A 70,960-nucleotide genomic window follows, 5' to 3' on the forward strand; every position below is an offset into this window, starting at 1 on the left:
GTAGGCCTTGATTCGTTGCAGTGAGCTGTCTTCCGACTGTGCCTGTTCAAACTCTTCCCTGGTAATGCAAGAAGATATAAGGGCAACTGATACAGTTTCATCTGGTAAAGTCTCTTCTTCCTGAAGTAACGCAGGGAGACGAGAGAGCGCATCTGCTACTCGATTTTGCGAACCCTTCCGGTACTTTACTGTATAGTTGTACTAAAGTAGGCGCTCCGCCCACCGAGCTATCCGCAAAGGACGCCTTCCTGGCCCTTGAGTAGACAGCAATGCGACCAAGGCTTGATGGTCAGTAAGCTACGTGAAATGGCGTCCCCACAAGTAAACATGCTCTTCTCGCACGCCCAAACACACGCAAGCGCTTCGCGTTCTCCTACTGAATATCTCCTCTCTGCAGATGAAAGCGCTCGAGAAGCAAAGGTGACAGTGTGCAGTTTCTCTCCCTCCACCTGTTGCAGAACCGCTCCAAGCCCACAGTCTGAAGCGTCAGTGGAAACAACTGGAAGAGATGCATCGAACATCCGCAGGACTATGTTGGACGCAAGTGCCTCTTTGATATTTCGAAAACTGGAGTCTACCTCGCCGGACCAAACAAATGGTTGCCCCTTTCGAAGCAGAACGCGCATCGGTTCAACCATATCGGCAAAGTTGGGAACGAACCTCGAGTATTATTCGAGCAGTCCCAGGAACGATCGAAGGCTGCTGCATTGGTGGGTGCCGGTGTATCCTTGATGGAAGCAACCTTTTCCTCCAGCGGAACAATACCACTTGCTGTGATCCTGTGACCCAAAAATGAAAGTTCCTGCGTATTGAAAATACATTTGCTGTTCAGTTTGAGTCCTGCCTCTTTAATGCGTTTAAGTACGGCTGCGAGGTTATCTATGTGCTCCTGCCGGCCCCGCCCGAAGACTATAATGTCATCTATATAGAAGAGCACGCCCTTACATCCTTGCAGGACTTTGAACATCATACTCTGAAATGCAGAAGGCGCGGAAGCCAGTCCGAAGCACACTCGTTTAAAACGAAAGAGGCCTTCGTGAGTTATAAATGCGGTCAAATCGCGGCTCGCAGGGTGAAGCATGACTTGGTGGTAAGCTGATGCGAGGTCTAGCTTAGAAAAATTTGTAGCCCCCACTAAACTATGCAATAGCTCTTCTGTATGAGGAAGGGGAAATCTGTATGTTACGACAGTTTTGTTTGCTTGTCGAAGGTCTACACAGAGGCGAATACCTCACTCTTCTTAACGACCACAATGGGTGACACCCATTACGATGCCTCCACTCTCTCTATCACGTCCAGATTTTCCAACCGATGGAGCTCTTCCGAGACCGATGGTCGTAGCGAGAGCGGAAGGCGCCGAAGTTTGGATTGCACTGGCTGCACCGTGGATCACGTTTTGACGTGATGCACAAAACCTTTCGTGAAGCCAAGGCCAGGATCGAAAAGAGATCCAAACTCGCCAACTAATTCCTTTGGGAGGTTAATATCCTGCACGGCTTTCGTCGGGTCAGGGCGCTGTTCCCTTCGAGAATTAGAAGTTAGCGTCGTTTCAAGGCATTGAAGAGACGACCCATAAATCTGTAGACCGAGGGCCTTGACGGCATCGATACCCAAGAGTGAGGTGCCTTGTTCTACGACGTAGAAAAGAAGGCTTGTTGTGCTAGCTTTGTACGTAACGTCAGCGAAGAAACAGCCACGAACCAGAATCGGCTGTTTTGAATAGTCCAGTAACCGAACAGTACTTGGCCTTCAAAATACTGCTTAAAAAGATCGCGTGCAGCAATGGAAACTGACGACCCAGAATCTACAAGCAAAGTTATGTCCGCACGGCCAATCGAAACTGACGTGAACAGCGGAGCGAGCGGCCGACGTCACAGGCAGAATGCTCAAAACTTCCTCGCTATAGGAGAATCTTGGCTGTCTACCTCACGCAACGGAGCGGAGCCTCGTTCTGGCAAACAGAGCGGAAGTGTCCCCACGACACCGCAATGGTGACAACGCTTGCTTTTGGCTGGACAGCGAACTGATGCTGCATTGTGCTGCGATGACCCGCAGCGGCAACAATGAGACTGGTGGTTGTGCGACCGCTTCGAGCTCTCGTCGGATTCTGGTGTACGCATAGGCGTATTTCCACGAGTATTTATGCGTCCAACATCTACAGAAGGAAATTCTTGCAGATCATTGTACGCCTGTTCAAACTGCCTTGCCAGTAGTACTGCTCTAGCGAACGAGAGAGACGATCCTTCAAGCAGAAGACGCTCGCGCAAGCTCCGAGACGAAATGCCAGCAACGAACTGGTCACGCAGCGAATTTTCTTCGACAGGAAAAGAGCATGTAGCAGAAAGCTCCCGCAATGCAGCGATGTACTCATTGACTGATTCACCAGCTTGCTGAACTCGCCTACTGAAACGATGCCGTTCGGCAACAACATTGCTTGTTGCCGAAAAATGAGCGTGCAGAGGGGCGACTGCGATATCCTACGACGATAGTTCAGGCCTTGTGGCGCCTGTGCCCTTGCTATCTTCCGACGCTTTCTCAGTAGCAGTTTGCTCACCGAGCTTGGCGTTGTCCAACGATGGAAGTGGTAATGTGTAAAATATGATCTGACCTTCTACGCCGAGGCTGTGAAGAAGTAGTGCTTTGCGACGATCCGGCGTGCAGTCAGAGGCCCCCGAAGCAAGCAGGTAGTTCTCGAAGATGCGGAACCATTGCGGCCACGCAACAGCAGGTCGACCAGGCACAGGCAGGAGCGGGGGCGGCGGCGCGAGTCCAGAAATGCTCATGGCGCCGGAAAGCAAGCGGCGAAAGTCACGCCCCCCGAAATGATCCCGTCCTCGTCGCCAATGTTGTAGCGGCGGGTGCCGCCCAAGTACACGAGCTGCTAGCAACCAAACAATCCCGCTTTACTGCCACATACAGTCATATATATACACATAGCGACACTGGTGCCTCTGGCGGCAGGTGATCACCAAACCGGAACCGAAACCACATATGCAACAATGCCCTCTGTTAAAACTTTCATCTTCCACTTAAATTCCAACACACTACCATTTAAAACTTGGTTGCATGAAAAATATATATCGTTCCTTGGACCACAATCTGCCTTCTTTGCAGGAAACCTGTAACAATAGAACACGTCTCTCTGGACTGCTGGGACCCAACTTTCATTCGGACGTCCTCAGAGAACACTCAAAAAAGAACTTCCTTTAGACCCATACGGGATACGGTTTCTACCATTTGAGAGTAAGGGCATTCCTTTGGATTTAATCATGATCCTGGGCCTCCACAGCCTGTGGAAAACGAGGAAGCAAGTTCGACATGTTGATCCCAATACACGTCCTGTGCCTGAAAACTTTATTGTGAGTGTGGTGCTCCTTAGGGAAGCTTACAGGGCACTGCCCGACGCGCCTGAGTGGATTACATCACTTGACAAACTTGTGTTGTCGAAGAAATTTTAAACCTGTCGCGATAGCCGACGTGTCGCTGTCGCGTTTTAACATTTATGTGAAAAGATTTTGTTTCTATGTCAAGACAGGGAATAAAGAAAAAAATAGGAGAAAGAAGAAGACGTTGTTCGAAGCGGACGCGTTCCTCGATGTTCTCCGCACAAAAGGTTCAATCGGCCTCTGGCCGAGGTACTGCTCAGGCTTTTGCTGGCAGTAATGACTACCGTATCGTTCTGCCCCGACTCCCAACCGGTAAGCTTGTGACCGACTCCGTTTTCCTGCATGCAGATCTTGCCGGACGCCCGTACAGAGCACAGGATTTCAGAGACTCGCTGCGGAACGTCATAGACCTCAAAGAAATTAGCTCCATCGGACAATTCCAGATGTCTCACGTCTGGATGGTGACTTGCAAATCTGCGCAATCAAAAGAAAAGCTCGTGTCGTGCGGCGATCTCTTGGTGAAGAGCCGCCGCTGCGTTGTTGTTGACCCGGAACCGAAGGAGGTGAAGCTGAAGCTTTTGTGGCTTCCCGAGCGCTTGGAAGATTGCTTCATCCGTGAGGCATTTCAGGCGTACGGGAAGGTGACATCTATCTCGGCGGAAAATTGGAAAGTCTCAGACATGGAGCAGATGAGAACTCTAAGCCGTGACGTCGTCCTGTCTCTTGCTGATGGAGTCGGGGTTAGTGATGTTCCGCATCAGCTGACTGTGTGCGGCGTTCAGAGCCTTGTTCTAATTCCGGGCAGACCACCTCTGTGTTTACGTTGCAACCGTGTTGGCCACATTCGTCGGCACTGTCGTACGCCGCGGTGTGACGACTGCCGGCGTTTCGGCCACACAGCGGAGGAGTGCGTCGTGACGTATGCTGACAAGCTGCGGCATCGTGTGCGGCCCCCTGACGACGCTCTACAGGAGCACATCATGGACGCTACAGAAGTACTTGACGCGACTGGGGACTTGCCAGCCGCCGTTGTAGCTGAGCCTTCGAGTGTCAGTGCACCGGTTGTTCCCCAAAGTGCTGCCGCGGAGTGTAAAGAGCCGGCGGATGACCATGCAGCGCCGCCTCGGTGTGAGGCGCCGGATTCTGCTGCTGGTGGAGAACCAGTGGCCGTCCTTGCGGCCACTACGGACACCACAGCGGACACTTCGCTTCCTCCTGTCAATGCTGGCCAGCAGCTTCCGGATCAGGGCCTTCTTCCAGCGGACGCTGAACCTGGTTCCACAGACGAGCCGCTTCAGAAGCGCCGTGCGTCCTGCGCTTCCGAAACGAGTGGCGATGAGGACCCGGTGCGCAGCACTCATCGCCGTCGGCGTCGCGCGTCGAGGCACAAGGAGCAGTGCCGACGTTCGAGGTCCAGGAGGCCTGGCGGTGGTTCTCAGGCGGCATCGCCGTCTACCGACAAGAACAGGGAACTGTAGGCATAGTTAGTTACAGTCATCATGGCTGATTCCGCAGAGTTAGTATACGCAACACTGAATGTACGTGGCCTTAGGTCTCGCCAGAGGCAGGTGCAACTCCGCCGACTTTTCTGCAGCAGGCACCTTGATGTTATCGCCGTCCAGGAGACGAAAATTGAAAGTGAGGAGGATACTGAGGTGGCCCTGCAGCCCTTTTTATCAGAATATAATGTTCTCGTAACGCATGCTGTGGGCTTGTCGGCGGGTTGCTGGTTGTTTCTGCGCAAGACACTCCCCTGTTCGGGCTTGACCTATAATGTCGATAATGAGGGCCGGTTGATATGCTGCGATTTTCTTCTCTATGGAAAGCCATGGCGACTAATGAATGTCTATGCATTTAATACTGTGCCACAGCGCATTACTCTTTTTGAATGCATTGCCAGCTTACTGGACTGTGACCGGCACGTTGTGCTAATGGGTGACTTTAATTGTGTGTGCGACCCAGCTGATCGTGCCGGTCCTGATACACCCAGCGATAGGAGCGGTGAATTTTTGTCTGTTGTTACGGAAGATGCAGGGCTCATTGATACCGGAAGTTCATGTCCTGGTTTCCGGTTATTCACACGCATTCAGGGCCATTCTCACGCTCGCCTAGATCGAATTTATGCATCTTTTTCACTTGTCTCCAGAGGATTGGTCTGTGAGACTGTACCAGTTTCGTTCTCTGATCACTGCATGGTGGTTGCTCGCCTCGGAGGCAGTGTTTGTTCAAAATTTAGGCCGAAATGGGCGCTTTGGAAGCTGAACTCTTCAGTAATTAATGATGAAGAGTTTGTCATTCGTGTCCGCTCGCAACTGGAATCCTGTCTCTCGAGCAAGATGCCGTTGTTCGCCGCTTGGGAAATGTTTAAGCAAGACGTGCGTGCTACAGCTATAGAAATTGGTTCCGTGCGGTCCTTTCACAGGAAACATCAGGAGCAGACACTCAGGAAAAATTTGTACAATCTGTATGAAATGGAATGCGAAGCACCTGGTTTATATACGGATGAATTAGCTAGTATCAAAAGTGAGTTACAACGATTTGATGCAGAACGTTACCGGGGTGCCCGTGTTCGATCTCGTACCAAGCGTGATCTGCAATGTGAGCACCCGACACGACAGGCTTTGCTTGATGAGCGCCGTCATGCGACTGCGAAGTTTATTTCGGGGATGATGTACAATGGCAGACTAGTGTCCAGTACAAATGAGGTGATGACCGTATTTGTAGATTATTACACAGACTTGTTTAGTGCTTCACCTGATGTGCATAATTCGGAAATTTTGGCGTATTTCAGCACCTTAGTGAGCCCTTTATCAGAAGATGATTGTTCTGTTATTAGCGGCTCTTTCACGCAGGAAGAGGTGGAACATGCAATTGATCAGTTACCTGTCTCAAAAACGCCTGGTCCTGACGGCATTTCAAGCGAATTTTACAAGGCTTTTAAATCTATTCTCACTCCTGTCCTGCTGCGGGTCTTCACAGTGGGGCTGGATATAGGAGCCCTTCCTCAGTCTTTTACAAAAAGCCACACAGTCCTAATTCCGAAAACTACTGATGAAGGAAAACTGCGCTCCGTAGAAGGTTATCGGCCCATTACATTGGCAAATGTGGATTACAAAATTTTTGCTAAAGTCTTGTCAAATCGCCTGCAATTTGCAATGTCGGTACTCATTGGATCTCACCAGACTTGCGGTTTGAGAGGCCGCTCCATTCAAAGTAATGTGCACATTGCGCGGACAATACTTGAATATTCCTCCAGCTGTCATGAGCAGCTTGCCCTCCTTCAGATTGACCTTGCGAAAGCATTTGACCGCGTACGCCATTCATTTCTGTTTTCACTTCTAGAGCGAGCAAACGTGGGTTCTACTGTACTTAAAGGGGTGCAACTTTGCTACAGCAACTGTTCAACACGATTGATCATTAATGGCCAGCTCTCGAATCCTGTGCCAATCCGCTCTTCTGTGAAGCAAGGCTGTCCGATGTCTCCTCTGCTTTTTGCTCTTTACCTGGAACCGCTTTGTTTGAGTGTTTTGCGTAACAGTAATATCCATGGGTTCCCTATTTTGGGTAATGAAGTCAAATTGCTGGCATATGCTGACGACCTTGCATTTTTCTGCATTGACAAGCCCAGCATTGATAATGTGTTGTCCACAATAGATCAATTCGGCATCGTTTCTGGTGCTCAAATGAATCGCTCCAAAAGTTCTGGCCTATGGTTTGGTTCATGGGGCACAACTCCACCTCTGTACGCTGGCATAGAATGGTCTTGTGTGCCTCCTAAATATCTTGGCGTTCCACTTCATGCCTACAAATCCAGTGCCCATTACTGGAGAGAGCGAGTTCCGGCTGTTGAGCGTTATGCTCAGACGTTTGTACCCCATCGCCTCTCAATTTTTGGTCGAGCCCAGGCTTGCAACACCTTTCTGGCAACAAGAATTTATTACGTACTCCAGGTCCTTCACTGCGCCAGACATTACATACAGCGTTTCCATCGTATATTTGCGACGTTTATTTGGTCCTCCAAATTTGAGCCGATGCGGCGTGATAACCTTTTCAGGCCTGTTTGTGCAGGAGGCCTGGGCCTAGAGCACCTGTATGTGAGACAGTTGGTTGCCCGTTTCTTCTTTTTTCGTGCTTGTTCCCTTCCGATTATTAGAGCATTCTTGCAGGTTAACTTCATGACTCTACTTCCGAACTTAGTAGTTTCTTCCAATTTTACTGAACGACCCCGTTTACTAGGCTTTATGCAGGAAGTTTATGCCTCCGTGCGTTTTTTGACAGTTCGGTTTTCAAATGAGTACTTATATTCTGTTTCGCGCAAAAATCTGTGCAGGGATTTGATATCCATGCTCTTCCCGCCCCCACTGTATCGTTCCGTCTACGTTGGGCTCATGGGTCATGATGTTTTAAAGCGAGTGCGTAAAATGCCAATTTCTCCTTGCACCAAAACATTTTTCTATAAATTACACACTGAAACTCTACCTGTCAAGACGTGGCTCGATAGGAAAAACATTTTTGTGTCTTCTGTAAACTGTCGCTTGTGCAATGTGCCTGAAACAATTGAACATTGTTTTATAGACTGCTAAGACGCGATTTTGTTTTGGGATGTGTTGCAAAGGACGCTACAGAAAGATTTCCTCCTAAATTCCTACAGTGTGCGCTACCTTGTTGTTTCCCAACCTGACTCGAATCCTTATGATATGATTCTTCTGATTGGACTTCATAGTCTTTGGAAAACGCGCATGCAAGATCGCAACGTTGAACCTGTTGTTTCGCCCACAATTCACTTTAGCCGAATGTTGCTGCAGGTAACGGACATTTACAAAAAATCGGACTTTGTACCGGATTGGTTTCCTCTCCTGATGCGCTGTATATCTTTACCGGCCTTTTAGTTATAATATGTTACTATTATGTTTCTGCCACGTAGCGCCTACCTAGGTGCTCTGTAAATAGTTGTTTTTGTGTGTGTATATACACACACAAATATGTATATATATATGCTTTGTATACAAAACCATGTAAATAAATACCATGAAAGAAAAAAAAAAAATCTGGCATGGCGGAGTGGAAAAAAAAAAGAAAAAAATAGCTGAGTGGTAGAGCGCTCGCTTCGCATGTGAAAGGCCCCGGGTTCAAACCCCGGCAACTCCATAGCTGTAAAACTTTTTCATTTTTCTTACTGTTTGATTCAAAACGAGGTCTGTTAGAAAAGTATCCGACTTTATTTTTTTTTTTGCGAACACCTGATGGATATGAAGCAAGCGCGCTTGCATCAGGCGACCTTGTACCTTCATGCGCATGCACGAATTTTTTCCTGCCTGCCGATAGCGTCAGTCGCTGGGACGCAGCATTTGAGTGAGGCAGTGCGCAGTGCTCTCGTCGGTTTTTTATTGCAAGGAAAATGGCGGAGTAAAACGAGTAACGCTACTGCATCAAATTTTGCCATAAACTGGGCGACAGCCAAGTGGAAACCATTCGAAATATTCAGACGGCTTTCGGTGACGATGCTATGAGCAACACACCGATTAAGCAGTGGTACAATTGATTTAAAGATGGCCGCACATCGGTGGAGAACGAGCCACGCTCCAATCAGCCATCAACATGCCAAAATGACCAGATCATTGCCGAACTGAACGCTATGGTGATGCGGGACCGTCGCGTGACTATCCGAGAAATTGAGGAAGAGGTGGACATGAGCAATTTCTCCGCACATTCCATTATCACCGAAGATTTGGCCATGGAGAGAGTTGCGGCGAAATTCGTGCCGAAGCTGCTCACGGTGGAGCAAAAGCAGCTTCGTGTTGAAGTCTCACAGGACATACTGGATTCCGCAAACAGTGACCCCGACTTCATCAACATCATAATCACTGGTGACGAGTCTTGGGTGTACAGGTACGACCCTGAAATTAGATCCCAGTCGTCACAGTGGAAGCATTCCACGTCACCAAGACTTAAGAAGGCCCGTCAAGTGTGCAGCAATGTCAAAGTGATGTTGACCGCTTTCTTTGACACCCTCTGTGTGGCAGACCACGAGTACGCACTCCACAGGGTCAAACAATGACCAAAGAGTACTACAGGGATGTCCTCCGTTGCCTACGTGATGCTGTGCGGTGCAAGAACCCGGAACTGAGGTCAACAGGAAATTGGCGCACCCATCGCGACAATGCTCCTGCACATTCCTCTCACTCGATTCAGATTTTTTGGCGAAAAACCAGGCTCCTGTAGTTCAACCGACTCCTTACTGTCCTAATGTGGCCCCTGCGATTTCTGCCTGGTTCCCAAAATCAAAAGGCCATTGAAAGGAGCGCGATTTCAGACAAGGAAGAACATTATGGCTGCAACGACAGCTGAGCTAAACTTCATTCCGGAAGGGGCCTTTTCGAAATAGTTCCCACAATGGCAGCACTGTTGGGAGAAGTGTGTGGAGTCCCAAGTAGACTACTTTGAAGGTGACTAGGTTTGCAACGCTCCAGTTATGCAAGTTTTTTTTTCTACGGCCAAAGGTCGGATACTTTTCTAACAGACCTCGTATATAAGGAACGGATGGATGCCGATTGGTGCTGAAATGTTCGCTCTCGTACGTAGGTAGCTTACGGCTGTCGGGAATAAAAGTTGCGCGGCGGATGAGGGCAACAGGGCAATCTCCGATAGTGAAAGGGCCGTGATGCGATACAAAGAAACCTTGTTTGTCGTGGGAATGCAGCACGTACCCGCAAAAGGTATGATTGGAGGAAAAAAGGGCGGACGTGGTGTACTCTTCAGCGCTATGCTCAAACGTTTGTCCCCCATGGCCTCTCAATTTTTGGCAGGGCGACCGCCTGTAATCTGTTTCTCGCCACTAAAATATATTATGTACTGCAAATTATTCATTGCGCAAGACTTCCTATCCAGCGTTTTCACAGGGTTTTCGCTACATTTGTGTGGGATTCGTCTTTTGAATCCATGAGGCGTGATAACCTTTTTCGGCCTGTATGCGCTGGCGGCCTTGGTATAGTTCACCTGTGTGTCCGACAGATAGTGTCACGTTTCATGTTTTTCCGTGACACTACACACCCAAATCGTACGTTCAGTCCTGCAAACAAATTTCAGATATGACCGACCATCATATCTGGCTCCAGCCCTCCGACATACAATTCAAGAACAAATTGCTGAGGCTCTTCCACCGGCCCATCCGTCACCACCTGTCACGGTTCCGCTGACATACGCTGACGTTGTCGCCAGACCACAACCTGTGGCGGCTCCGCTCACATATGCCGAAGCCGTCGCGAGACCGCCTCCTGTCGCGGCTCCAGTGACGTATGCCGATGTCGTCGCAAGACCGCAGCCGCAAATCTATAATGCGCCTCCGGCGCATTTGCGAGGGCCAGTGGCTTACCGTCGACCTACTCCAAGGGTCAGCGATTATTGGCGCACAACGGACAATCGGCCGATTTGCTTCTTTTGTGGTCTCCCAGGTCATGTATCTCGGCATTGCCGCCGTCGTCTCCCGGACGCGGAAATTCCTCCCCAAGCTCCTGGGTACTGGCCTCCACCGAGTCAGTACTCTGTGCCAGCTGCGCCGCCGCAAAGTCGTACTTTCTCGCCGGACCGTTCTACCCTCTCCAGCCGCCGGCCCTCTTCTCCACAACGCCGGTCTATCTCGCCTATGCGACGTCGCCCCACCGCTAACCAGGAGGAAAACTAGGCGCCGCAGTTCCTGAGGCGAGAACTGCGTCCACAACGAACTTCGAAAGGCCTCATCCGTCAGCCGCTAACCTCATTGAAATTTCCGTCGACGGCGTTTCTGTCATGGCGCTTGTCGACACTGGTGCTGCGGTTTCCGTCATGGACGCAAAGCTGTGTAGTTCTTTAAGAAAAGTAAGGACGCCAATTGCTGGACTCTCACTGCGCACTGCCAGCGCTCAGAACATCCAGCCGTCAGCAGCGTGTACCGCTCGCGTTGTCATCCAGGGGACCATCTATGCCGTCGAATTCGTCGTATTGCCCTGCTGTTCTCATGCTGTTATCCTGGGCTGGGATTTCCTATCGCGCCATGCTGCTATCATCGATTGTGCTCGAGCTGAAATCGAGTTCTCTCACCTGCCCGAAGCTGTCTTGGACACTGCCCCCCCTTCTGGTGCCTGTGTTAAGGCCCTCGTTGCCGAAGACATTGACCTGCCTCCCTGCTCTTCTGTCCTCGTACCCCTTGCTTGCGGCCCTCTTCGCGACGACACTGTCCTCTTCACTCCGTCCTCTATCTTTCTGCACCGCAAGTGCCTACCTCTCCATAGCCGCACTCAGCCCACCTACTGCTGCGCCCGATCCCTCCTCAACCGAAGCATTCCTTCGCTCCATCGACGACAACCTTCCAGCGCCGCAAAGGGCACAGCTTCTCACTTTACTTGATCAGTTTCGCTCCTCATTTGACTCACATCAAAGTTCCTTGGGCCAAACTTCCACTGTCACCCATGCCATCGACACAGGTGACCACGCACCGCTGCGACAACGTCCCTATCGTGTGTCTGTCGCCGAGCGCCAAGTTATTGAAGACCAAGTCGACAAGATGCTCCAGAGCGGCGTCATTCAGCCCTCAAGCAGCCCATGGGCGTCGCCTGTGGTGCTCGTCAAAAAGAAGGATGGCTCCATACGCGTCTGTGTAGATTACCGCCGCCTTAATAAGATTACGCGCAAAGATGTCTATCCCCTCCCGCGCATAGACGACGCTCTGGACTGTTTGCAAGGGGCCGAACTCTTTTCCTCCCTCGATTTGCGTTTCGGGTACTGGCAAGTTCCTATGAAAGAAGCCGATCGCCCCAAAAACGCCTTTGTGACACCGGATGGCTTGTATGAATTTACGGTGATGCCCTTCGGGCTTTGTAACGCCCCCGCGACTTTTGAGAGGATGATGGACACCATTTTGCGCGGACTTAAGTGGAAGACATGCCTTTGCTACCTCGACGACATTGTGGTCTTTTCTCCGGACTTTGACACCCACCTCTCCCGTTTGAAGCACGTCTTGACCTGCCTCTCTGACGCCGGCCTGCAGCTGAACTTAAAAAATGCCGTTTTGCCGCCCGTCAATTAACCATCTTAGGTCATGTTGTCTCTAAGCAGGGTGTCAGTCCCGACCCAACGAAACTTCGTGCTGTGGTTGACTTTCCCAAACCCACCTCCATCAAAGACCTGCGCAGCTTCCTGGGTTTGTGCTCGTATTTCCGCCGATTTATTCGCAACTTTGCGTCCATTGCTGCGCCTTTGACTCAACTGCTGTCTGGAAGTGCGGATTTATCACTGTGGTCTCCAGCGTGCGACGACGCATACAACACCTTGCGCCGTCTCCTCACGGCGCCGCCCATTCTGCGCCATTTCGACTCGGCCGCTCCTACCGAAGTGCACACGGACGCCAGCGGTGTTGGCCTCGGCGCTGTCCTCGCCCAACGAAAACCTGGCTTTGACGAATACGTCGTTGCTTATGCTAGCCGCACACTCACACCAGCAGAACGCAATTACTCCGTAACTGAAAAGGAGTGTTTGGCGATTGTATGGGCCCTCGCGAAGTTTCGACCGTACATCTATGGGCGCCCTTTTGACGTTGTGACCGACCACCATGCGCTCTGTTGGCTTTGCAACCTGAAAGACCCCTCCGGCCGCCTCGCTAGATGGGCCCTTCGCTTGCAAGAATATGATATCCGCGTCGTGTATCGCACCGGCCGCAAGCATCAAGACGCCGATGCACTGTCACGCTGTCCCCTTCCAGCCGAGATCGCCAGCCTTTCCACCTTTTCCACCTCCGGCGCTTCTCTGCCCTTGCTTCGTCTCAGCGACATGCCTTCAGCGCAACGCATGGATCCGTGGATCGCTTCCCTACTCGACTTTCTCGCCAACCCGACGGCTGCTTCCCCGTCACGTGCGCTCCGCCGCCAAGCTGCCCATTTTGCGATTCGTGACAACCTACTTTATCGCCGTAACTACAGCTCCGAAGGTCGCAAGTGGCTGCTCGTTATTCCACGCCACTTACGCTCGGAGATATGCGCATATTTCCATGCTGCCCCCCACAGTGGTCACGCGGGCGTTTTCAAGACCTATACCCGCATACGGCTGCGCTACTACTGGCGCGGAATGTACACCTTCATCATGAAGTACGTACGCTCATGCATTCCCTGCCAACGTCGCAAGACACCTCCCCATCGTTTTGCTGCTGAGCTGCAGCCGTTACCATGCCCTCCACGCCCATTCGACCGCGTTGGCATTGATTTATACGGTCCGCTTCCCTACACTGCAGCCGGCAACCGTTGGGCTATTGTAGCGGTGGATCACCTTACACGATATGCCGAAACTGCTGCCCTTCCGGCTGCCACAGCGACGGACGTTGCCTCCTTCATTTTGCACCGATTCATCCTTCGTCACGGTGCACCTCGTGAACTGCTCAGTGACCGAGGCCGCGTGTTCTTATCTGAGGTGGTGAAGGCGCTTCTCAAAGAGTGCAACACGATTCACCGAACTACCACCGCCTATCATCCGCAGACCAATGGCCTCACTGAACGATTTAACCGAACCCTCGGAGACATGCTCTCCAAGTACGTCGCTTCTGATCACACGAATTGGGATCTAGTTCTTCCGTACGTTACTTATGCGTACAATACCGCTACGCAGTCCACCACCGGCTTCTCTCCTTTCTTCCTACTTTACGGCCGCCAACCCTCTGCTACTATCGACACAATTCTCCCTTACCACCCTGATGAATCTGAATATCGGCCTGTTTCCCAAGCCGCGCAACACGCCGAAGCCTGCCGCCAAATCGCCCGCTCACTCACGACTGACACCCAGTATCGCCAGCGCTCTCGCATCGACCAAGACCAAACCTCACCGAACTATTCTTCTGGAGCACTTGTGTGGCTCTGGATCCCTTCAGGCACTCCCGGTCTCTCCTCAAAATTTCTGGCAAAGTACCATGGTCCTTACCGTGTACTGGAGCGCACCTCTCCGGTTAATTATGTCGTGGAACCCCTCACGCCGTCTCCTGATCTCCGCCGCCGAGGACGGGAGACCGTTCATGTCCAGCGCCTCAAGCCCTACTACGACCCCGCCGTCTTGCCATCATCCTAAGTCGCCAGGATGGCTCCTCTTGTCCCCGGGGCGATTGTAAGGATAAAGAAGAAGATGCGTCTGATGGTTTTGCAAAGACGAAGACGAGGTGACAGTGCTCTCGAGAGTCTTCGGCCAGCGCTACGCTTGTGTGCCTTTAGCCGACCTGATCCCGGACTGCTGCCGTTGCCATTCCCGTCGCCCCAGTACCTCGTACTAAACCCCCCGTTACAGTTCATGTTTTACCCAACCTCATTGTGTCTTCCAATGTTTGTGACCGTCCGTGTTTGTGGGGCATAATGCAAGAGGTGTATTTGGCTGTCCGTTTCCTACTTGTTCGTTTTTATGCGAAGCATATTACTAGAGCTACACTACAGCCCGTCGAGCGCGGCGGTGGAGCTACCATTGACCTTTAGCGTGACCACGTGACACCACGTGACAACATGACGTCACAGCAGAGAAGAGATGGGCTCCAGGCTCGCGCGGTCGGCCGCGGCGGTGGAGGCTCCAGATCAGAGGCGCGGCGGCTGACCACGTGACAACATGACGTAACAGCAGAGGGGAGATGGGCTGCCGGCTCGCGCGGTCGGCCGCGGCGGTGGAGGCTCCGTTCGGGTGTCCACCGAGATCACAGAGAATTACTGCTCTATTTCCTTTCCTAAAAAAGCGTCGCCTTCAAAGGGCAAGGAATCGCGCCGAATGGGTGGTGGCGTTCCGTGGGCTGCCTGGCAGCGCTACAACACGCTGTAGCGTTCCACTCCCAAAGGCGAAGCTTAAGCGTCATTAATTGCTACAACCGCCGGTACTACAGCTGCTGCTGCTGCTGCTGGGGGTACATCAATACTGTCTATAGGGAATGGTGGCGGTGGTGGAATAACTAAGGGTGTTTCCAGTGTACTTTCCATGGATGCCAAGAATGCTGTTGTAGCCGGTGCTGGGGCGGCGGTTGTACGCTCTGCATTGAATTCACCGATGATCCCGTATATAGCTGCCACGGCAATCCTTGCTACACTTCTAGTGGTTGTATTAAAATGACCAAGTATTCAACCAAGGAAAGCCGTGTATTACCAAGCTTAGCCATCAATATGCTTCGCATCTGACTAGGCTTAACCTTAGCTAAGCCTCAGCCATTTTGTTTCTCCTGAGTTCCTTTTTTTAGTGTCGAGGAAAAAGTTGTATAAGGATTTGATTAGTATGCTCTTCCCTCCGCCCATGTACCGCTCTCTGTATTTTGGTTTACCGGGGCATGACGTACTCAAAAGAGTACGTAAGATGCCAGTCTCGCCGTGTACAAAGACCTTTTTCTTTAAGTTACACACCGGTACGTTGCCCGTTAGAACATGGTTACAGAAAAAGGGCATTTTTGTGTCTACCGTTAATTGCCGCCTTTGTGATGAACCAGAAACAATTGAGCATTGTTTCATCAGTTGCAAAGATGCAGTACTCTTCTGGGATATCCTGCAACGCACATTTAAAAAAAGAATTCATCTGACTCCACATTCTGTTCGCTATCTCACTGCGCTGCCATTTGTTGATGAACCCCTGGACATGTTCTTTCTGATTGGACTGCACAGCCTCTGGAAAACCCGCATGATGGACAGACACTGTGAACCTGTTGTGTCTACAAAGGATCACTTCAGTCGAATGGTTGTTCATCTAAGAGACGTGTATGCCCAGAATGAGTACGAACCGGAGTGGCCCTCACTATTAGTGATGTGCTCTGCATTGCCCCTTTTCTAGTGCATGGTCTTTTCAATATGTATTGTTTACCACTGTTTTCATAATGGCTTGTATATAGTTCAGGTACATAGAACATTACACCACTGTAATAAATACCATGTTGAAGAAAAAAACAGGGGGTGTAGCTCAGTGGTAGAGCGCTCGCTTCGCATGTGAGAGGCCCCGGGTTCAAACCCCGGCACCTCCAATGCTCTAAAGCATTTTCATTTTTTTTTATTCTCTGATTCAAACATATACGGAACGGATCCATGCCGATTAGTGCTGAAATGTTCGCTCTTGTACGTAGTTCGCTTACCGCTGTCGGGAATAAAAGTTGCGCGGCGGATGAGGGCAACAGGGCAATCTCCGATAGTGACAGTGCCGTGATGCTATGCTGAAGCGGTGACCAAGATTATTAGTGTCGGTGAGCTGGTAGTGAAAAAAGGCCGCTGCTTGGTGATTGACCCGGCCAACCAAGACGTGCGACTGAAACTTCACTGGCTGCTACACAACGTGCCAGACGAGGATGTTCGGGCTGCCTTTGCGCCGTACGGAAGAGTGACGGAAGTTGCCCGCCAGCGCTGGCGCGTGAGTGGTATGTCAGAAAAAGGCTCGACTACAGTCACGCTGCAGTTGAGAGCTGACGGGAAGCTGGACGACCTGCCGCACCAGCTGAACGTTAGCGGTTAGCTGGCGTTCGTTGTTGTGCCGGGCAGACCATCGTTGTGCCTACGCTGTCGGAGTAAGGGGCACATGCGTAAGACGGTCAGTGTGCCCGCACTTAGGCGAGCATAACCGGCCCCGGTACAGGAGTAGACTCGGCTGAGTTGCTGATGGACGAGGCTGATGCGGAAGATGCAGCCCGTGCAGACGGGCAACCAGCAGCGAGGGAAGGGGCGCCGCTTACGTTTTTGACGAAGCAGAAGGCGACGTCAAGTGAGGTACCGGCGAGTGTAGTACAAGTGCAGAGTGCCTTTCAACAGGATGGCGATGGCGCGCCGAAGGGCGCGACAGAAGCCGCGGCCGAAGCTCTGGAGAGCGCTGAACCTGCCATCACCGAAGCCATGGACTTCACTCAAGAGGCTGGCACCCTAACAGCTGGGAAACACTCCCGCGAGGAAAGCGCCGGCGAAAAGACGAATCTTGATGGTGGCAGCGACGAACCGCCGTCGAAGGCCCCGGGAATCCGGCGTCCGATGCTGAAGCCACGGCCGAACGTCATAGCCGAGACAAGGCAGGCGGGGAAACCGCCTCCGTAGTTCTTCAATGTGCATTTGTGCGTTTTTTTTCTTGCTTTCCCTTTTTTTCCTTGTTTTTTTTTTACCCATCTGACTGTGTGCGCGGATCTGGAACTGCTGGCGAAGGAATTACCCATGGGTTCCCGACGCCTGCACGCGGATATATGGAAAGGCGACACCGTATATGCACCGTGAGCTTAAGAATACTGCTCGGCTGACTATGAGAGGTACTATGTGACTCAAGTCTCCTTTTCGTAGGGCATGGCGATGAGACTAGACACAGCTTTACATGTAGCAACTTTGAATGTGAGAGGCCTTGGTGCACGACGGCGTCAGTGCCAGCTTAATCGCCTGCTTGCTGAAAACGCGCTTGACGTAGTTGAAGTCCAAGAGACTAAGATCGAAAGTGAGGAATCCACTGATCGCATGGTGTCCACCTTTCGTGCAGTCTTTAACGTTTGTGTTTGCCATTTCGTTGGCACCTCGGGTGGGTGCGTATTATTTGTCCGAAATAATGTAGGCATCATTGTCGAGTCGGTTTTTTCTTGCCCTAGTGCACGGCTTATAGTTGTAGATCTTTCTTTTTCCAACTTATGTTGGCGCATTATATATGTGTATGCTCCAAAAGTTGAATCTGAGCGTTTTGATTTCTTTACCTGTTTGGAGCCCTACCTTGTTTGTGATCGAGTGTTGTTGCTGTTGGGAAATTTTAATCGTGTGTGTGCTGCTACTGATCGAGTGGAGGGCACGCCTGTGCATGGTAAGAGCTTCATTGCTTCAATCTCTGGCCTATGATAATAGTTTAGAGGATATTGGCAGTATATTTACCGAAGGGAATCGACCTCAGTTCGCTCATTTTCAGCGTAATAGTCATGCCAGGTTGAACAGAATTTATGCATCCATACATCTTGTATCTCTCTGCACGAGTTGCAAAGTTATACCCATAGCTTTTAGTGATCATTGCCTAGTGATCGCAAGTTTCAGCATAATGCAAAAAATGACAAGATTTACCTGGAATCTCTGGAAATTTAATGTAAAGCTTTTAGAGGACGAGCAATTCGTAACTGATATTGCGGATGAAATGCAGAAGCTGCTTGAGTAGCGACCCAGCGTTGTTTCGGTTCAGTGGGATGATTTCAAGGAATGGATAAAGAGAAGGGCCATTGAAAAAAGTTGCTTGAAGCGATACGAAGATAAACAGGAAGAAAAAGCAGCTCGCGCACAACTGCAATTTTTAATAGGCATGGAGAGCTCCGAGCGTGGGAAGTATTCCAAGGACCTAAGGGAGGTGAAAAGCCTGCTCGAGCGCTTAGACACTGAAAGGTACAAAAGCCGCCGTTATACGCGCAAGGACACAGAAACTGTGGGCTGGTGAAACGCCGACGAAGCGAGCTTTGTGTGACGAAAAGCGTTATGCTTGCCAAAATGAAATCAGGCAGATAATGAACGAAGATGAAGTCACGTGTGACGCTTATATAATCAAGCAGCTATTTAAAGAGAAGTACATTGAGCTTCTTGGACATACGCGTGAAATGAATGAGGCCTTCCTGGTTCACTTTTTGCCTCTCCTGCCGAGACTTCAGGACGAAGTAAAGGAACGTCTTGAGCAGCCCATAACTGCAAAAGAAATAGAGACTGCAATCGAAGACCTGCAAGCGGGAAAAGCTCCAGGACCTGATGGAGTAGGGGCTGAATTTTACAAAGCATTTAAGCCCACAGTCGCTCAGTTACTGCTAAGGGTCCTAGATGAAGCGTACAAAAAAAAAAAAACAAGTGCCACTTTCATTCCCCACGTCGTATATAGTGTTGATTCCGAAGCAAAGCAGACATTTGGGCTAGTTGGTGTGAATTCATGGTGGAAAAAACAGCGGAAACTTACACAGAAAACACAGAAAAGAGGGGAGACGCTACAAGCGCTGACTCGCAACTAAGGTTTATTAGAAAGAACAGAACACAATATATACAAAAACCACCCACGACTGCGTACGTCATAACAGATTACGTGCAAGCGTGCAAGATAATCTAAACAGAAGCATCGCGCGTGTGCACCCGGTTATTTAAGTACCTAAATTCCAATTCTGACAAGGCCACTGAAGGATCACTCACGCACCGTTTGCCGGTTTTTCGGATAAAGAACGCTTCCATCAGCTCCCGGGTCACCTTATCTTGGTGGAAAAAAAGCACGTCAGTTTTTGGGAAAAGGCACTCAAAACTTTTGGGCACTCAAAACTAATCAAGGACGGTATCGCGGTTTCGTGCCTTAAAGCCGCCACATCTAGGTCGTGCCACCACCTTGTTGCGGAAAGTGTGTCAGAGCAAGTGGTACGATTGAAAAGCAGCGGTTTTCCCGACCACGTCATCTCCAGGGCAGGAGAAAAAGTTCTGAGGTGGGTTAAGACAGGAGCCAACGGAAGAGGCCGTGTTGACAGTGAGCGCGGTAGGCCAGCCGCCTTTGCGTACGCTCACAGGCTTTCCCATGGGTTAAAGAGCGTGGCAAAGCGGTACGATGTTAGGGTGGTGTTCCCGGCTCCTAAGAAGCTCGCTGCAATTTGCCCACAAGTGGACAAAAAACTGGCGGCTGGTGTCCACAAGAATCGCAAGGCCTGTACAACAAAACATGTGGCGCCTTTCATTCCTTGCAAAAAGGGTGTTGTATATCGGTTGCCACTGTCTGGCGGTAAGGTGTACATCGGGCAAACGGGGCGCTGTGTAAATGTAAGGCTCTTTGAGCACCGAAACCTACTCGGCAGTGACTCGCGAGACAACCTTCCCGCACACTGCCAGGTTTGCAAATGCACACCCCTTTTCCCAAAAACTGACGTGCTTTTTTTCCACCAAGATAAGGTGACCCGGGAGCTGATGGAATCGTTCTTTATCCGAAAAACCGGCAAACGGTGCGTGAGTGATCCTTCAGTGGCCTTGTCAGAATTGGAGTTTAGGTACTTAAATAACCGGGTGCACACGCGCGATGCTTCTGTTTAGATTATCTTGCACGCTTGCACGTAATCTGTTATGACGTACGCAGTCGTGGGTGGTTTTTGTATATATTGTGTTCTGTTCTTTCTAATAAACCTTAGTTGCGAGTCAGCGCTTGTAGTGTCTCCCCTCTTTTCTGTGTTTTCTGTCTAAGTTTGCGCTGTTTTTTCCATCATTGATTCCGAAATCAGATGACCCAGAAAAGAGGTTGTTGGTGGGGAACTATCACCCGATAAGCCTCACCAACGAGGGCTATAAATTATACATGAATGTTTTAGCAATGACATTGCTTAGCATATTTACGAAATTGCTTGGGCCGCATCAGACTTGCGGAATCAAAGATAGGAGTATCGCCACAAATGTGCACGTCGCACGGACCGTGCTGGAATGTTCCGGTGTGCTCGGGGACCGCATCGCTGTGATGCAACTAGATCTGGCAAAAGCCTTTGATCGCGTTTCCCATGACGTCATTTTCAGCATTTTGGAGCACGCTAATGTAGGCCGTATTATAGCAGAAGGTGTCAAGATGGCATATGCAAACTGCACCACGCGCATTATTGTTAATGGTGCCCTCACAGACAGGATAGCAGTTCATTCGTCGGTAAGGCAGGGATGCCCGCTATCGCCTCTGCTGTTTGCGGCCTACTTGGAGCCACTGTGCTTAGCTATCATCAAAAGCTTTCGATTGCAGTCTACTCATGTCAAGATTCTTGCTTATGCGGACGATATTGCGGTATTCTGTTCAGACAGAGGCAGCATTGCCGAGGTGATCAGCACGGTGGATAAATTCTGCAAACAAAGGGGTGTCTCATAAACTGGGACAGGAGCTCTGGCTTCAGGCATGGCGACTGGGAAGCGATGCCTGAACGCTTCTCTAGGATGCGATGGTCGTCTTTGCCGACGCAATATCTCGGTGTCCACCTCGTGTGTTATCGTGATGCAAGTGAACACTGGAATGAGGATATGTCAAGGGCGAGGGAGAAAGCAGATGCCTGGAAAGGGAGGCAGTTATCAGTGTTTGCGCGAGCCTCCGTCTGCAATCTTTTCCTTGTATCTAAAATATGGTATTTGATGAATGCGCTGTGCGCATCTCGGGCCAGTATTAAAAAGATGCATGGAGTGTTTGCTGTTTTTATTTGGTCGTCGAACTGGGAGAGAACCAGTCGTACCAATTTGTTTCTTTCAGTGAAAAAAGGAGGCCTCGGCCTTGTGCATTCATTCATGCGTCAAGTTGTTTCGCATATATTCTTTCTTCGAAATCAAAGGGATCATTTTCTTATGACTGTTATCCAAGTGCGGTTGCAGAGACTTCTTCCTGAATTTTGTGGGTTTCTAAGTGGACACAGGCCACCAACCACCGCGGGTTCGGGCTTCGCGCGAGCCAAGGGCCCCGATAAGCCGTCACCACACACACCCTATAGACACCGTTGCAGCGCAATCAACCTCCGCTGGGAGGAGAGCGATTCGCCGCAAAGAAATAGGCCTCCAATCGCACAAAGGAGACGTTTATTCACGTCGTCCTTCAGCAGTACACACGCACTCAATCGTCACCCCGTCCCGGGGGCGCGCGAGGAGCAAGGCTCCGCTGCGCGCACGAAGCGACTCGAGCAATGCGCGCCGCTAGCACGCCGCTGCAGGAGAATGTCCCCGCGGCAGTGCTGTGATCTCCCTCTCGTGTCGACCGTTGGGCCGGTTTCGAGAGAGAGTGGGCAATCAACGCAAGGTACGCCTGTCGGAGATCGCTGGATCCCGCTGGACAGGCTCGAGCCGCTGCAGGTCAGAGGACACGTGCGGGCGAGCTCGAGTAAGCACTGGTCCGAACGGCAAAGGCCGGCACGGACAAACAGTAGCGTACGCACCTTACGCTGTCTCGACATAGGTAACATGCGTTTGTGTTGGCGTTCAGTTTTTTTTACCAGACTTGTATATGCATAGGCAAACTTCAGCCCTCTCGCGCTTGCTCTTATCTCCTAGAGGCAAAAGATGGGTTGTCGTTTGTACGGCGCGGCTTTTCTCATTTCCGGCCCGACTGTGGGTGGTTTGGCTCGTTAAGGAGCCGTGTGTCGGGGTGCGAGTTTTGTGCGGCCCGTGTGGAGGGGAAGTTGGCGGGGCGTTTGGAGCGATGGGGGGCGGAAAGTGCACACTTTGACCCTCGCCGCGGCGCCTCTGGACGCTTCTGATGAGGGGATCGTTGTCGCCGACCGGCGTCCGCGCACGTGCTGGTGTATGTGTGTTTGTGGCTGTGGCTGTGTGCGCGCGTAACCATGAGCCAAGGCGACGCAACGTTGAAACTGTTGTTTCGCCCAGAATTCACTTTAGCCGAATGTTGCTGCAGGTAACGGACATTTACAAAAAATTGGACTTTGTTCCGGATTGGTTTCCTCTCCTGATGCGCTGTATATCCTTACCGGCCTTTTAGTTATAATATGTTACTATTTTGTTTCTGCCACGCAGCGCCTACCTAGGTGCTCTGTAAATAGTTGTTTTTGTGTGTGTGTATACACACAAATATATGTATATATATGCTTTGTATACAGAACCATGTAAATAAATACCATGAAAGAAGAAAAAAAAACGGGGTGTAGCTCAGTGGTGGAGCGCTCGCTTCGCATGTGAGAGGCCTCGGGCTCAAACGCGGGCACCTCCAATGCTCTAAAGCATTTTCATTTTTTTTTATTCTCTGATTCAAACATATACGGAACGAATCCACGCCGATTAGTGCTGACATATTCGCTCTCGTTTGTAGGTAGCTTACAACTGTCGGGAATAAAAGTTGCGCGGCGGATGAGGGCAACAGGGGAATCTCCGACAGTGACAGTGCCTTGATGCAATGCAAAGAAACCTTGCTTGTCGTGGGAATGCAGCACGTGTCCGCAAAAGGTATGATTGGAGGAAAAAAGGGCGGACGTGGTGTACAGGGGGTGTAGCTCAGTGTTAAAGAAATTGTTGGCCCTCATCAAACGTGTGGCATCAAGGGGCGGTCTATTGCTTATAACATTCACAAAGCCAGAAGTGTGTTGGAGTGCTGTGACGCCCTTGGCGCTCGTGTGGCAGTTCTCCAACTAGATTTAGAAAAAGCTTTTGATTGTGTTGCGCATGACATATTGTTTTCTATCCCTCATCATGTTAATTTAGGCACTATTATCACTGAGGGTGTGGCCTTGGCGTACAGAAATTGCACTACCAGGTTAATTGTTAATAAATCGTTGGGGGCCCCCATTAACGTTCAGCGTTCTGTTCGCCAGGGTTGCCCCTCAGTCCTCTTTTATTTTGTATTTATATAGAAACTTTGTGTAAGCACATTATAAGAAATAATGCAGTTCAAGGTTTTCGGCTACAGATGGCTGAAGTCAAGATCCTAGCATATGCAGGTGATGTTGCTGTTTTTGGCGTGAGTCACGATAGCATTCGTAACGCGGTCGACGGGGTAAAGCGATTAAGCACTGTGACGGGGAGCAGGGTTAACTGGGGGAAGTGTGTGGGGTTCTGGCATGGACAGTGGTCAGTGACCCCGGAAAATTTTGCTAACGTGACCTGGCACACGACCCCTGTGAAATACTTGGGTGTCCCGCTGGAAAATTAACGTGACAGCGAACCGTATTCGAAATGGCAGGTGCAAGAAACACGCGAAAAGGCTGAAAAGTGGAAAGCGTCCTATCTATCTGTATTTGCGAGAGCCACAGTGTGCAATCTGTTTTTCATCAGCAAACTGTGGTATGTGTTGGAAGTGATGCATTGTCGCGAATTAATGTACAAAAGTTACATCGTATTTTTGCTGTTTTTGTGTGGGCCTCGAAATGGGAGAGGTGTACGCGAACCAATTTGTTCAGAAGAGTGACGGATGGGGGACTCGGGCTTGGACATTTATTGGCGAAGCAATTGGTCAATAGATTTTTGTTTTTGCGCGATGTGAATGATCATTTTCTGCGCACAGTGTGCCAAGTAAGGCTCGGTAGGGCTTTGCCAAACTTTGTGATTTCAACTGAGTGTGTGACGGGTGGCATTTGTGGGTTTTTCAAGGAGATAGTTGCCAGCGTCCGATTTTTGAATGCTAGATTTTCAAAACAATATTTGAGTGATGTGAGCCGGAAAGATTTATACAAAGATTTCAGTGACATGCTCTTTCCGGTGCCCTTGTACAGGGTCATGTACTGTGGAGGGCCGGGCTACAACGTATTGAAAATGGTAAAGAAAATGAAGGTGCCACCGGAAGTCAAGAGTTTCTTCTTTAAGTTACATTCTGGAACTTTACCTGTGAAAACTTTTCCGGAGGCAAAACAGTTATTTCTTCCTTGGGGGTCGCATTGTCTCATATGCAAACAGCCGGAGACAAATGATCATGTCTTTTTGCACTGTTGGGAAGGGGTCTATTTTTGGGACGTGCTGCAGAGGACTTTAAAGAAACAGCTTCCCATCCACTCATACGGAATAAGGTTTTTGCCAACCAAAAACGAGGATGGGGTTCCGTTAAACTTAGTCATGCTGGTGGGCCTCCACTGTATATGGCGATCCCGCATGGCAGGGTATCATTGTGACCCTGACGCACGGCCAGCCCGTATGTATTTTAGAGAAGTATACACAAGTTTCTGGAAGAACAAAAGCTAATAGTGGAGGTTCCTGAGTGGTTACCAAGGCGGGAACCCCTCGTAACTTTAAGAGAATTTTAACCTAAGTCAGGCCGACTCTTTGGGATCCTGGCTAACTCCGTATAGTGTATGTACATTTTATTATGTTCTGTTTTGTAATGTCAAAGCCCGGCAATAAAGAAAAAAAAAGGTGTAGCTCAGTGGTAGAGCGCTCGCTTCGCATGTGAGAGGCCCCGGGTTCAAACCCCGGCACCTCCAATGCTCTAAAGCATTTTCATTTTTTTTATACTCTGATTCAAACATATACGGAACGGATCCAAACCGATTAGTGCTGAAATGCTAGCTCTCGTACGTAGGTAGCTTACGGCTGTCGGGAATAAAAGTTGCGCGGCGGATGAGGGCAACAGGGAAATCTCCGACAGTGACAGTGCCGTGATGCGGTGCAAATAAACCTTGTTTGTCGTGGGAATGCAGCACGTACCCGCAAAAGGTATGATTGGAGGAAAAAAGGGCGGACGTGGTGTACAGGGGGTGTAGCTCAGTGGTGGAGCGCTCGCTTCGCATGTGAGAGGCCCCGGGTTCAAACCCCGGCACCTCCAATGCTCTAAAACATTTTCATTTTTTTTATTCTCTGATTGAAACATATACGGAACGGATCCACGCCGATAAGTGCTGAAATGTTCGCTCTCGTTTGTAGGTAGCTTACGGCTGTCGGGAATAAAAGTTGCGCGGCGGATGAGGGCAACAGGGAAATCTACGACAGTGACAGTGCCGTGATGCGATGCAAAGAAACCTTGTCTGACGTGGGAATGCAGCATGTACCCGCAAAAGGTATGATTGGAGGGAAAAAGAGCGGACGTGGTGTACAGGGGGTGTAGCTCAGTGGTAGAGCGCTCGCTTCGCATGTGAGAGGCCCCGGGTTCAAACCCCGGCACCTCCAATGCTCTAAAGCATTTTCATTTTTTTTATTCTCTGATTCAAACATATACGGAACGGATCCACGCCGATTAGTGCTGAAATGTTCGCTCTCGTAAGTAGTTAGCTTACGGCTTTTGGGAATAAAAGTTGCATGGCGGATGAGGGCAACAGGGAAATCTCCGACAGTGACAGTGCCGTGATGCGATGCAAAGAAACCTTGTTTGTCGTGGGAATGCAGCACGTACCCTCAAAAGGTATGATTGGAGGAAAAAAGGGCGGACGTGGTGTACAGGGGGTGTAGCTCAGTGGTAGAGCGCTCGCTTCGCATGTGAGAGGCCCCGGGTTCAAACCCCGGCACCTCCAATGCTCTAAAGCATTTTCATTTTTTTTATTCTCTGATTCAACCATATACGGAACGGATCCACGCCGATTAGTGCTGAAATGTTCGCTCTCGTACGTAGGTAGCTTACGGCTGTCGAGAATAAAAGTTGCGCGGCGGATGAGGGCAACAGGGAAATCTCCGACAGTGACAGTGCCGTGATGCGATGCAAAGAAACCTTGTTTGACGTGGGAATGCAGCACGTACTCGGGTTCAAACCCCGGCACCTCCAATGCTCTAAAGCATTTTCATTTTTTTTTATTCTCTGATTCAAACATATACGGAACGGATCCACGCCGATTAGTGCTGAAATGTTCGCTCTCTTTCGTAGGTAGCTTACGGCTGTCGGGAATAAAAGTTGCTTGGCGGATGAGGGCAACAGGGAAATCTCAGACAGTGACAGTGCCGTGATGCGATGCAAAGAAACCTTGTTTGTCGTGGGAATGCAGCACGCACCCGCAAAAGGTATGATTGGAGGAAAAAAGGGCGGACGTGGTGTACAGGGGGTGTAGCTGAGGAGCGCAAAAAAGTTCCACTATCTTTTACTACATCACACATTGTCCTGATTCCCAAAACAGATGACCCGGAGAAGCGCTAGTTGGTGGGCTCTTATCGGCCGATAAGCCTCACCAACGTAGATTACAAGATACATATGAAAGTTCTAGCATAGAGATTACAGGGCGTAATCAAAACATTGGTTGGACCACACCAGACTTGTGGCATCAAAGGACGGAGCATCGCGACAAACATACACGTTGCACGTAGCATACTGGAATGCTGTGACGCCCTTGGGGTGCGCATTGCAATGATTCAGTTGGATCTTGCGAAGGCCTTCGATCGGGTTTCACATGACGTTCTTTTTTGCATTCTTGACCATTTTAACGTAGGGCGCGTTGTAGCGGAAGGCGTGAGAATGGCTTATGCGAACTGCAGCACGCGAGTAATCGTAAATAGGGAGTTGACCGACCGAATAGAAGTTAATTCTTCAGTGAGGCAGGGATGCCCTCTTTCGCCTCTACTGTTCGCGACTTACATAGAGCCACTCTGCTTGGCCATAATTAACAGTAACCGTATTTCCGGCTTTCAACTGCAGTCATCCCATATGAAAGTCCTCGCCTATGCAGATGATGTTGCCATTTTTTGCTCAAACAAGGACAGTGTTACTGAAGTTACCAGCCTAGTCGAAAAGTACTGTCAACAAACTGGCTGCCTGATAAACTGGGACAAGAGCTGTGGGTTTTGGCACGGTAATTGGGATGATGCACCGGAACACTTCTGTCGGTTGCAGTGGTCAAAACTGCCAACGCGGTATCTTGGCGTTCCTCTCGAATGTTATCGGGATCCCAATGACTGCTGGAACGATGAAGCGTCAAGGGCGAAGGAGAAGGCCGACTCGTGGCAAGGGAGGCAGCTATCAATGTTTTCGCGCGTCTCTGTCTGTAACATTTTCCTTGTGTCAAAGATATGGTACCTAATGAATGTATTGAGTGCATCCCGAGCCAATATTCAAAGGATTCACCGTGTCTTTGCTGTTTTTGTCTGGGCGTCGACATGGGAGCGATCCAGTCGCACCAATTTGTTTATTCCTGTCAAAGGTGGTCGCCTTGGTCTTGTTCATTTGTTTTTACGCCAGGTTGTATCACGATTTATGTTCCTCCGTGACCAGTCGGACAGTTTTTTGCGGACTGTTATTCAGCTGCGATTGCAGAGGCTGCTTCCTGAAATTGTGGTGTCTTCGAGTGAGAATATGCGTGGTTCCGTCGTGGGGTACATGAGAGAGGTTGTACTCTCGTTCAAGCTTCTGCAAGTGCGGTTTTCTCTTGACTACTTGAGTAAAGTTTCAAAGAAAAAGCTGTATAAGGAATTAGTGGATGTAATGATGCCAATTCCTCTTTACCGAAGCCTGCACCTTGTGAGTCCAGGGCAGGATGTTTTAAAACGAGTTAAAAGCATGCCAGTTAACCCATCTATGAAAACGTTTTTCCACCAGTTACATTCAAATACGCTCCCTGTTAAAACATTGCTGAACGAAAAGGGGATTTTCATCCCCTGGACAACTAACTGTATCCTATGCAAGAAACCCGAGACAATAGAACACGTATTCCTGGATTGTTGGACCCCATCTTTCACTGGGACGTCCTCCAAAGAACTATCAAGAAAGATCTACCCCTGGACCCCTACGGTATTAGATTTTTGCACATCCAAAATGAAACAGGAGTGCCCTATGACTTACTGATGCTGGTCAGCGTCCACAGCTTGTGGAAAACCAGAATGCAGGTGCGGCATGCAGATGTAAACGTGCGGTCTGTGCGAGAAAACTTCATCGCAAGTGTCGTGTGCCTGAGAGAAGTATACCGGGCACGAGCTGAACAGCCTGACTGGCTCTCTGTACTAGATGACTTGGCTGTATTGAAAAGATTTTAATCACCCTTGTATCAGCCGCATTGGGCTGAGGTGTTTTACATTTTTTTTTGTAATTTTGGTTCTGTGTCAAAATCGGCAATAGAGAAAAAAAAAGGGGTGTAGCTCAGTGGTTGAGCGCTCGCTTCGCATGTGAGAGGCCCCGGGTTCAAACCCCGGCACCTCCAATGCTCTAAAGCATTTTCATTTTTTTTATTCTCTGATTCAAACATATAAGGAACGGATCCACGCCGATTAGTGCTGAAATGTTCGCTCTTGTACGTAGTTAGCTTACCGCTGTCGGGAATAAAAGTTGCGCGGCGGATGAGGGCAACAGGGCAATCTCCGATAGTGACAGTGCCGTGATGCTATGCTGAAGCGGTGACCAAGATTATTAGTGTCGGTGAGCTGGTAGTGAAAAAAGGCCGCTGCTTGGTGATTGACCCGGCCAACCAAGACGTGCGACTGAAACTTCACTGGCTGCTACACAACGTGCCAGACGAGGATGTTCGGGCTGCCTTTGCGCCGTACGGAAGAGTGACGGAAGTTGCCCGCCAGCGCTGGCGCGTGAGTGGTATGTCAGAAAAAGGCTCTACTACAGTCACGCTGCAGTTGAGAGCTGACGTGAAGCTGGACGACCTGCCGTACCAGCTGAACGTTAGCGGTGAGCTGGCGTTCGTTGTTGTGCCGGGCAGACCATCGTTGTGCCTACGCTGTCGGAGTAAGGGGCACATGCGTAAGACGGTCAGTGTGCCCGCACTTAGGCGAGCGTTACCGGCCCCGGTACAGGAGTAGACTCGGCTGAGTTGCTGATGGACGAGGCTGATGCGGAAGATGCAGCCCGTGCAGACGGGCAACCAGCAGCGAGGGAAGGGGCGCCGCTTACGTTTTTGACGAAGCAGAAGGCGACGTCAAGTGAGGTACCGGCGAGTGTAGTACAAGTGCAGAGTGCCTTTCAACAGGATGGCGATGGCGCGCCGAAGGGCGCGACAGAAGCCGCGGCCGAAGCTCTGGAGAGCGCTGAACCTGCCATCACCGAAGCCATGGACTTCACTCAAGAGGCTGGCCCCCTAACAGCTGGGAAACACTCCCGCGAGGAAAGCGCCGGCGAAAAGACGAATCATATACGGAAGGGATCCACGCCGATTAGTGCTGAAATGTTCGCTCTCGTACGTAGGTAGCTTACGGCTGTCGGGAATAAAAGTTGCGTGGCGGATGAGGGCAACAGGGAAATCTCAGACAGTGACAGTGCCGTGATGCGATGCAAAGAAACCTTGTTTGTCGTGGGAATGCAGCACGCACCCGCAAAAGGTATGATTGGAGGAAAAAAGGGCGGACGTGGTGTACAGGGGGTGTAGCTCAGTGGTAGAGCGCTCGCTTCGCATATGAGAGGCCCCGGCTTGAAAGCCCGGCACCTCCAATGCTCTAAATCATTTTCATTTTTTTTATTCTCTGATTCAAACATATACGGAACGGATCCACGCCGATTAGTGCTGAAATGTTCGCTTTCTTTTGTAGGTAGCTTACGGCTGTCGGGAATAAAAGTTGCGCGGCGGATGAGGGCAACAGGGAAATCTCCGACGGGGACAGTGCCGTGATGCCATGCAAAGAAACCTTGTTTGTCGTGGGAATGCAGCACGTTCCTGCAAAAGGTATGATTGGAAGAAAAATGGGCGCACGAGGTGTACAGGGGGTGTAGCTCAGTTTCAGCGCGATAGTCATGCGCGATTGGGCAGAGTATATATGTCAGTTGATCTTGTTCCCTTATGCTCTAGTTATCATGTACAACCGGTGACTTTCAGTGATCATTGTCTTGTGAGTGCCACTTTTGGAAAAAAGAGCAGGAAAGCACGCTTTAACTGGCACGTGTGGAAACTGAATGCTAAAATTTTGGAGGATGAAGAGTTCGTGATGAAAATTAAAACTGATTTTGAGAACATTCTTATTGCCCAACCAGTTTCTTTTGCAATGGAATGGGAAAGATTCAAAGAGCAGGTGAAGCTTAAACCAATAGAAAGGAGCAGTGTGATTAGGTATAAAGAGAAAGAAAAAGAAAGAACCCTGCACGCTGAACTGGAATGCTTGCTGAACATGGAAAGCACAGCTCCTTGAATGTTCACAAAAGAAATCAGAGATGTGAAAGCGAACTGGAACTCAATGACACAGAAAAATATAAAGCTGCTGTCGTACGTGCAAGGCCCGGAAAATTGTGGGCAGGCGAAACGCCTATAAAGCGAGCGCTCGCGGACGAAAAACTGTACGCTTGACAGAAAGAAATAAGAAAGATAAGATACGGAGACGCAATTACCAGCGATCCAGGAGATATTCAGGAAAGCACGCTTTAACTGGCACCTGTGGAAACTGAATGCTAAACTTTTGGAGGATGAAGAGTTCGTGATGAAAATTAAAACTGATTTTGAGAACATTCTTATTGCCCAACCAGTTTCTTTTGCAATGGAATGGGAAAGATTCAAAGAGCAGGTGAAGCTTAAACCAATAGAAAGGAGCAGTGTGATTAGGTATAAAGAGAAAGAAAAAGAAAGAACCCTGCACGCTGAACTGGAATGCTTGCTGAACATGGAAAGCACAGCTCCTTGAATGTTCACAAAAGAAATCAGAGATGTGGAAGCGAACTGGAACTCAATGACACAGAAAAATATAAAGCTGCTGTCGTACGTGCAAGGCCCGGAAAATTGTGGGCAGGCGAAACGCCTATAAAGCGAGCGCTCGCGGACGAAAAACTGTACGCTTGACAGAAAGAAATAAGAAAGATAAGATACGGAGACGCAATTACCAGCGATCCAGGAGATATTCAGGAGATATTCAGGAAAGCACGCTTTAACTGGCACCTGTGGAAACTGAATGCTAAACTTTTGGAGGATGAAGAGTTCGTGATGAAAATTAAAACTGATTTTGAGAACATTCTTATTGCCCATTCAGTTTCTTTTGCAATGGAATGGGAAAGATTCAAAGAGCAGGTGAAGCTTAAACCAATAGAAAGGAGCAGTGTGATTAGGTATAAAGAGAAAGAAAAAGAAAGAACCCTGCACGCTGAACTGGAATGCTTGCTGAACATGGAAAGCACAGCTCCTTGAATGTTCACAAAAGAAATCAGAGATGTGGAAGCGAACTGGAACTCAATGACACAGAAAAATATAAAGCTGCTGTCGTACGTGCAAGGCCCGGAAAATTGTGGGCAGGCGAAACGCCTATAAAGCGAGCGCTCGCGGACGAAAAACTGTACGCTTGACAGAAAGAAATAAGAAAGATAAGATACGGAGACGCAATTACCAGCGATCCAGGAGATATTCAGAACGCCTTTGTGGACCACTTCACAGAACTTTTTAGTAACAAGCGCCAGACTGTTGAAGGTTTTCATGTAAACTTCTTACAATTGATGCCAACACTTGACGATGAAATCAAGCAGCGCCTAGAGCTGCCAATTACCTTACAGGAGATAGAAAAAGCAATAGACGACCTACCATCTGGGAAAGCCCCTGGGCCAAATGGGTTCAGTGCTATATTCTTCAAAACATTCAACACTACGTCGCTCAACTGATGCTCAAAGTATTAACAGAAGCTTATGAATATAATCAAGCTACATTGTATTTTACTACCTCCCACATTGTTTTAATTCCCAAAATACTGATGACACGGAGAAACGTATGTTGGTGGGGTCCAATAGACCAATCAGCCTCACAAATGTGGATTACAAGGTGTTTATGAAGATTTCAGCCAGCAGATTGCAAAGTGTAACCGCCAAGTTAGTTGGGCCGCATCAAACCTGTGGCATCAAAGGTCGCAGCATTGCAGCAAATATACAGGTTGCACGAAGCGTATTAGAATGCGATGACGCGCTTGGCAGTCAAGTAGCTATGATGCAGCTAGGTTTTGCAAAAGCTTTCGACCGTGTTTCTCATGACATTCTTTTCTCTATTCTAGAGCATGCCAACCAGGGTAGCGTAATGGTTGGTTGGTTTATGGGGTTTAACGTCCCAAAGCGACTAAGGCTATGAGAGACGCCGTAGAGGAGGGCTCCGGAAATTTTCACCACCTGGGGTTCTTTACGTGCACTGACATTGCACAGTACACGGGCCTCTAGAATTTCTCCTCCAAAAAAATTCAGCCGCCGCGGCCGGGATCGAACCCGCGTCTTTCGGGCCAGCAGCCGAGCACCATAACCGCTCAGCCACCGCGGCGGGAGGGTAGCGTAATAGTAGAAGGGGTAAAAATGGCTTACGCAAATTGTTCCGTCGATTGATTTCTCCAGTATGGATCGCTGTCTCGGTAGAATCCAAGTGGAGCTCCGAGGTAACTGACGGGGGTCATGACAAAGCTAACACTGGCGAAAGTGCCAGGGTTCACAGACCAGTCGCCATGCCAGAATCCCAAGCATTTTACCAAGTTAACTGAGCTTCCGCCTCCAACACAAAAATTTCTTCCTGTTTCCACAACTTGTGTGTTGTAATCTGTAGAAAAAACCGGGACATCATCAGCACTTTCACTACTGCTTGTTTTAGTTTGAAACCTCGTATTTGCCCATGATTCAAGATGCTTAACCAAAGGGTTCTGAATACAAACTATGAGGGGAGAGAAGGGGCAGCCCTGGCGTACTGATCGCTGTACTTCAATTCTCTCTCCCACGGATTTGTTTACTATCAGCCGGGTTGTGCAGGCATCATAAGCCATTCCCACTCCCTCTTTAATAACATACCTGACATCAACATGGTCTAGTATACAGAGAAGAACATCATTGGGCACTTTATCGAAAGCCATCTAAAAATCAATATGGAGCTTTGCTACTCCATCTCGTGCAGAATCGCAACATTCTAGGATACTACGAGCGACGTGAATGTTGGCGAAAATGGAACTGCTTTTTTTTTCGCATGTTTGGTGGTCTCCCACAATTTCCTTCATCACGGTTTGTAGTCTTTTAGGTAGTACTTTCGTCAAAATCTTGTAATCAACATTGGTGAGACTTATTGGTCGGTACGATTTGACAATACGCAGCTTATTCATGTCCTCTGTCTTTGGAATTAAAACTGTGTGGGATGAAGCAAAGGATGGAGGCAGCGCTTTGAGTTCATACGCTTCGTGAAAGACCACTTGGAAAACTGGCGACCGCAGTCTTTTACATGTTTTGTGAAAGGGTGCGCTAATCCCTTCTGGCCCCGGCGACTTCCCGGGATTTGGGTTTTCAATTGCACTGTTCACTTCTTGCAGCGTGATAGGCTGTTCCAAGCATTGTTTTATCGTCTCATCGAGCCGCGGCAGTAAGGTTATGCCGGTATCAGTTATGCGGTATCATTTTCTGACCATTGTTTGTTTCAATGGAGTATAAGGATCGCTAAGAAGCGGAATAGTTTTTCGTGGGAAATGTAGACGCATTTTATAACCAAACTTTAAAAGAAGAAATATCAAAAATAGAACCAAGTAGAAACATGAGTATATGGCAGCAGTGGGAGCTCACTAAAGAAACTTTGAAAGTAAAAGCAATAGAAAGAACTACGTCTATACATCATGAGGCGAAACAACAGGAAACAGAGCTAAAGGCACTGCTTCAGAAGATGCTAAAACAAGAATGCCGAGCGCCTCGTAAATGGATAGAGGACATAAGAAAAACCAAACAAAAGCTAGAGCTAATCGAAGAAAAATGTGATCGGGGAGCGCTGGTGAGGGCAAACGCAGGAGAGACAGCTGCAGGGGAAGTGCCAACGACACGAGCGCTTGGTTTAGAAAAAACCCGCGCCGAAAGAAACCCCATTAACGAAATCGAATGGAGAGGTGTTTTAACAACGAAGATCGATCACATCAAAGCAGCCTTTTTTGAGCATTATCCGGTGCTCTTCGGATCGCATCTGGTAGATTATCACATTAAGGAGGTGTTCCTAGCTGTGATACCGCGTCTTGACGGCGAAACAAAAGAGATCGGAGCAGGACATCACTGAAGCGAAGTGGACGAAGCAATCGACACTTTAAACCCTAGGTAAGTCGACTTGACCGGACGGGTTCAGCGCGGCATTCTACAAAGAATTTAAACATGTAATTTCTCCGGTCTTGAATGTAATCTCTAATGAAGCCTTTAAAGTAAAAGCACTGCCACCGTCCTATGTGTCGTCCACTGTGCTGGTTCCCAAAACGGACGACATAGATTACGTCTGGTTACAGCACACCGACCAATAGCACTGACTAACGTCGAGTGCAAAATTTTCATAAAGGTTTTGGCGCGAAGGTTGCAGACCGTGATTCATTACTTGGTTGGCCCCCGTGACACGTGCGAAATTAAAGGGCGACCATTTTTTCCATTATTCACGTAACGCACAGTGTCTTAGAATGCTGTGATGACACTAATGGTCAGGTAGCTATTCTCCAAATCGATCAAGAAACGGCATTTGACTGCGTCACCCATGAACTTTTGTTTGGTGTATTAGGCCACGTGAATGTCGGTTCTGTTATCCGCGAGGGTGGGGCCCTGGCATACCGGAACTGCACGACAGGATTGATTGTTAACAAGAGTTTGGGGGCCCCCATTAGCGTGCAATGTTCGGTGCGCCAGGGCTGCCCCCTCAGCCCCCTTTCATTTTGTATTTATGTAGAAAAACTTTGTTTGAAAGTACTGAAAAACAGGAGCATTAATGGATTCAGTTTACAAGCAGCTGAAGTAAAGGTCCTGGCGTACGCAGATGACATTGTTGTGTTTGTGGTTGAAGAGAGAGGCATAAGCGAGGCTGTTAAATGTGTACGCGAATTCAGCCAAGTTACATGGAGCGGGGATAATTGGTCGAAGTGCCTCGGGTTTTGGCATTGAAGGTGGCCATCTACGCCTCAGCGGTTCGCCGGTGTTCCTTGGACAACGACACCAGATAAGTACTTGGGCGTTCCGCTCGATGCTTACCGAGAGAGTGAACAGTATTGGAAAGGACAGGTCAAAGAGCTATGGGAGAGTGCGGATAAGTGGAAAGGAACAACCTGGTCGTTTTTTGCCAGAGCCACTGTTTGCAACTTGTTCTTTATCAGCAGGCTCTGGTATGTAAAGCAGGTGTTGCACTGTTCACGGTTAGCATATAAAAGGTACACAGGATTTTTGCCGCTTTATCTGTTCGTCCGAATGAGAGCGCTGCAGCCGTACCAACCTGTTCCGACGGGTACAAGACGGAGGGCTGGGATTGGGCCATTTGTTTTTGCGGCAGCTGAGCAATCGTTTTTTTGTTTCTTCGCGACACAAGAGAACCTTTCTTGCGCACCGTATGCCAAGTTAGGTTGCGGCACCTGCTGCCGGAGTACGTAGTCGCACCTGCTGAGGTTTACGATAGGATCAGTGGTTTGTGCCGGGAAATCGCAGCGAGTGCAAGATTCCTTTCCACGCGGTTCTCAAATGATTTTGTGTCAACTGTGAAACGGAAGAAACTGTACCGAGCTTTGTGCGACATAGTTTTCCAAGTGCCCTTGTACAGGGCCGTGTGCAGGGGAGGCCCAGGCAGAGGTGTTTTAAAAAGGGTGGAGAAAATGCAGGCGCCACCAGAAGTAAAAACCTTTTATTTTATATTTACACACCGAGGCGCTACAGGTTAAAAGTTTTTAGAGGGAAAGGATTTCTTTTTAACGTGCGGAACTAACTGCTTTTGCATTGCTGGGAAGGGGTTTATTTTTGGGATATTTTACAAAGGACCATAAAGAAAGAGCTACTACTTGACGCGCAGGGAATTCGTTATTTCGGCACTGATAATGACGGTGAGGTACCATTTGATCTCATAATGCTCTTGCGTCTCCACTGTATATGGCGTTCAAGAAAGGCAGGCTATCATTGTGGTACAGATGCAGCACCTGCCCGGATTTACTTTCGGGAAAGAATGGACTGGTTTCTTGCCATCCAGCAAGCCGCTGCGGAGCCTCCCGAGTGAATCTCAAGACTAGAGCGAATGTGTATGCAAAAGGAATTTTGATCTGAGGACGCCAGACTCCTGATGACTGACCACGTCAGTGTCGTATGTACAGTCGTCAGCACGCTTAACACGAACAACGGAAAGCGTGGCCGGGACCGGCTTGGACTGACGCCAGCGCCGCGAAGTGTTGCGCTCTGTTGCAGAGATAATATCTCGGTATGGTTGCCGTGGATGACGATAGCTGGAGCGCAGCTCGATTTGACTACTCACCTTGTTCTTTCACTTGTATCGAGCCTGCGCGGTGAGTGCGCTCACTTGACTGTATCGCGACTTTTCCCTTCTGGCCGCGGGCGCGGAAAACACGTTACGGTTTGCTTATCTCCAAAAAGCGTTCAAGTGGCGGCTTCAGACCGCTCGAGCGCTTTTCCAGGTCGGCCTCAAAGCCGGTGACAGAAATAAAGATTCGGAAAAGCAGAGCAAACGTGGGTTTGTGGCGTTTGTAAGGATTGGAGAATAAATTTTCAAATTCGGTGGCATCGTTGCGCACGCTCTTCATTTCTCATATTCTAGGACAGAGTGCATCGCTGTGATCTGACAGGTTAGTGTCCGGCTTCCAGTTTCGCCCACGCTGCACTGGAGATCTAGTGCGGGTGCGTACGAGCTGCTCGTGTCATGAGCAAAAAAGGCACGTCGATGCAATTGAAACTAAGATTTTAATGTCTGGTTATTAGCGAGAAGCGCCAACAAAACCAAAACGAGCCGAGTTTGAGCACAAGCACAAAATAGGAACCAGAGGGTGCTGTTGCAGCCTAGTTGGTTGAACATTATTAACAGGGAACAGCGCCCGTCCTGTGCTTGCGCTGTTCCCTAAAAAGATAGGAAAAAACCAGTCCTGGTTTCAACGAGAAATAAAGGATGGAGAACTTGTCGGAAGCAAAAAGAGGAAAAAATAAAGAAAATAAAACATGGTACAAAGAGAATTCTGCCTAACTGACCATCTAGTAGCGCGTATTCCCGCCATGTGTGCTCTTCACTGCGTCCATTCGCTCAGGCAGCGAATTGTAAAGCGCATTAACCGCACCTCTACTAGCCCGCAAGAGCTCCCAGTGTTCTTTTAGGGCGATCCAGAACTGATCCGCCGTTGTGCAACTCGAATCCAAGAGCTTCGAAAGGTTCAATTTCTTCATGCCCCAAACATTTTCAGTTATGCTTAGATCGAGGCTACGGCTGGGCCACTCAAGCTGCATGATCGCTTGGCGATCTAGGAACTCCTGTGAAACTCGTGCAGTGTGCATGGGGCGCGATCGTGGTGAGACCAGAAGAATCCCTCCGGGAAGTGCCCAACCAGCACGTAGGGCATGAGCACAGCTCGAATGTGTCCACGTAGGAGTCCGCTGTCATAAGGCCTGGAATTCTGTGAATGGGTCCCAGGCCCTGGTGGCTGACCACACCCCAAACGTTCACGGCTGTGCGTCCACTTGTGGGCACGTCCCAGACGTACCGGTCATCGTAACTGAAAAATAAAAAAAATGGCAATGGTTTAGCTCTGGTTTAACCTGGAGGATTGCGAAAGCAACGAAGAGAGAGGGATGGAGAGCGCGCGGCCCGGGCACGCTAGCAATGCGCCGTTACAGCGCATGCGCAACTGGCGAGCACGGCGGGGGCACCTCTGTGATGGCTATGTGATACTCCGACGTTCTCGGCGCGCGAAAGCGCGGCGGTTGTGGTTGGACACGTCACGTTGGCGAGGCTGCTCCGGGCTGAAATTCGGCCCCCTGTACTGCAGCCGCGGCAACGCGAGACAGCGCTCGGCGACAAGCGGCGCGCATGCACAGAAATCCATTCGTCCGGCCTGCTGCATACAAATAGCGGCTACGCGATCAGCAGACGACGCGCCCGGTGCATTTTCAGGTCGCGGCTTCGACGCGCCCGGCGCAGAATAAGCACATGTCCATTTCGACGCCAGCACCGTCACAGCGCGCCGAAGCCGCCGATGACGTCGGTGGTCAAGCAGCGTCGGAGTACAGATGGCCTCGCTTTGGCCAACGTGACGTGGAAGTGCCGCGCGCGCGCGTTACGTCGGAGCATACCACAGCCCGAGTCACCCGCGCAGCGACGGCGGCGGCGCACCAGCTGTGCGCCGTCCTCGCGCATGCTCAGTATGGCCTGTTACACTACCCTCTATTTCTTTCAGTTCGGCCATTTGGCTGTAGGTATTTTGTGCTTCTTTCCTAGTTTAGTCCACTCAAACTAAAACTTTGCTTTCTGTATTGCAGGTGGAATCTACAATGAGTGCCGCTCTGTGCCTTGTAAGCAGGAGGCGGTGTTAATGGAGCCATGAACGTTTCTTTTCAGATGACTAGCGTTGGCCTTATTATGTACTGAACCTCAAGTGTGGAGAGGAAAACGTCGTCTTGTATTTCTGCAGAGGTGAGCCATCATGGCGAATCTACCAGTGGGAAAGACAAGACGAGAATGGAGACATCACAGTCGCTGAGTCCCGACCAAAGTTTATTGAAGTCAATAGGGAATACATGAAGAAGCCAAGCAACACTAAAACCACACAATGACAAATAAGCATACATGACAACATGAGTCAAAAATTGCCCTGAACATTCCCCTGATCGAGATAGTCCAACTCGTTGTGTGTTAACGTGATAGGAAACGCGCTTGCACACTCGTCACCGATCCGTAAGGTGTGTCTAGCCTCAATAATCTCCCATTTAATCTTCTCTGAATTTACTGCAAAAATGCATGCTGCCAAAAGGAAAGGGTAGCAGCCTTCACATTCCTCGCAATATACAGCCAAGTTAGAACCCCTACCCTCTTGTGCCCCTGTAATCTTGCATTGACACACCTTACAGTTTGACCTATATAGACCTGACCACAAGATACAGTATCTGATATCATGTTCATTTTAAAAGGTACATATACATATCTGTCCACATGTTTACTTTTCTCGAGCCACATTCACAGAATTATTCTTAACAATTTCACATATCTTAAACAACTTATTAGGGGCCAAGAAAATCGCTTTTCTATCATACTTTCTGGCCGCATTTTTCGAATTGTGCAACAATCTATGTACGTACGGTAACACAACCGGTCTTTTGGCATCTCGCTGGCTGGCCCCGGCGTGATTGCGCCGGTCGCCGTGAAAAGCTTTCGGTTTCTTTAACAATTTATTATATGCTCTTGCAGTAACATGGTTAGGAAATCCTGCGTTCATTAACCTAAAATGTGCTCTTGGAAACTAGTCGTCATGTTGTGAAAGCATGACTTCATCAATTCTGAGCCCGGGCTTGACAGTGCAGTGCTATCTTTCACTAGCTTGGAATAGCCAACCTGTATCCAAGTAGCAGCTTAACACTACTGGGTGAATATCACCAGCGCACATGGTGTGTGCAGATGATCAAGGTAAGGTCTAGAAACCGCAGATCTTTTTGGGGCGACATTTGCTCCAAGGTAAACCTAAGACAAAAGCCTTGCTAATTAAACAACTTGAAAATATGTTCAGGTCCCAAACTATCAGAACCTTTGTAAAAGACCAGAAAATCATCAACATAGCAAAAGATTTTTTCCCGCAGTCCATGCAAGTTTTTGACGATCATTCTATCCACCCTGCTTAAAATATCTCAGCAAAAGGCCAATCTTCGAACCACTACATATACACAATTTTTGAACACATACCACACTACAATACTCTGCAACCATGCTCTTAAAATAAATGCTATTCATTTGTATGCTCTTCAGATAAATTTCAGAAAAGGGTTCTTGCAAATTTTTGTCAGGTTATTTGCAAAAGCATCAGTTTACTTCTCGTCTTGAAGGTCCGTTTCTTGTACTCAATTCGCAGCGTGGTTGAATATCTGAAGAATGGCAATCCAGCGGATTGTCTAGCGGTTAGTGTCGATGTAGAACTATCTTATTCCATCCCGTATGAGGACCTCATGAAAAGCTTGTGAATGTGTATATCGGAGGACAATGATGAGCTCGTGTTTAGCAACAGGTGTGTAACAGTCTTTTCTTTTTAGACTTACCTCCTTTTATTTGAAGAGCATGTTTGTGGAGTATGGCAGTGCAGCATATGTTCAAAGTCTAGTATACAGGGTCTGTTCTGAAAGTAGTAGGACTGTATTTTTCCTGGGCGAACTGGCCTACGAGAGACGGTCTGCGCATGCAGTATCGTTGAAGGTGGATATTGTGAATGCTTTGGAAAACCGGCAGTCGGCTCTCGGCCGTTCAAGAGAGCAGGTCGCTTGTAATGTGAACCCCTGTCGGAACGTCTCCTCACGCAGAATCATGGAGCGCTTACTGGATCAGCGATACGCAATCAAATTTTGTGTAAATCTAGGTAAAATTGGCAAAGAGACTCTCGACATGATTAAGGAGGGCTACGGAGACGCTGCCATGGGTAGATCAGGTGTTTTTTGATTGGGACAAGCTGTTCCGAGAAGGTAAAAAAAAGAGTGGAAGACGACCGCTCCGGACGCCCTTCGATCAGCAAGACCAACGAAAATGTGCAGCGAGTGAAGCATTTACCGAACAGTGACCGTAGGATGAGTATCAGAATGATTGCTGATGACTTCTGCATTCCTCAAACCCAAGTTTTTTAGATCGTGACGCAAAACTTAGCCATGAGGAAAGTGTGCGCGAAGTTGGTATCGGGAGTGTTGTCAGTGGAGCAAAAGGCCAACTAGAAAGCGGTCTGCCAGGATCTTCATCATGTGAATGGGGACCCCGAATTTTTGCCCAGCACAAGCCGGCAACGCTGCCTCAGCCCTCCTACAGCCCCGACTTGGCCCCGCCAGAATTTTTTGTATTCCCTAGAATAAAATGACGCTCAAGGGGAAACATCACGGATCGGTAGAGGCGGTTCAACAGGCCGTGACGAGGGAGCTAAACAGCATTCCAGTCCAGGCGTTCCTGGAGGCGTACGAAAACTGGAAAACTCATTAGCAGCAGCGTGTAGGTGCGGAAGGGTGCTACTTTGAAAAATTCTAACCGTTTGTACTATTCTAATGAATAAATTGTATTAAAAAAAATGAGTCCTACTACTTTCAGAACAGACCCTGTATGTATCGATTGAATGACCCTGTGCTAAGTAATATTCTCTTAAGCAGGGTGGACGGAGTGATTTCCAAGAACTTGCATGGGCTGGGGGAAAAAACTTTCACGACGTATGATTTTCTGGTCTTTTACAAAAGGTTGCGATAGTGTGGGACCTGTCCATATTGTCAAGCTGTTTAAGGAGCAAGGCCTTTCTTTGTCTTAGATTTTTCTTGGAGGAAATGTCCCATGAAAAAGAGCTGCGGTTTCTGGGCTTTACCTTGATGTTCTGCACATGCCATGTATGCTGCCGATATTCACCCAGGAGTGTTAAGCAGCTACTTCACTATTGGCTGAACCAGTGAAAGTGAAAGATAGCATTGTGTCATCTAGGCTAGGCTCGGTATTGATGAAGTGATGCTTTCACAGCATGACAAGTGGTCTTTAAGAGCAGATTTTAAGACTTACGAAAGCATTATTCCCTAACCATGCTATTGCAGGAGTGTGTGATAAATTGTTAAAGCTGAGCATATAAGATTGATCAAGTTGGTCAGACATGCTAAAGGTAAGAATGGCACATCATCATGTAATGGGAACATCAGGAGAGCACACACACATTAGTGCCAACCTTGAAGCGGATACAGAATCCAAGAGCGTGTGCTTGACATTCAGAGTTGGCAGTCAAGGATCGGACTCATTCAATCTTGAATGTTCAAATCAGTGTTTTCTCAGTTCCTTGACTGTCAGTGATGATTGTCAAGCATGCGCTCTTGGATTCTGTATCTGCTGCAAGGTTGGCACGTGTGCGTGTGCTTGCTGTCCTGCTGTCCTTATTACTTGATGCTGCGCCATTCTTCCCTTTAGCATGTTAAAGCTAAAACCCCTTCACAGGGATTGGCAGTATACGGCCGGGGTCAGCCATCGGGATGCCAAAAGATCGACTGTGTTACTGTACATACGTAGATTGTCGCACAATTTGAAAAATGTGGTCAGAAGGTATGACGCAGAAACGGTGCTCTTGGCCCCCAATAAGTTGTCTACAATCTGTAAGATAGTTAACAACAATTTTGTGAATTTGGTCCGGGAAAAGCATATGTGCCTTGTAAAATGTTTGTGGTGTATCGGATACCGTTATCTTGGGGTTGGGTTTATGTTTGTCAAACTCGAAGGTGTGTGAATGTAAGACTACGGGAGCACAAGAGGTATTGGGATATTGGTAGGGGTTCTAACTTATCTGTACATCGCAAGGAATGGGAAGGCTGCTAGCCATTCCTTTTGGCAACACTCATTTTGGCGATACATTCGGAGCAGATTAACCGGAAAATTATCGAGGCTAGACACATCTTCTGACTCGGTGACAAATCTGTGAGTGTGCTGTCCATAGCGTTAATATGCAACGAGTTGGACTATCTAGATGTGAGGAAAGTTAACGGTGATCTTTTACTCATGTTGTGGTATAGCTTACCTGTAACTGTGTGGCTTGTGGTGTTGTTTGGCTTTTCTATGTACTCCCTGTTCACTTCAATAACCTTCAGTTGCGAGTCAGCGCCTGTTTTGTCTTCTTTCTTGTCATTGTCTCGTGCTGGTACGTTCGCGTACTTGCCGAGTAGATTCACTGAATTGTAAACTTGTAGAGGCTTGTGAAAAAAAAAAACCAAAGGAATTTTCTTTCCTTGGTCTGGAATGGAAGGTTAAAATTTTTTTCGCATAGCTAGATGTTTGCAGCACGAAATTCCATTCTGAAAGGTGAAACCCACTAAATTGTACATTTTGTGTACAAGGGTACTGATGCTTGCATGAAACTGAAAACATTCATCCAGGCTATCTGGCTAGCTTCCTTCTTCCTTGTGCCCAGATTTTTTTAAACAATACTTTGTCACATTTATTTTGATCAGAATTTCTAACATGTTAATTGCACCACATTTTGTGTCATATACAACAAAATTCAAAGCATGATGATCATTGATGTGGTTTAGTCTAGGGTAGAATGATGAGAAGTACCTAGTATATAGTAAAATTTATTATTACTAGTCTAACATAAACAAAATTGCTCTGTTTTTTAGAGGAAAATTTTGCTACCAGAGGGTTGGAGCGGCATGGCATGATGAAGACTTGGACAGTGTGCATTCCAAAGTACCTGTATTCATGTCGGCACGAGAACTTGCGCACAGTGCTTCAAACAGTTGGAGAGTACCTTGGTGCTGTGCTTCTGCTTAAATAGATAGGTAGATATTTTAAATGTGCCTGAACAGCCAGTTGGCCTAAACGAGTGCACACTAAGTCAATACAAACACCATGATGTGAACAGACATAATACAGAAAAATGATCACAAATACGATGATGATAATAGTAAAGAAAAACAAGCATAATGAAATGAACAATGAAAACAGAAAATTAGGAAAATATTTGTGTTATAAAAAGTTGAATTGTATTATTTGGAAATGAGTCATTGGTGAAATGGCATGCATGTCAGGATGAAATCTATCATAGCATTTGGTGGTTTTTCCCTGAGGCACACGAGATTGCAGTGACATCAATAACTGCTCACACTCAATAAAGCCGAGCACAAGTTTATGTAGAAAATGCATGTCACGCGTGAGTCACCTGTCATAAAGAGTAGACATGCCAAGTCCTGCTAGAAGAAAGTCGTAGTCTTAGAAACGACGGCGCTCAATATATCTATCACAAAGGATGCGTACAATCTTCTGCTGAACATTTTGGATTCCATTGCGAGAGGTCACACAGGCACTAATCCAAGCTACTGATGCAAACTGGAGACGTGGCCTCACGAGAGCACAGTAGCCAAATTATGTTTTTAATCTGAATAAGAGTGTGTATCTGAAAATTTGAGCAGAAATTGAGTAGCACTTAGATATTCTTGCATGAAATACCAATGTACACTTATCTGCTGAATATAGTAAGCATGGCTTGCGACGTGAGTGCCTCCGATGTATGAAACAAATGGCCAGGTTACTGCATGACATGTGGAGCAACCCAGTGTAGCACATTCAAGCTTCATGGAGTGGGGAATGAAGGCAGTTATTAATTTAAGAATAGAAAACACAGGACCAGGAAGCTGACAGAACACACTGACACTCGGTGCATGAAGGGCATTATGGAGTTGGAGTTGCCTGTCATGTCGTGCAAGATGGAGGTCGCACAGACAGATGTTAAACATGAGTCGATGCAGACACCTCCTGTCATTACGTAGCACTCACTGCAGAACTCAACAAGCAAGAAGCAAAGGTAGCAGCTGAGCATGGCCAGACTCTTGTGCTTTCCTCTGCAAGCAATCTGAAAGCGCACTTAGAAATCTTTCATGCTTTCGTTCGACATATACATCATCGCTGCATGTGTCGAGGAAAAGTACATACCCTTGATGTCAAGTGACAGAGCGCTCACAGGGCCCAGTTACAGCTCACTGAGGTGTTCGGATACATCTACAGGGCACCTCATGGGAGATTCTTGGCTTCAGAGCACTCAATCTACAGGGTGCCTCATGAGAAATTCTTAGGCTTCAGAACGCTCAGCCCTTGCAGAAATTGTTTCAAAGTTTGTTGCCACATGGACCTTTTCGTAATAATGACCCTAAAAGGGGAGTCTTCCTTTAGTGTCACAAAAAAGGTCTAGGACATGGGTCTTTTTTGCTCCTCCATTAGAACCAAAATGTTTGCAAGCGAGATCTTTCAAAGCTATGGAATGATTTCACGAAATGTCAAAGAGAAGACTGAAGCTGTGCGAAGGAATACCAGCAACAGCCCCCCCCCCCCCCCCCCCGCATTGGCTCAGTGGTTACGGCGCTCGGCTGCTCACCCAAAAGACGCGGGTCGGCCGCGACGGCCGAATTTCGATGGCGGCGAAATTCTAGAGGCCCGTGTGCTGTGCGATGTCAATGCACGTTAAAGAACCCCAGGTGGCCGAAATTTCCGGAGCCCTTCACTACGGTGTCCCTCATAGCCTGAGTTGCTTTGGTACGTTAAACCCCAATAACCAAACCAAACCAAGCAATACCAGTATCAAACACATCACAGCTGTTGAAGAAGCTGAAAGATTCATGCCTTCATCCTTTTTCTACATCAGACACATGACGACACTTCGTCTTTCTGGGCCATCTTTTTAAAAAGGTTAACATGGCAGCGGCCTTCGGTTAAATTTCTGCAAAGAGCCCTTTGTGGAAACTTGAGCATCTGTTCCTCGTGAGGCACACTGCAGAGATGTTTGAATACATTAGTGAGCTGCAACCGGCACCTGTGACTGCATTTTCATTGACATCAGTGATTAGTGCATTTTCTTGTGCATGCTGAGATAATGGAAACTATGACTGAAAGCATAAGATTTCGGGGAAGTATGCTTCCTGATTGGTTGTGGGCAAGTGCTGGGTAACCACCAATCCAATGGGTACAAGCTTTCTCCTCACGTGGTGCTCGTCTTCTTTAGGGTGAAATGTCTGCCAAATGGTTCGTTGCCCCACCTTGAGATGAAGAAAATACCTTGTACCATGGTGCTCTTTGGCCTCAGATGCCCTCGCGCCATAAAAAATCACAATCATCATCATGCTTGTGGGCAATTGTCCGGCCTTTTTCAGATGTTACCAATGTTCCTTGCTCGCTAAGTTGTGCATTGAGTACTATGTAATGAAAGGCACCTGCATCGAATTGTATTTGGCACCCATCTTCAGCTACTTTCTATTTGCACAAAATGGTAGACAACCGTAAAGACTTTTATGCACACAGTGGTGTCCGCGTAAGCGCATTTTGTCTGCTTTTTCCTGGCCCTATGGTTTTTACTGTTTACTGTTATGAGAAATGAATTCTAGGCAATGATTCATATTGGTTTGGTTCTCAGTGCTTTTACAAGCATCTACGAAAGCCAATTGTTCAATAGTGGATGGTTCAGATATATTTGTGAAATTTTTAATTGGTGTTGTGTGGCTACTAAACGAGCATTTTTTTATCTTTTCAGATGAATCCGACAGCAATGTTTAGAGGTACAGGGTGTGCAATTTGTCATGAAAATAAAACGTATTTACTTGTACTCACCCAAACACTAACCACTCTTTCATTCTAAGCTGCATTCTTTGTACGTGTGCAATACATAATATGCATGAGTCTTGTACATAATACTTATTTCCTCGGCCTCTGGACTGCTATATATGCAGTGAACATTTTGCGCAGAAGCTATACACAAATGAATGTGCATGTACTACTGAAAGTACTATCGAAAGCAAAAATAACAGACCTCTGCCAGCGCATTCCGATCCGTGCCAAACTGCATGCGAGCGCCGCTTGACGAAGCACTCCAGATGCTGAAACGAGCACAGTGGCACGCAATGCGCAGCGCTCCTCGAGATGGGTGCACGCCACTGCGCTGGTCTCGGCACTAGGAGCGCTTCATCAGGCGGCGCTCGCATGCAGTTTGGCGCGGATCGGCACGCGCTGGCAGGGGTCAGTTATTTTTGCTTTCGATAGTACATAATTAAAATGCAGATTATTTCCGTTCTAGATCAGATGACTTCCAAGTGAACGGAGAAAGTATGCATACACATTACGGGACCTTTTATAAGAACATAACAGAAGCATTCGTTGCAAAAAAAAAACGATTTCATTCTCGTGCATACTATAGCGTAACTTTCCGTTACCAAGAATGTGATAACCGTCAGACGAAGTCGTTCTATTCATGTGGCGGAAAACCCTCCGGCAACGCATTACCAGCGGGTTTCTCTGTACTGTGGAGCATGTTTTTTTTACAGTGTTGCTCCGTCTGTAAAAACGACGTATTCCTAGTCGTCCGCCGCCCAGTCTTCGTGTTCTTGAGCGAACTGGAGTCGCTGGTGTCGATGCGACGCTTCCAACACTGGCTTCCCTGCTGCGACCCGGCTTTGGATGCCCGCTTCACGCAGTGTTCCGCGCACAGTGTCCGTGCTAACTTGTAGCCCAAGCTCATCGCGTTTTTGGCGCGCTGTCAGGAAGGGGTCGTTGACTGAAGCAGCTGCAATGCGGAGATCTTCTGGGGTTGTTGCCTGCTACGGAATAGGGCATGCAGCATCATCTATCCGTTGTTCGTCTCTGAATTCCCGGACAACCAGGTTCACCGTGGAAACTGGCCGCCCAACTGTAGCAGCTATTTGTCGCAGCGACATTGGGCGGGACATGCAAACTATAGCGAGGAGCTCTTCCCTCGACACTCTTCGCGGCATCTTTAGCGCGCACTGCTTAGATGCATGGCTTTATATAACCCTGGTCTAGCGTCATCCCAACCTATCGTAAATTTCATTGGCTGTCGCCGCGCCTATATCGGCGTTAGCGCGTTCATGCTGTCTCATCTGGCTAGCTGCCTGAAAACGGTCCACTTCAGGCTTCCTTATCGCTTCATGGTGTCCTATAATCAATCACTAGGCTGCTTGGCATGAAATTACCCGAACCGTAACCCGTGGTTTGTGCCTTTGATGATATTCCTACACGAGCAACGCCATTTTACAGTATACCTTCATGATATCAAGCTTCGCGCAAAATCAAGCGCCATGTATGCCATATCATAGTCACTTCGTAAAGATCGCATCAAGAGTGCCCGGATAGGAGACACGCGGCAACAGTTCACTTGGTTCACAGACTATTTCAGATAGCAATATATTTTGAGCCAACCGGTATCCTTCATCGGCTTATACCATTGGACTTGCTGCATCTCTGGTCAAAGGCTTCCTAGTTTGCATAATAGTGCCGCTGTGGCAATCAATGGTTTTTGTGCTCAGCTGCTGGCTCAGGAGCCCCGGGTTATATCCAGGTCGTGGCGGTCCTATTTTGGTGGATGCGAAATGCTATACGCCCGTCTCCTGTGCGTTGCCAGCGCACGTCAAAGAACTGCAGGTATGAGAAATTATCCGCTGCCTTCCATTGCGGCGGCCACAGCCTGAGTCGCTTTGGTGCGGCATCTATAGCCTGAGTCGCTTTCGGACATTAAATATCGTAAAACCAAACCAACTTTTCCTAATGAGTCATTTTTATTCCAAGGGATGCTATACATAGCGCTTCTCGCTAATAACCAGTCATTAAAATTTTAGTTTGAACTGCAACGACGTGTCTTTCTTGCTCATGACAAGAGCAGCTCGTACGCACCTGCACTGGTCTCCAGTGCAGCGTGGGCGAAACTAGAAGCCAGACATTAACCTGAGAGAGCACAGCGACGCACTCTGTCCTAGAATATAAAGAATGAAGAGCCTGCGCAACGATGCCACCGGATTTGAAAATTTATTATCCAATTTTTACAGATACCACAAACCCACGTTTGCTCTGTTTTTCCGAATCTTAATTGCTTTCGATCACCGGCTTTGAGGCCGGTCTGAAAAGCGCTCGAGTGGTGTGAAGCCAGGCCACTTTAGCGCTTTTTGGAGATAAGCAAACCGCAACGTGTTTTCCGCGCCCGCGTAAGCCGCGGCTAGTACAGAAAAGTCGCGAAACAGTCAAGTGAGCGAACTCAACCCGCCGGCTAGATACAAGTCAGAGAACAAGATGAGTAGTCAAATCGAGCTGCGCTGCATCTGTTGTCAGCGACCGCAAACATACCGACATATCTCGGTAACAGCGCGTAACACTTCACGGCGCTGGCGTCAGTCCAAGCCGCTCCCGGCTACGCTTTCCTTTCGTCGTGGTAAGCGTGCTGACAACTTTACGTAGCGTTGTTTGTTGAGCGTTTCTTGGTTAAATGTTATGTGACAAAGCCAGGGAATAAATAAATAAAAAGTCTAGCTCAGCGCTCGCGTCGCATCTGACAGGCCCCGGGTTCAAACCCCGGCGCCTTCGTGGCTGTAAATCATGTTCATTTTTTTTACTCTTTGTTTCAAAGGTACACGGAACTGATCCACGCCGATTAGTGCTGAAAGGCTCGCTCTTGTGTCTAGGAAGCATACGATTGGAGAGAATAAAAGTTGCGCCGCTGATGAGGGCAACAGTGTCCTGTAGTGACAGTGCCGTGATGCGGTGCAAAAAGCCTTGTTTGTCGTGGGTTGGCAGCGCATACTCGCAAAAGGTTTTCAATAAGGGCCTGACAAGGTGTCAGAAGTGCAGTACTTTTAACATCTGGAATTGGTTTGGTTTATTGGGGTTTAACGTCCCAAAGTGACTCGGGCTAAGAGAGACGCCGTAGTGAATGGCTCCGAAAATTTGGACCACCTGGGGTTTCTTAACGTGCACTGACATCGCACAGCACACGGGCTTTTAGAATTTCGCCTCCATCGAAATTTGACGCCCGCGGCCGTGGATCGAGCCCGCGTCTTTCGGGTCAGACGCCGAGCGCCATAACTCAGCCACCGCGACGGCCATCTGTAATTGGAGAAAATCGTTTTACGATCTATAAATATGGCTTTGGATGTGGTTTGAAAGTACTGAAGCAGACATGCCTTATATTGCTGCACTTTTAAAAGCAACACGCTCTGTATAAGTCCCTTGATGCTTAGGCTAATGTCAAACCCTGATGCCCCGTTAGGCCCGAAAAGAAGAAAATCTATTTGAACGCAAGTAAAACTCCTACTTAAGAGCTTTAAGTTCGGTGCTCCCCATTTTGTCGCCTTGTTCGGCGCAGGTTAACAGTGGCCGTACTTGCAAATTCAAATACATACCATCAAGCGCAAAAAAGGCAAGGGGCCTAGCAATAAACCTGGTTGATGTCGCTTGGCATTGAGTGTTGAAGCGCACAATGCCGCACGGCAACTGGCGGTGCATGACCAATTGAAAACAGCAAATAAGTTTGTTTTTTTTTGCACTGAATACAAATTTTCCTAGGCTTTGCGTGAAAAAAATCCAGCATTCAGAAAATTGCCTGCCTTAGCTAGACTTGTAATAGTTCCTGCTCTCTGGTTGCGGAGAAAGAAGTGGCTCCCTGTAGCGACTACAAAACTTTCAGTCCCAGGTGCACTCTCGGGTGAAATAGATTTTCGATTTATTTTTGGCACAGGTTGGGCTGCAGGGAGAAGAATTTACTCTCGTAATTTTGTTATTGCCTCTCGCTGACGATATTTCTAATGGTGCTACCCCGCCTGGTTATTGAGTTTAGTCAGCGAAGTACGAATGTGAAATACACTTTAATATATTAATTTTTTTCGGGAGAGGGGTGCGGGTCTACTTGAATTTAAAAGAGAAATTTTTGTCTAGAAGCCTGTACTGAGACTGCCGGGAAAGGGCATCTTGCACAACACCAAGAGGAATGGACGCAAGTAGCGCGAGACGCTCAGTAAGGGTGAGAGAACGAGACAACGCGAGTTTCCAACATCTTTATTCCCTGCTTCCGGCCCAAGTGGTCTGAGCAGTGTATGCTCACTTCATAAATATGTTCCTGTAATTTCAGGTTCTTCCTTAAGATCCCGGGTATGTAATGGAAGACCGACTGTCAGCCGTCATCCTTGCGACGCTGCGAGTGCTTCTTCTCGAATATCCTTCCATAGTTCCATAAACGAGGCATCTGCACCCCTGTCCTGAATCTTCGCCTCCAATCGGCACAGTTGCTCAGGCGAGAAATGAGACTTCCAGTCGCCCGGCTTGCCGCTCCGCACCAGAGAGTATCGACGTTGGTCTCCTTCGTATGCAGATTTGCTTGGCACTGTGGTCTCTGTTCTGCGAGTCATCCAAGCTGGATCTATTGATTGAAGATCCAACACCAGGACATTCTTCATGTATTCTGCGGTTGACCATTTAAGCAGCGTGTTAAGTAAGTCGTTGTCTTCTTCGAGGCATCTGCCGTAGTAATCTCCGAGGAAGTACGCAATCTTGACGACCGCCTTTCTAGTCTCCTTCTTAAGTTGTTCGTACGTCAAGAACAGCACATTCGGCTCGTTTCTCAGTGCATAACCGGAGGCAACGTGGTCGAAGTAGTCACCGTACCCGAAGTCTCCGCGCATAAATGCGTCGAAGAAGTCCTCGAAAGAACCGTCGCGGAAATTGAACATACTCAACGTTGTCGCCATGTGGTAGAAGGAGACGCACGAGTCCCACGGGTTCCGAGCCACGTATACATACTTGGCTTCGGGGTTCATTGTGTCTCTGGTTAACGGCTCGTGAGTTGTGAAGAGCCTAATGGGTAGAGGGGACTGCCAGCCCTCGGTATCCATGCGGCCGATGAAGCGAACGTAGCGCACGAAGTCTTCATGATTAGGCACAGGCTCTCCCTTTTTGAGGATCAATTCCATGATATACATAACCCAGTGTGTGCCCGCTTTCGGGTAAGTACACTGCACCAAGTCATTATTTTGAGCCCTGAATTTCAGACTCTCCCTGAAGACGTCCGGATCCAAGCCTGGGCATCGAGGGACGCCGTCAATAATCTGACAGTACGGCTTCTTTGGTGCCATGATTTTAGCTGACCAGAGAAAAGCAGCTGAATCCACCAGCTTATGCCTTGATTTCACCTGCCTGGAAGGAAAAAAAGAAGGCAAGAGGAATTTATTCAGAAAGATTCGCTGACAACGTTACTAACATAACGCTGACAGGGTAAGAATACTGTCAACATTTGCCGTCCCCGCCCTACTCATACCTTCTTGCAACCTCCGGCTGCATTCTGTTCACGCTGACTGGCATAGCAGCACTGAACTGTTTCATGCCCCTTGGAACAAATCAAATCCTGTCGCCCACGTCTGATCCGGGATCTACGAGCTTGTTCGTAGAATAGCCGACCAGATTTTACATCTTCATAATACCTTAATGCGGCCATTTGTTAATTGGCAACTCCGCTCCCCCAGAGTTGTGCCTTAGAAGAATTCACTGAGCATGCTTTATTCGCCAGCCTCCGTTTCGTCGTCTCAAGCAGCAGTCGGAAGAGGACATGTGTAGATAAGTGTCGGATTACGAACGCAGCAACAACAAATTCGCGGTGTGCAATGCGTTCACCTCCCACTTAGGCCATCAGTGTTTCGAAAGTGTTCCAATGGGGTGGAAAACTTCAGGGCGAGTTGGTGGTGACGCATTTTCGAAAAACAGGTAGAGAAACAAAAGTAAGAACTCTGCGACTGCGCTTGCTTGAAACTAATTTTTATTTAACGGAAGACAAAATCTATACTCCGTCAGGTGCGAAGGCGTCTGAGAAACCTCGAACACAAACAAAAAATCGAGAACGTACAATGGAAAAAATGGTTAAATGATTCCCCTAAACATTTGAACAACACTGTTCCCACTTCTGGTTATTTATCAATTCTCTCTCGCCCTACCATAAGCTAGCTGTGCCGTTTAGCTCAGTTGGTAGCGCAACTGCTCCGGTGTAGCGGTGGTCCCGGGTATGAAACAAGGACCAGGACGAATTTTTTTTAACTGCAAGTTTCTGCGCAGGCTGTATAGCTTTCCTTCGTAGCCGTATGGCTGTGAATAGGTGCCAGTGTGTAATTGCTCTCTTATTACAACCAAAGAAATGAGGCCACACCTGTGCCCCACTTGATATGACAAGAAAGAGCGTGCCAGAAAGGCGAAACCTTACTTACACATTAACAGCGCGTCTTTTTCGTGCATTCACCAAGTGGTTTCGCTCACACACTCATGACCCGCGTCCTACGATTACAGTCTTGTCCAGTTCAAGTAAACATCCGCAGCAGTTCCTCCAAAATTCAGACTATATCAACTCCGAGAGTAGATTTTCGCAAAAATGCATTGCATGAGAGGCGTACCGTACTATAGGGCGACCTCGTCGTCGAGAATACATATCACCACGAAATGCACTCAGGAAGGACGTACCCTAATCCAGGACGGCTCATTGATACTGACAGCCGAACACGAGTATCAGGGAGCGTCGCTCATCACCCATTTTTCGTTCCTCTAACTTTTCTTCATGAACGAATGGTTCCCGGCGTTCTTTGCCGTTTTTTGTGCACGGCGGCCCACGCGACCACCGCTCGCCTCGTGCCGAAGAATAGGGGATGGTTCCAACAAAACACTGGGACATTAGCCGCGGCTGGAAGCCACCATATCACCGCCTCCGCTGACCACAATGTCGAAAAGAAAAATGAGAACTGGTTACTGTCATGCCGACAAATACAGTCACGGGACCTGTGTTAGGGTTCGCGTGCATTACGTAATGACGGCAACTCACGCGGCGCTGGCGACTATCTTGTAAATAGAAATTTTAGAGCGAATTGGTGTATAGTGATTCCGTAAAAGGTTATAGTGCAAACACAGACAACTGCAGGGAGACGGCTTCCTGTGGTTGTCTGTGTTTGCGCTAACACGTTTTGCTGAATGACTATAGCTCATCAAGTGCCACCGGGACTGCGCTTGCCCTATAGGGCTGCAGGGCACAACTTATGCTTCTTCGCGCCGTCCAAAAGATTCACCCACAGCGGGACCACGAAGACGCTCTTGTCGCATGCGCTGCTCCGGCGGCAGCGCAGCGCAGCGCTTCGCTAACGTTCGCTCATGGCCGCCTCCGTGTTCTCCGCTCCGGCACCACGGTCCACCGCAGCGCACCCACAAGCTAAAAGCATTTCATGCGTAAAACTTTCTATAGGCATCACTTTCTTTTGTAGAAACGATGAAGTGGAGACCTTTCGATATGGGAAATTTAAGTGCTAAGACCGCGTGGAGCGGCTGAAGTGGCTGGCTACCACAGTGGCCCTCATTTCATACGAGCGTGACAAGCGGCTGAGTGTTCTAAATACGCAGAGACGTACCATGACCAGGAGAGTCTTTTGATCGGCGTAAGTGGATTTCCATTTTACATTCGTTGATGAGATGTCCGACCGGTTAAAGAATGTGGCCTCACTGTTCGATGCTCAGGTGGTCGGGGCACAGTGCACTTATCAGCCACACTGCTATCGCGGTCACTTGTGATAAGCAGGTCGTTTACGGACTCCAGCTATCGTGTGAAAAGGCCTATACACGGCAGACAGACGTGTGGATATGAGGTTAAAAGAGCACCATAGATGTGGAAACCGGGGAGCATTTACAACTTGCAAATTCATTCCATTAAAAGAGGCGACCTGGATTGCGGTATTAAACTCTCTTTTAGCTAGCCAGGGAAGGAATTTCTGTTACTTGTTCTTAGTAAGCGTACTTAGTAGAGGAAGTTGCTACTTTTTGTTCTAGTTCAGAGATTCGAACGCCTGCGCATCTAGCTGAGCATAAATTCCGCGTGTTCTGATGAATAAAAAGTAACTAAAAAGAAGTGCTGCCTCCTCGTCCTTTCTTGCTTGCGTAGCACTGTTTCAATGAGATGGAAAATCAAGAGGGTCATTATACTTTTCGTTGCAGTTTAGTGAGTGACAGATTCAAATTTGTGCAGTCACGTGTGGTGTTGAAAGTGATACCTTTTATGAAATGCTTTTCACTGCATAAACGCTCGATAAACATAATGGATGAGGTCATCTATCAACGAAAGTCACCAGTTGAAGGTGGAAGAACTGACAGACGGATTCATTGCTGCGTCTGCGATGCAAGAAAGAAAACGACCTTATCTGGGCAAATGCGGTGACTGGTAAGTAATTTATCACGCCTCTAGTTTTTTTTTTCTGTGCGAAGGATGGTGGCATCGACCGTGCGACAACAGAGCAGTCAATGTGAGGTTTCTGATTAATCCGACGTGAGTGGTCGAATTTAGAAGCCCAAAAATTTGATGCAGCGTAATAAAAGTCGACGCAGAACAGAAACTCTGGATTAAGGGGAATGCACTAAGTAGAAGAAGAAGTAATGAATAGAAGTAATGCACGAATGCACTACTGAATAAATAGAAGAAAGGTTGAGTTTGTTTGACTGCCGGGCGCAAGTTTGCAAGATGAAATACAAATTATGGCTGCCGCATTTCGACGGAAGTGAAGTTCAAAGACACCCGTGTGGTGTGCTGTACCTTCGTTAATGAACACCAGATGAGAAAATTAATCTTGAGCCCTTCACTACGGCGTCCGTAATAGCCTACGTACCCTTTCTGGGGAATAAACACTGGTAACAAAATGGTTTAACATATTGAGAACCAAATGGAAGTGCTCTTGAGGAGATGTAATATCCGGCCCTTATAGGTCCTCCAAGTGGTTGCAGAACAAAAAAAGTTCAATCCTGCTTGTACAGCCGCCATGCATTATTACCCCTTCTGCTTCGCAACCAGTGGTTTAGAATGATTTTTTACAATAATTCATCATGGTAGTACAGTGCGAAGAAGACGAAGAACGAAGGACTACCCAGACGAGCGCTGATTCGAAACTAAGTTTTTAATTGAAAGGAGCAAACATATATACACAAGAATCACGTGGAAAAACAGAGCAAAGAGCGTTGGTCCAGCAAAACAAAATAAAAAAATCGCAACTCATCCGACACGTGACGATGTCCGCTCAAAGCCCCCTGAAAACCCAAGTGAAAAAGTCAAGAATTATCTAAAAATGAAACCTCAACTAACGCCAATGAACCCACTTTTCTATTACACTTTTCTTCCGGTCACTCGAAAATGTAAAAAAAATGTAAAACAATGTAAAAAATGGAAATGCTGTGTCTGCCCTTTGCTCGAGCTTACAGAATTCTTGTTTTCACTGTATCGAAGAGAGTGTACTGGTACAGGTCAGCAGGCTGAAAACCGCAGGGTTACCTGATTCGGTTATTTCGGCAGCGTGTGAAAAGCTGATGCGGCTGGTGACGACAGATTTCGTCAAACCTAAGAGGGGCAAGGCATGTAAGAAAATGGCGGTCGTTCCCTACATACACAAAGTAGCATATAATCTGAAAAATGTAGCGGGAAGATTTGAAGTTGATATTTTCTCGGCACCATATTAGTTTAGTGGACTTTTCCATGCCATCAAGAACCGCAGGGAGAAGATTTTAGGAGTTAGTCCGTTCAAATGCCGGGTTACACATAGATCAACGTTGGTGGATTGCGCATGTTCTGTAGTTTACGAACTCCCACTATCATGCAAAAAAGTCTACATTGGTCAAACCGGTCGCTGTATTAATGGTCACCTGCGGGAACACCTTAACTCACTTTCAGACTCCAGATATTCACATCTTAAAGTTCACTGCCGCGATTGTGGGAAAATAAACGATAAAAAGAAACAGAAACAGTGCCGCCCCTTGGTCACAAAAACTAAAATTTTATTTCGCCACCGGGATAAAATGACCAGGGAAATAATGGAAGCTTATTTCGTCAGAAAAAAACAGTCACAGTGTGTGAACCAGCCTTCATTGGCATTAGTTGATAAAGAGGTTTCATTTTTAGACAATTCTTGACTTTTTCACTTGGGTTTTCAGGGGCCTTTGAGCGGGCGTCGCCACGTGTCGGGTGAGTTGAGATTTTTTTTATCTTGATTTTGCTGGACCAATGCTCTTTGCTCTGCTTTATCACATGATTTGTGTGTATATATGTTTGCCCCTCTCAATAAAAAAGTTAGTTTCGAGTCAGCGCTCGTCTGTGTAGCCTTCTTGCTTCGCCCTTCGTCTTCTTCGCGCTGTACCCTCCACGATGCATTAGTACAAACTCGCCCAGCTTTCCATCCTTTTTCTTACAATACGGAGCCGAAGAAAATCACGCATGAAGTATGTAATATTACTCTGCGTATAGAGTATAGGCGCTGTAAATCTGGTTAATATTTTATTATGTACAGTGAGTCAAGAGTAGCCCAAAAAACCTATTCTTGTAAAAACCTTAGGCTTCCATTTAACAGCGTGGCATTTTAGGTGCCTCAGGGAAGACTAAGCAATTCTTAAAATTAGGTATTTTGATGTAAAGATTTTGCCTTTTCCTCATAGTATTACCAGTGCTGGCGGACGTCAGAAAACTGATGAATGGTTTTAAGTAGTTAGCTGGTTAGCTAAACTTTATTAACCTTTTAAGTATAAGAGATGGGCGCCTAGTCGCAGTTAGAAATTTATAGCAGGTCATTAGTAATAGCCACATCAATTTCTAGAATCTAGAAAACGCAAAAGTGTTAGATGTAACGTTAAGATATCGGAAGCGGGCGGAGTGGGTGACGGAATACGCGGGTTAATGACATCCTATCCGAAATCAAGAGGAAGAAGTGCGCTCCGGCAGGGCAGCGTGTTCGCCAAATGCAGCCGGTACAGCCAGCGATGACAGCGCCGCCCACTGGCAGGTAGCAGCCACATTAAGGCTGGTTATAAATATTCATTCAGAACGACAGCTTGACATCGCTGCTATGGCGCAGTGGATTAGAGGCTCGTTTTGCGTATGGAAGGTCGGCCGTTCGACTCCGCTCTCTGTGCTGTAGTTTTATTGTTTTTTTTTACTTTCATTTTTTTCAATTATTTCCCTTTTAGGTCGCAAATCGTGATGCTTAGTGGCATATAACGCCGTTTAAGAGGATTTATTATCCCTTTTAGGTAAGGCGCAGTGACAATCTTAAGTCACCGTGATCAATTCACCGTGGTTTCAAGCCTTGTGGCTGTACAGGCTGCAGTTGGCGAATACGCGGCAGGGCATGTAATGCGAAGGCAAGACAAGTGCTGGTCGTTAAGGGCAACAGAGTGGACTCCAGGAGAAGGCAAACGTTGCAGGGGGCAGCAGAAAGTTAGGTGGGCGGATGAGATTAAGAAGTTTGCGGGGATACGGTTGCCACAACTGGAGAAGGAGAGGGTTAATTGTAAAGACACGGGAGAGGCATTTGCCCTGCAGTGGGCGTAGTTAGGCTGATGATGATGATGAACCTTGGCACTGTGGCTCAACACAATTTTGCGCTTTTAATCTATTTGCGTGGACTGGAAACGTTGCTTTGCCTGCATGATTTTTGGAAGCTTCTGTAGTTTGGCACGACACTGGGCCGAGGATAATCCCGCTTTCGAAATTCTATATACTAATATGGCTATTACTAACAACAGTCTACAAATCTCTAATCGCAACCAGTTGCCTAGCTGTGATGGTTATACAGCTAATTATCAGAAATTAGTTAACCAGTTTGCTACCAAGGATAATTCACCGACTTTCCGCTATCCGCAAACACAGGTAATACTATGCTGCAAAAACCATATTTTTACTGCAAAAAACCCATTCTTGAAAATTACGTCGTCTTCTTTAAACGCCTTGTTTATGACACCTTCAATTTATGCAGGAAATAATATCTTTACATTATTTGTTGTGCCATTCGTATTATGGGCGACTGTTCTTGGTTGCTACCAAATAAATTTTTGCAGGACAGCTTTTTCTTAAATAATTTCTTCCTCAAGGATATACTCACGATAAGATGCTATTACTGGTTGGTTGAGGTAAACCCCATTTGCATAAGCCATACGGGAACGAGGTCTTCAGGCCTATTTTTCTAAAACAACAGTGACCAGTAGTGATGCAATGATCACTGAGGATTATCACGTCGTCCAGTGGTGTACGGTACTTCTTCAGCAATGCGTAGGCACACATAGGCCCTTTTCCGCTTGTAACCTTCTCTTACCCCCATCATAATGCGGTGCAGTGGCCATTGCCCTGACCTGTCGCAGGTTGGATGGATCGCTGTGGCGATTTTTAAATCCACCAGAACATTGTCTAATCTGAGTGCATCGATAGGAAGCCTCTCCTCTTCTCTTCTGCGGTTCGTGCACTTTCCAGTAATATCCGTGCCACACTAACAATTTTAATGGCATTAAATGCTTAATGCTTTAAGTACAATCGGTGTGGGCACAGTCCCGCACGAGCAGACCTAAAGGCATTAATTACATTGCCGTTCGCACAGGACTGAGTTCGACACAACTCATTCGCCCGAGAAAAGCGCACTCTGATCCCGAATTCTCACGCTGAAAGCGTTGCAACTTCATTACAAACAACCTCATACCGAAGTAGAAATTGCTTCATTCATAGTTTTCAGTCACATGGGGGACTTTTTCGACATTTATGCTGCCAATGGCGCCATTTTTACCGGCCCTTCCAGCAAGCAGTCTGGACTTGTGTGCTGACGCCTGGGTTTACGGCTACTTCTGCAAAAGGTTTGTGATATTTGATTTGGGGTACACTGACAAGATTTTGTGCTAATGAGCACTCTTTATGACAATGCCAAAATTTTTACTGCCTCGCAGACGTTATCTTCACCGCAAAACATATAATGACAACCAATCCAGTCGTGTAGCAACAGCTCCGAAATTAATGACAACAAACTTAAAGCATTGACCATTCGCCTCTATTGCTCGTGTGGGGGTGACATAGGTATAACACTCGTAATAAGAGAGTAATTACTCATTGGCATCCACCCGAGCGCAGCCATACGGCTACAAAGGAAAGCTATACAGCTTTCTCAGAAACTTCGCAGTTAAAGAAAAATTCGTCCTGGTCCGCGGTCCTGGACCAGGACGAATTTTTCTTTAACTACGAAGTTTCGGAGAAAGCTGTTTAGCTTTCCCTTGTAGCCGTATGGCTGCGCTCGGGTGGATGCCAATGAGATATTACTCCCTTACTAAATATCTGCTCCACCTTTAGGTACTCCCCTATAGCATTTGACCAGGTATAAGAGATGTTAGAGAGAGAACAAAATTTGGTTTGGTTTGGTTTATGGGGTTTAACGTCCCAAAGCGACTAAGGCTATGAGAGACGCCGTAGTGGAGGGCTCCGGAGATTTCGACCACCTGGGGTTCTTTAACGTGCACTGACATCGCACAGTACACGGGCCTCTAGAATTTCTCCTCCAAAGAAATTCAACCGCCGCGGCCGGATCGAACCCGCGTCTTTCGGGTCAGCAGCCGAGCACCATAACCACTGAGCCACTGCGGCGGCAGAGAACAAAATTTATTTTAGAAAACATGATCGTGCGCCGCCGTGCGGGTGGAGCGATACTAGACAGGTCTTGGCTCAGCAGGTTGACTACGTTCACAAACTGGTTTAAAAAGGATGCCAACTAATGGCTCGCCTATCGCGTAATCGTGCAGCAGATATGTAAAAAGGTCTACCATTCGATTTCTCAGCTCGTGCACTTTCCTGCAGTAAACAACATGCCTCGGCCCGTACGCACTGGTAATAAATAAACATTTGATAACAGTTTCTTCACCTCACGGACAAAAAAAAAATCACTGACGGTGCCTTTTTAGGGTACGCTAAAAAATGAATGCCCTGCAGTTGCTCGACTGCTAAGTTCTCATAGCGTTCGACGTGGCCAGTGGGTAGTTTCGCCCAGCAATTTACGAAGTGCAGCACTGTCCTGCCACCTGACGTACGGAAAGCATACCACTTTGTGGGCTGCGAATAAAGAAACATTTTAGCGGATGGAAACACAAGCAATGCTTCACTACCTGGAAGAAAATTCAGCGCCAATAGCTACTTTGTCACGTTGGTCATCTAAGCGTGCCTTATTTTGTGCCACAACGGTGGACTTCATTAGCCGCGCAATTATATTCACTTTACATACTTGTTTCTTGTTTATGAGTTTTGACGTCCCAAAGTGACTTAGGCTATGAGGGACTCCGTAGTAGAAGGCTTCTGATAATTTCGACCACTTGGAGTTCTTTTACGTGCTGACGTCGCACAGTATACGCGGTCCTTTAACATTACGCCTCCATGAAACGCCACTGTGCGGCCGGTATCGAACCCACGTCTTTAGGGTCGGCAGCCGAGCACCGTAATCACTGAGCCACCGCGGCGGCTCATCTTACATGCGGTTGAACGCTCGTCACCACGCTTAACACGAATGACTGAAAGCGTGGCCGGTAGCGGCTTGGACTGACGCCAGCGCCGCGAAGTGCTGCGCGCTGTTGCCGAGACAATATGTATGTTTGCGGTGGCTGACGATAGCTGGAGCTCAGCTTGATTTGACTACTGACCTTGTTCTGTCGCTTGTGTCAAGCCGGCGGAATGGGTGCGCTCACTTGACTGTTTCGCGACTTTTTTCTACTGGCCGCGGCTCATGCGGGCGCGGAAAACACGTTGCCGTTTGCTTATCTCCAAAAAGCGTGAAAGTGGCGTGGCTTCAGACCGCTCGAGTGCTTTTACAGGTCGGCCTCAAAGCCGGTGATCGAAAGAAATGAAGATTGGGAAAAGCAGAACAAACATGGGCTGGTGGCGTTTGTAAAAATTGGACAATAAATTTTCAAATACGGTGTCATCGTTGCGCAGGTTCTTCATTCCTCATATTCTAGGACAGCGTGCGTCGCTGTGCTCTCGCAGGTTGGCTTCATGTTTCGCCCACGCTGCACTGGAGATCCAGTGCAGGCGCGCAATAGCTGCTCGTGTCGTGAGCAAGAAAGACACGTCGATGCAATTCAAACTAAGATTTTAGTGCGTGGTAATTAGCGAGAAGCGCAATGTATAGCATGTCTAGGGATAAAAACTGACTCTTTAGGAAAACTTGGTTCGGTTTGATGATATTTAATGTCCTAAAGCGACTCAGGCTATGAATGCAGCACCAAAGTGACTCATGTTGTGGATACCGCAGTGGAGCGTAGCGGATGATTTCTCACACCTGTAGTTTTTGACGTGCACTGGCATCTCACAGAACATGTACTGTCAGCAGCAAAATATTGCGGGACGTCCAGCGCGTGGCGGAGCGACGCAAAACTGCCTTGCAGCGCCATCTGCCGTGACTACGCCTGATGTCCAGGCTCACAGCACTTCCGCGTTAACCATTATTTGTGCATGCCTGTCCTTTCTTTGCTATCAGGCAAGTCTCATCGCGTTCTTCACCGGAATCCGCTATTGCCACTCGCCGCTGGCAATGAATCGCTGTGTCGCCATCGTTGCGCGTCTGTTTCGGCTGCTGCGATGGTGAACAGTGCTGCGATCGCTCGCGCGAGCCCAAGAAGGACTGGCTGCGAACGTAACACAGTGCCGCAGCGGCTCCGTTACTGATAATTGCGTCACGGGGAAGCAAGCGTCAAGGCATGCTTGATAGCGAAGAAAGGATAGGCATGCGCAAAGCGTCCTTCGAACGCAATTTCCCTGAGCCTCGACAACATGCTTGGAGGCGGCAGATGGCGCTGCAAGGCAGTGTTGTGTCGCTCCGCCACGCGCTGGACGTCCCGCAATATTTTGCTGCTGACAGTACGTATAGCATTTCGCATCCACCAAAATACGACCGCCGCGGCCACGGGATCGAACCCGGGTCTCCCGGGCCAGCAGCTGAGCACAAAAGCCATTGGATGCCGCAGCGGCATTATTACGCAAACTAGGAAGCCTCTGAAGCCTCTGGCCAGAGACGCAACGAGCCCAATGGTATAAGCCGATGAAGGATACCGGTTGGCTTATAAGAGATTACTGTTTCGGATATTCTGTGAACCAAGTGAACTGCTCTCAGCAGTTCTTGATGGAATCTGAGCAATCTTGTTCTGAGCAATCTGAGTTCTGAGCAATCTTGATGCGAAATTTTCAAATGCCACCGTGTTTGAAAATTTATTGTCTAATCTTTACAAACGCCACAAGCTCATGCTTGTTCTGCTTTTCCGAATCTTCATTTATTTCGGTCACCGGCTTTGAGGCCGACCTGGAAAAGCGCTCGAGCGGTCTGAAGCCGCGCCACTTTCACGCCTTTTGGAGATAAGCTAACGACAACGTGTTTTCTGCACCCGCGTGAGCCGCGGCCAGTAGAGAAAAGTCGCGAGACAGTCAAGTGAGCGCACCGACCCCGCCGGCTAGACACAAGCGACAGAGCAAGGTGAGCAGTCAAATCGAGCTGCTCTCCAGGTATCGTCAGCCACCGCAAACATACTTACATATTATGTCGGCAACAGCGCGCTGCACTTCGCGGCGCTGGCGTCAGTCAAAGCCGCTCCCGGCCACGCTTTCCGTCATTCGTGTTAAGCGTGCTGACGACTGTACGCATAGTATCTGAGCGCATTTCGACGTCTAGAGTTCAAGTATGACTCATGCTAGAAACGCCTACTCAGCAGCTCACATACATTCCGCGCGAAGTACGCTGGCGCGAAAGCTGCGTGAAGATAGAAAACGAGGCACTGAATGAGAAATGAGGGCTTCCCCGAGGGGTTGTCCTCTCTCACAGCGTACACACGCGTACTTACCGCTTCACGAGCAGCGCATGCACAGCCCGCGACGTCGTCCCGGACAACAGGAATCCGCGAGCCCGATTGGCACGAAGGAGCGAAACTTCACGCCCTTCCGCACGACGCAGAACGTTGATGTGCAAAATTCGCCACGCACGCGCACCAAGGGAAAAGTACAAAACGCGACTGCCGCAGGCACGAGAGTGGTGCCGCTTCCGCGACTGCAAAGCTACGGCGAGAGGGCGTAGCTATCGCGGAACAATAGATACGCTGAGCATAGAGTAATATAGAATTAAAGAGCGGACACTCCCGTAGGCCCCAGCGGCCGACTTTTGTGCACAGCGCACCTAGCGGACCCGGGGAAACGCACTGGCCTCAGAGATGATAGGCGTAAACAGGAATCTTGGAGGCTCTACTTTCATTGCGTCTTGTGCGTTCTCCACTTTCGCGGAGGAGGCGGTGTCACATTGCCCAGCTGAGCAGCCGGCCACCAGCGTGACGATTACGGAGAACGCAACGATTATCCAGGTTTCGACGCGCAACGCTCGTCAAAAGCGTTTGGCTTTGATCGCTTGCCTGGACGCCGCGGCGAACACGTCACCCACAAGCCGCAAAGGCGTTATGCCACGCATCGCGTGTGCTTCGCAAGCGGCAGTGAACCTACTACGTGCATTCTGTCAGGGTGACAATGAGCGCATCAGTCACTCCGCAGAAGGAAGCCAACAGGGTTGCCGTTGGGAATATTTTAAAAGGAGCCAAAATGTGAGCTGAAAGTAGCCAAAAGTAGCCATGCCATTCAATCTTAGCGCCAAATTTGTAGCCAAATAGAATCTAAGCGATGTTAGAAATATGATTGTTCTCAAAAAACAGTAACTGTTGTAGGGTCTGCTCGCGGGCAGTTTGAATCCCGCGCCGCTCACCACGGGTAGCCTCGACCCCTTCTTCCCGAGTGGTGGGGCGGCGGGAGCGAGGATAGGAGGAAGCCTTCTTAAGGCGCGACCGCGAAGGCTGGCTCTCTCTTGGACCAGCCCTGCCAGAGGACCACCTGACCCCGCTGCCCCAACGACGACCGGCACCCCTGATGTGAGATTAAACCTTTTCATACAAAGACCTGCCTCGAGTCACTGCCTGTGCGTCCCCGCGCAGAGGAATCGCCCACACTGTTAACATTTTAAATCAACGCAAGAAACAGAATAAAGAGCAAAAAGTTTTTTCCCTTTTTCTTGGTTTTTAAAGCACAGGTATGTTGCAAATAGATGAATTATTAAATGATGAGCGTGTAGATATTGTGATCTTGCGAGAGTAATTTTGTCACGATGTAGCAAACAACCAAGTAGAACACTGAAGCTGTTTTAGCCTTGAAGATTTAGATCGAATTTGATTGGTGTATCAAGGTAAGCCTGTGGAGCTGCATTTGTTGTGCCCATTTTTTACCAAGTTATCAAAGAAGAAATCGCACTCAGCTTCAGAGTTAGAAACTCCAAGTCACAAAATTTTGTGGCTTATTGTACCTGGAGTGGAAAAGGCCATTCGCTGCGTCTTTGTACGATCCGGCCACTGCGTGCCATAAATTCAAATATGATGGGTGATCAAGTTCACGCTTATTGTTTGCATTTGCTCGATTTCTGACTCTAGGTCATTGCAAGAACATCTATAATATATGCAGCGGCATCTTCAGTATACCTTCAATGCTCATCGCGCTTTCTTTGTCATCAGGATTGATGGCATGCAGCCTCCGCACTGCAGCGCATTTGGAAGCCGCTGCAGGAGTTGTATCGCCATTTGCCTCAAGAACTGGAAGCAACACTCTATCTAAGCTCGTTGGCCTCATGAAATCTTTTCGCTGGAGTTGTCACTTTCTTTACCGTCGCTCTGCGTGCGCATGTAAGCTACATAGCCACTCTAGCCGTGCGTAGGGGTACCTCGATGCGAACCGACCCTGCCGGCGAGGATGCTGCCAGTTAAAAAATGGCTAATAAATGCGCCAAATAAAAGTTCAAAGTAGCCAGGAAGTAGCCAGGGAGCCAATCTGAAATTTTCATCGCCAGACAGGTTTCAAAAGTAGCCAATTTGGCGCAAAGTAGCCACCAACGGCAACCCTGGAAGCCAAGACCATACTCTTTTTCTTTTTTTTTATTTGCACGTTAAGTGCCATCTGGCGGAAACGGGGAAGCGCCGAACTCGGCCGCGAAAGAGCCCGAGTGTCCGCTCTTTACTTTTATGTTACTCTATGCGCTGAGAGCGAGGAAATGGGGTTGTGCCAGGAATGGGCGACCTTCGCACACTGCTGCCGCTTCGAGCTACTTCCACCAGAGCGCGCCACGTGTTGTTACCTTGCATCTTTAAGATTTACCAGCTCTATTGCGCCGTAAGCGTAAAGTTCTAGTTTGTGAGAACCAAATTTCAGCATAGAGAACTTGCGCTGCTCAGGTGGCACTGCAGTTATTCTACTAGGTGCCTAAAAACTGCTGCCGTCAGTCGCTTGGGCCGCTACAGACGCGAGAGCACATTCGGAACGATTAGAAGCCCACGCTTGATTGATAGCACTATTTGCCTGGCTTCTGTAGACATAACCCAGATAGCTGACAGGCACCACGTGTGGCTTCGGCAGAGCGCAGAAGCTCATGCAATAAGCTGGGGAAGGTGGCGTGGAATAGCACCACGAGCGCCCCCAAAACTGCTTGCTCCTGTCGCTATGCTGTGTGCTACGGCGCTGCAATCGACACGGCAAACTTCAGCTTGAGTTCTCAATAGTGGCTCGAACACCTTTGAAAAGCGCTGCGATGCCGTTGGTGAAATTATCCATGAAATGTTCTGTCCGAAATTACTTTGCCTGCTGCCTTTTCTGTGAGCAAGTAATGACTAAGTCAGGAGAAAAAAACCGTTTTTTCTTCTGATCAACGCTTTACCGGAACCATCAAGTAAACTGCAAGCAAGAAAAAATATCTAAGGCTGCCTGTAATGATATCTTCTAAAAAATGTATTCACTGAAAGAGATTCTCGAGAACGAAGTTCACACCCTAGGGTTCCGCTTTTTGGGCACACTTAATTTGTCGGTGCCAAATTTTTGAATACAACCCGCATAGAGCAAGGCTCCCAGTAGTATTGCTGTTTTGTGCCTGCCTTGTATTTGTTTTTCTAAGGTATTATAGGATCCTGAGGAGCGGTGCAGTAAAAAGCGGTACTCCACCCTTCTTTTGGGCTTCTATTATTCGCATTCGGTAAGTATAAAGTGTGGCATTGGACTAGTAGGCAGGTTATTTCTAAATTATGAATAGAGGAACACAAGACACGTTAACGAAGGACTGCTTTTCATACCAAGTTACTCCAATAAAGAAAAGCAGCATTAAGTATACAAAGAAAAAAGAAGCGAAAGAGCCAACCAAGACAGTATTCGAAAAGAGCAGCAAAATGGTCTCACTTAGTCAGTGCGCTGTCAATCTCGCCCGTTGTTTGCTAGCGGTGTTTTCGCGCTGCACCTTCTGTGGAAACGGTATCGCTGATTCATAGTATTTATTTATTAAAATCAGCCAGCCGCCCTCTGGAGGCCAATGCAGAAGTGGTAAGGGATTCGTCGTTATACATTGCAATGCAACAAAGCGAAGAAAGAAGCGAGCACAGAATGAGCATAACCGAACACCCTGCGTTCCCCCCCCCCCCCCCCCCAAAAAAAAAAAGAACAGGCGTAAAATGATGAATGCGCACTGCGCTTGTAAAAAATGCATGACAAGAGGTACGAAAGGCTCATGACCTCTCAAGCAGACAACATCGCGCGGAAGCCCGTTCCATTCAGATATCGTCTTTGGAAAAAAGAAAACTGGTAAGCTTTCGTTCGGGACTATGGCACCGCGATTGTCAAGTTGTGCTTGATGCGTGTTGGACGTGGTGCTTTGTATTGCATGTAGTCATCAAAGTGAATTTTGTTTTCATTACTGATAATACTGTGCGACATTTTTAGGCGATGCAACCTGCGGCAGAATTCAAGGGTCTGAAGTTAAGATCGCCTCAGTAGATTTGTGATGATATGTGTCTTCCATGTGCGTCGCAGATTGATCTCAGGGTTTTCTTTTTAACTTCTTCAATGCGATTTATATGTCCTTTTCAGTGCGGGTTCTAAACGATGTCAGGGTATTCCAGCAGTGGGCTTATTAATGCAGTGTAAGCTACTAAGTTCATTTTAAATGTGCATGCCTGAGACGATTTCTTATCAGCCAAAGCCTCCTCTACGCCTTTGTAGCTATAAGCCCGATTTCATAGAATTCCAATCTTGTTTGTTTACATTTGCGTCATCGTCCTCTTTTCCTTTCGCTGCAACTACTGTGATAATGTTTGATAAAGCAATGATAGCACCAGGCTAGACAGAGCCATCTGTATTATCTAGCTTTAGGTCCTTGTGCTGTGAAGGGCCGTACACTGCGACTTGGAGCACAAAAGAGAATGAGCCATCGACTCCGCCCCCGGTGCCCGTTCTATGAACGGCTTTTGGGCAGGATTGTGAGAAAGTACCGCTCAGAGAACTGCTCAGTAAACAATGAGTACTGAATGACCGTAAAGTGTTGCTGCGCAATGATATAATTTCTTTCCTTTTAATTTCGGTCTCTGAGTGACAGGTTGTTTGCGTAGAAAGGTGCCGAGGTAGTAGTTTTACTGGCTACGCCATTGTGGTCTGGAACGTCGAAACTGCGTCAGCTCTTGACCAACAATTCTATATGAAAAATGTGGACAAGCGAAGTACTGCAACGATTGTGCCAGTAAGCCGCGCCCTGTCCGCTGATTGTCTCGTGCGACCGAAATAGAATCTTGAGCAGCGCTTGAGTAGTGTTTTGGAGAGCTGTGGAATGTAAGGACGTCTCTAACAGAATATCAGCTTTTTGTTTGGCGCATGGTAGCCTTAGGAGCTTATGCGCCACTATACCCTACACAATACAACAAAATATCAGCATTGCCTGAATATAGTCGAATTAAAAATAAAGCCGCTGAACAGTAGATTTAGTAATGGGTCACGGCGACCAACGCAGGTAGCGGTCAGGTCGTAGCAGGACGGCAGAACCAGCCGAAGGAAGCAGCTCCAGCAGGAGAATCGCGCCCGAACCACCAGCGATGACGACGGAGTGCGGCATTGCGGAGTCGTCCTCTTCTTCTTCTTACAATGGCCCCGGAGAGAAGGAATAGCCATCCTGGCGACTTACGGCGAAGAGACGACAGGAGGGTTGTAGTACGGTTTGAGGCGTCTAGCGTGGATAACCTCGCGACAGCGACGGCGGTGCTCTGAGGAAGGTGTAACTGGCTCAATGAAGTAGTTGACAGGAGACGTGCGTTGAATAACGCGATAAGGGTGTCAAGCCTTGTGTGCATGCCTTGTGTGCAGTGTGTGCATGCCTTGGCTTTCTTTTTTCTTTTGCGACCGAGGGGGCCACGGCTGGCCACGGCGCCGGTGGTTCGCAGGCATTTTGCAATACAGCGGCGACAATTTTGCATGTCGCCCATGTCGCCCAGAGCATGTCGCCCAGAGTGCGATTGAATCGCTCCGTGAGGCCGTTCGTTTGCGGGTGGTAGGCAGTAGTCGCACGGTGTATGGTTTTACAAGCTGAGAGGAGCTCTTGAACTACCTCTGACAAAAATGCACGGCCCCTGTCACTGAGGAGCTCCCGACGTGCGCCGTGACGGAGGACGAAGTGGTGTAGAATAAAATAAGCGACGTCACTAGCCGTCCCTGTGGGAAGGGCGGCTGTTTCTGCATAAAGGGTCAGGCGATCGACGGCGACTATTACCCATCGTTTACCGGCCGGAGTGCAGGGAAGTGGGCCATAAAGGTAGATGTCGATGCGGTCAAAGGGGCGAGCAGGGCATGGTAAAGGTTGCAGGGCACTGCCCAAGCGACAGGGTGAATCCTTTCGTTGCTGACAGGCATCGCAGGATCCAATGTAGCGGCGGTCAAAATTGTACATTCCACGCGAGTAGCAGCGCTGACGAAGCCGGTGATATGTTTTGCGGACACCAGCGTGAGCACTTTTCGGATCAGTGTGATGATGGGCACAAACGTCGGAGCGGAGATGGCGTGGGATAACCAGTAACCATTTTCTGCCTTCAGGGTTATAGTTTAGGCAGTAAAGGAGACCGTCCCGGACGGAGAAATGGGAAGCTTGGCGGCGTAGAGCTTGAGGATATGCAGCCATGGTAGCGGCATTGATGACATTGAACAGGGCAGAAATGCAAGGATCTCGGCGCTGCTCGGAAGGCATATCTGAGATTGTGAGAGCGGTAAGGAGAGGTTCTGGTGTGGGAACGGCAGGCAGGGGCTCCGACGACCGAGAGAGAGCGTCGGCGTCAGAATGCTTGCGGCCCGAGCGGTACACAGCACGGATGTCATATTCCTGAAGGCGTAAGACACAGCGGCCGAGACGGCCCGACGGATCTTGGAGCGAAGTGAGCCAACAGAGGGCGTGGTGGTGTGTAACAACGTCGAACGTGCGTTCGTAGAGGTAAGGACGGAACTTGGTGATCACCCAGATGATCGCCAAGCAATTGTTTTCCGTAACGGAGTAGATGAACTCTGCTGCCGTGAGGGCACGGCTGGCATAAGCGACGAGGTATTGAGAAAAACCATGCTTGCGCTGGCCGAGGACCGCACCGAGGCCGACACCACTGGCATCAGTGTAGAGTTCCGTTGGAGTATCGGGATCGTAATGACGAAGTATGGGCGATGATGTGAAAAATTTGCAGAGCTTCGCGAAAGCCTCCTCGCAGGCCGGTGTCCAAGAGGACAAGTTAGCGGGGCCATTCAAGAGCTTTGTTAGTGGGGCTATGATTGTAGCAAAATTACGCACAAAACGGCGAAAGTAGGAGCATAGCCCCACGAAGCTGCGCAGCTATTTGAGAGAGGCTGGTTTCGGGAAGTCAGCAACGGCTCGCAGCTTCTCAGGATCGGGGAGGACGCCATCTTTACACGCGACGTGGCCGTGGAAGGTGAGTTGGCGGGCGCCGAAGTGACATTTTTTAAAGGTTCAGTTGAAGGCCGTCACGAGCAAGGCAGGTGAGCACCTGGCGGAGACGATACAGATGGGTAGGAAAATCAGAGGAGAAGACCCCGATGTCGTCCAGATAACAAAGACAGATCTTCCATTTGAGGCCACGCAGCACGTTGTCCATCATTCGTTCAAATGTTGCTGGGGCGTTACAGAGACCGAATGGCATAACGTTGAATTCGTAAAGCCCATCCGGACTGATGAAAGCGGTCTTTGCGCGATAAGCTAGAGCCATGGGAACTTGCCAATATCCGGAGCGTAAATCATGCGAAGAAAAGAATACTGCGCCTTGCAAACAGTCCAATGCATCGTCCATGCGTGGTAGCAGATGCACATCCCGACGCAACTCCGCGGTGGAGCATGTCGTCGACTTATTGGGCTATGACACGACGCTCTGTAGGTGACACACGGTATGTTGCAGAGGCGGGTGAGCCCCTGTGTCGATGTGGTCGGCGACAGCAGTCGTCCGGCCA

General features: G+C 48.4%; 2 protein-coding genes and 6 non-coding genes across 9 annotated transcripts; 7 read left to right on the forward strand and 1 right to left on the reverse strand.

Moving 5' to 3' along the window:
- The first annotated feature begins 3,571 nt into the window (after nt 1–3,571).
- On the forward strand, nt 3,572–4,864 carry LOC149361552 (uncharacterized). The gene has a single exon (XM_089568111.1). The coding sequence runs from the start codon at nt 3,596–3,598 to the stop codon at nt 4,862–4,864; it is 1,269 nt and encodes a 422-aa protein (XP_089424237.1). The 5' UTR covers nt 3,572–3,595.
- Nucleotides 4,865–16,302: 11,438 nt separating this feature from the next.
- On the forward strand, nt 16,303–16,374 carry TRNAA-CGC (transfer RNA alanine (anticodon CGC)). The gene has a single exon. It is a non-coding gene; the product is annotated as a tRNA-Ala (tRNA).
- Nucleotides 16,375–25,152: 8,778 nt separating this feature from the next.
- TRNAA-CGC (transfer RNA alanine (anticodon CGC)) lies at nt 25,153–25,224 on the forward strand. The gene has a single exon. It is a non-coding gene; the product is annotated as a tRNA-Ala (tRNA).
- Nucleotides 25,225–25,493: 269 nt separating this feature from the next.
- Nucleotides 25,494–25,565, forward strand: TRNAA-CGC (transfer RNA alanine (anticodon CGC)). The gene has a single exon. It is a non-coding gene; the product is annotated as a tRNA-Ala (tRNA).
- A 269-nt stretch (nt 25,566–25,834) lies between these two features.
- Nucleotides 25,835–25,906, forward strand: TRNAA-CGC (transfer RNA alanine (anticodon CGC)). Its single transcript has one exon. It is a non-coding gene; the product is annotated as a tRNA-Ala (tRNA).
- A 269-nt stretch (nt 25,907–26,175) lies between these two features.
- On the forward strand, nt 26,176–26,247 carry TRNAA-CGC (transfer RNA alanine (anticodon CGC)). Its single transcript has one exon. It is a non-coding gene; the product is annotated as a tRNA-Ala (tRNA).
- Nucleotides 26,248–28,779: 2,532 nt separating this feature from the next.
- On the forward strand, nt 28,780–28,851 carry TRNAA-CGC (transfer RNA alanine (anticodon CGC)). Its single transcript has one exon. It is a non-coding gene; the product is annotated as a tRNA-Ala (tRNA).
- Nucleotides 28,852–50,885: 22,034 nt separating this feature from the next.
- On the reverse strand, nt 50,886–63,640 carry LOC149361559 (3-alpha-hydroxysteroid sulfotransferase-like). Of its 2 annotated transcripts, XM_089569529.1 has the most exons (3): nt 63,481–63,640; nt 56,135–56,200; nt 50,886–51,993 (listed from the first exon to the last, which is right to left on the reverse strand). In XM_089569529.1, exon 3 carries the CDS (start codon nt 51,930–51,932, stop codon nt 50,982–50,984), a length of 951 nt encoding a protein of 316 aa, XP_089425655.1. In that variant the 5' UTR covers nt 51,933–51,993; nt 56,135–56,200; nt 63,481–63,640; the 3' UTR covers nt 50,886–50,981. The 2 variants fall into 2 exon arrangements, with proteins under 2 accessions (XP_089425655.1, XP_089425654.1); XM_089569528.1 differs by lacking the exon at nt 56,135–56,200.
- Nucleotides 63,641–70,960: the final 7,320 nt, after the last annotated feature.

This window comes from Amblyomma mixtum, chromosome 2 (genome assembly GCF_055824585.1).
Source record: "Amblyomma mixtum isolate Tamu chromosome 2, ASM5582458v1, whole genome shotgun sequence".
Taxonomy (NCBI): Eukaryota; Metazoa; Arthropoda; class Arachnida; order Ixodida; family Ixodidae; genus Amblyomma; species Amblyomma mixtum.

Bases quoted from the DNA above. Each gene is read 5' to 3' on its own strand.
- LOC149361552 (XM_089568111.1), top strand. From the start codon at position 3,596: ATGTTCTCCGCACAAAAGGTTCAATCGGCCTCTGGCCGAGGTACTGCT.
- LOC149361559 (XM_089569528.1), bottom strand. From the start codon at position 51,932: ATGGCACCAAAGAAGCCGTACTGTCAGATTATTGACGGCGTCCCTCGA.